Consider the following 62990-nt stretch of genomic DNA (forward strand, 5'->3'; position numbering starts at 1 on the left):
ATATTACATGATGTGATACAGGGGAAGGGACTGTGTCTGAATGGTTATATTTCAGATTTTGATACTGGGGACGAGACTACGTCTGGACGTTATTTTACAGATTATGATACAGGAGCAGTGACTCTGTCTAGGTGTTACATTACAGGCTGTGATACAGGGGAGGGGTCTATATCTGGACGGTTATATTACAGACTTTGATACAGGAGATGGGACTGCGCCTGGACATAATTTTACAGACTGTGATACACAATACAGGACTCTGGATGTTATATTACAGAATGTGATAAAGGAGATGGGACTGTGTCTAAACAGTTATATTACAGATATTGATACTGGAGATGGGACAGCATCTGGGCGTTATTTTACAGACTGTGATACAGGAGACATGACTCTGTCTGGGTGTTATATTACAGACTGTGATACAGGAGATGTGACTGTGTCTGGATGTTATATTACAGACTGTGATACAAGAGATGGGACTTTGTCTGGATGGTTATATTTCAGACTGTGTACAGGAGATGGGACTGTGTCTGGACAGTTATATTACAGACTGTGATACAGGAGATGGGACTGTGTCTGGATGGTTATATTACAGACTGTGTACAGGAGATGGGACTGTGTCTGGACAGTTATATTACAGACTGTGATACAAGAGATGGGACTGTGTCTGGATGGTTATATTTCAGATTTTGAAACTGGAGACAAGACTACGTATGGACGTTATATTACAGAATGTGATACAAGAGACGGGGCTGTGTCTGAATGGTTATATTACAGGCTGTGATACAGGAGACATGACTGTGCCTGGATGTTATATTACAGACTGTGATACAAGAGACAGGACTGTGTCAGGACGGTTATGAAACACATTGTGATACAGGAGACAGGACTGCGTCTGGACGTTATATTACAGACTGTGATACAGGAGACAGGACTGCTTCTGAATGTTATATTACAGGCTGTGATACGAGAGACGGGTCTGCGTCTGGACGGTTATATTACCAATTGGGCTCATCTCCTGTATTAAATATCCAGACACAGTCACGTCTTACATATCACAGCCTATTAAAAAACCATCCAGACCCAGTCCCATCTCCTGTATCACTGTCTGCAATATAGCCATCCAGACACAGTCCTGTCACCTGTATCACAGTCTGTAATATAACCGCTCATAAACAGTCCTGTGTCCTGCATCAGAGTCTGTATTATAACCATCCTGACATATTCCCAGCTCCTGTAAAACAGTCTGTAATATAACCATCCAGACACAGTTCTGTCTCCTGTATCAAAGTCTGTAATATACACATCCAGGCACCTGTATCACCATCTATAATATAACTGGGGAAACATTGTTTTGTCTCCTGTATCACAGTCTGTAATACAACTGTGCAGACACAGTCCTGTCTTCTGTATCACATGCTGAATGATAACCGTTCAAATACAGTCCCATCTCCTGTAGCACAGTCTGAAATATACCCGCCCAGTCACAGAGCAGTCTTCTGTATCACAGTATGTAATATAACCGCTCAGACACAGTCCCGTCACCATTTGTAATATAACTGTCTGGACCCAGAGCCGTCTCCTATACCAGAGTCTGTATTATAATCATTCGGAAACAGTCCTATCTTCTGTATCACAGTCTGTAATATAATCATCCAGAAATAGTCCCATCTCCTGTTTGACAGTCTGAATTTTAACTGTTCATAAACAGTCCCTTCTCCAGTATCACAGCCTGTAATATAACCATCCAGATCCAGTCCCATCCACTGTATCAGAGTCTGTAGTATAACCGTCCAGACACAGTCCAGTCTTGTGTATCACAGCCTGTAATATAACAGTCCAGACACAGTCCTGTCTCCTCTATCGCAGTCTGTAATATAACCATCCGGACAGAGAACAGTTTTCTGTATCACTGTCTGCAATATAAGCATCCAGACACAGTGCTGACTCCTGTATTACAGCCTGTAATATATACATCCAAACACAGTCCCCTCTCCTGCAGCACAGGCTGTCATATATCCTTCTAGCTATAGTCCCGTCTTCTGTATCACAGTCTGTAATATACGTGTCCAGACACAGACCGTCTTCTGTATCGCTGTTTGCAATATAAGCATCCAGACACAGGCCCGTCTCCTGTAAAACATCCTGTAATATATCCATCCAGACACAGTCCTGCCTCCTGTATCACAGTTTGTAATATATCCATCCAGACACTGTCCTGCCTTCTGTATCACAGTCTGTAATATAGTAACATAGAGCTAAATAAAATAAGAGCAGGACTAAGTCAGTTGGTCCTTCGAGCCTGCTCCGCCATTCATTATGATCATGGTTGATCCCCTATCTCAATGCCATACTCCCGCTCTCTCCCCATACCCCTTGATGCCTTTAGTGTCCAGAAATCAATTTCCTTCTTAAATATATTCAGTGACTTGCCCTCCACAGTGTTAGAGAATTCCACAGGTTCACCACCCTCTGAGTGAAGTTACTCCTCATCTCAGTCGTAAATGGCCGTATCCTTATGGGTGACCCCTTATTCTAGGCCCTCTAGCCAGAGGAAATATTATCCCTGTAACCAGTCCATCCCTGTCAGAATTTTATACGTTTCAATGAGATCTCCTCTCATTCTTCTAAACTCCAGTGAATACAGGCCGAGTTGGCCCAATCTCTCCTCATACAACAATCCTGCCGTCCCAGGAATCAGTCTGGTGAACCTTCACTGCACTCTCTATGGCAAATATATCCTTTCTTAGGTAAGGAGAGAAAAACTGCACACAGCACTCCTGGTGTGGTTTGACCAAGTCCTTGTACAACTGCAGTAAGACATCCTTGTTCCTGTACTCAAGTTCTTTTGCAATGAAGGCCAACATACCATTTGCCTTCTTAACTGCTTGCTGCACCTGCATGCTTGTTTTCAGTGACTGGTGTACAAGGATACCCAGGTCCCTTTGTACATCAACATTTCCCAATCTATCACCATTTAAATAATACTCTGCCATTTTTTTTTCCTACTGAAGTGGATAACTTCATACTTATTCGAGTTATACTGCATCTGCCATGTATTTGCCCACTCACTCAACCTGTCTAAATTGTTTTGTAGCCTTCTAATACCCTCTTCAATGGTCACATTCCCACCAAGTTTCGTGTCATCAGCAAATTTGGAAATATTACATTTGGTTCCCTCATCCAAATCACTGATATATATTCTGCATCTACCCTGTCTAGTCCTGTTAGGATTTTATAGGTTTCTATGAGATCCCCCCTCATTCTTCTGTACTCCAGCGAATATAATCCTAAACGACTCAATCTCTCCTCATATGTCAGTCCCGCCATCCCAGGAATCAGTCGGGTAAACCTTCGCTGCACTCCCTCTATAGCAAGTACATCCTTTCTCAGATAAGGAGACCAAAGCTGCACACAATATTCCAGGTGTGGTCTCACCAAGGCCCTGTACAATTGCAGCAAGACATCCCTGCTCCTGTACTCGAATCCTCTCGTTATTAAGGCCAACATACCATTTGCCTTCTTTACCGCCTGCTGCACCTGCATGCTTACCTTCAGCGACTGGGGTACGAGGACACCCAGGTCTCGTTGTACATTCTCCTCTCTCAATTTATAGCCATTCAGATAATAATCTGCCTTCCTGTTTTTGCTACCAAAGTGGATAATCTCACATTTATCCACTTTATACTGCACGTGCCATGCGTTTGCCCACTCACTCAGCTTGTCTAAATCACACTGAAGCATCTCTGTATCCTCCTCACAGCTCACCCTCCCACCCAGCTTTGTGTCATCTGCAAATTTGGAGATATTACATTTAGTTCCCTCATCTAAATCATTAATATATATTGTGAATAGCTGGGGTCCCAGCACAGATCCCTGCAGTACCCCACTAGTCACTGCCTGCCATTCGGAAAAAGACACGTTTATTCCTACTCTTTGTTTCCTGTCTGCCAACCAGTTTTCGATCCATCTCAATACACTACCCCCAATCCCATGTGCTTTAATTTTGCACGCCAATCTCTTTTGTGGGACTTTATCAGAAGCTTTCTGAAAATCCAAATACGCCATGTCCACAGATTCACCCTTATCTATTCTGCAAGTTACATCCTCAAAACACTCCAGTAGGTTTGTCAAACATAATTTCCCTTTCATAAATCCATGTTGACTTTGTCCAATCCCGCTGCTATTTTCTAAGTGTCCTGTTATCACATCCTTTATAATAGACTGTCGCATTTTCCTTACTACTGATGTTAGGCTAACCGGCTGTAATTCGCTGTTTTCACAGAATCACAGAATCACACAGTGCAGAAGAGGCCCTTCGGCCCATCGAGTCTGCACCGACACGTGAGAAACACCTGACCTACCTAACAAATCCCATTTACCAGCACTTGGCCCATAGCCTTGAATGTTATGATGTGCCAAGTGCTCATCCAGGTACTTTTTAAAGGATGTGAGACAACCCGCCTCCACCATCCTCCCAGGCAGCGCATTCCAGACTGTCACCATCATCTGGGTAAAAAAGTTTTTTCTCACATCCCCCCTAAACCTCCTGCCCCTCACCTTGAACTTATGTCACCTCTCAATTAAGGGGAACAGCTGCTCCCTATTCACCCTGTCCATGCCTCTCATAATCTTGTACACCTCAATCAGGTCGCCTCTCAGTCTTCTCTGCTCCAACGAAAACAACCAAAGTCTATCCAACCTCTTTTCATAACTTAAATGTTTCATCCCAGGCAACATCCTGGTGAATCTCCTCTGCACCCCCTCCATTGCAATCACATCCTTCCTATAATGTGGTGACCAGAACTGCACACAGTACTCCAGCTGTGGCCTCACCAAAGTTCTATACAACTCCAACATGACCTCCCTACTTTTGTAATCTATGCCTTGATTGATAAAGGCAAGTGTCCCGTATGCCTTTTTCACCACCCTACTAACATGCCCCTCCGCCTTCAGAGATCTATGGACACACACGCCAAGGTCCCCTTGTTCCTCAGAACTTCCTAGTGTCATGCCGTTCATTGAATACTTCCTTGTCAAATTACTCCTTCCAAAGTGTATCACCTCACACTTTTCAGGGTTAAATTCCACCTGCCACTTATCTGCCCATTTGACCATCCTGTCTCTCTCTTCCTGTAACTCTTTTCGAGTTAAAACAATTAACTAAATTAACAAAAACAAGGGATAAATCAGGCACAGCCCCTGAGTCAGGTCAGCTGTAAAACCAAGGACAAAGTTTAAAGGAAACTTACAAACATTAAACCAAAATGTGATTAAAGGGGTCAACAAACCACCCCAGTCCCCACGGCGCCCACTGGGCACGGAAGGCCTCGAGAGTGCCGGCAGACACCGCGTGCTCCCTCTCCAGGGACACCCGGCCGTGAACGTAGCCACGGAAGAGGGACAAACAATTGGGCAGGACTCCCCCCTCGATCGCCTGCTGCCTGGACCTGTTAATGGCCAACTTGGCCAGGCCCAGGAGCAGATTCACGAGGAGGTCCTCCTCCTTCCCGACCCCCTTCCGCACCGGGTGTCCGTAGATCAGGAGTGTGGGACTGAAGTGCAAACAAAACAGTAACAAAAGGTTTTTTAAATAATTAAAAAGGGAGTGCAGCCTACCACACCCTATGTAAACGTGGTCCACAGACTCCACAAGACCGCAAAAAGAGCAGGTGTCCTGGGAGTCCGTGAACCTACACATTCTTCGATTGTAGGGGACTGCTGCATGCAACACCCTCCAACCCAGGTCCCCGATAGAAAGCGGGAGGACACCTCTGTAGAGGGCCTCCCATCGGGGGCCTCCGCCGCCGGACGGCAACAAGGCACGCCAGGGCGTGTCCGGGCAGCGGACGAGGGCGAGAAAATGGAAGGTGTGCAGCAGCAGTCCGTACAGGAAACTCCTCCGCGCCGTGCCAAATGGCACGGAGGACATGTCCCCGAGGCGGCTCATATTATTGCGGGGCACCGGCACCCGAGGGAGGGTTCAGGGCTTGGGGCCAATGTGGAATTCCGTCCGAACAGGGGAACGTTCAGCCGGAAGACCACCGCGCATCTGGGCCACCTCAAGACCTAAAATGACATCGGGTCCGAGCACAACCGTCCTTAGGTCTTGGATGGCATCGGCTGCGATCTGGACACTCACTGACGTGCGACGTGCCAACTCCTGCGGGAGCATCCAGCCCAGTCCTCCGCCACCCAGCACATCCCCGATCCTGGTCACCCCGACAGCCACAGCCCTCCTCTCCGCCAGCCACTGAAAGGGACGGAGGGGCGGATTCCTGAGCAGCGGCTCTCTGACGATAGCCGCTACTCCTGACGGGGGAGAGCTGCGTCGCGAGGCGACCACGTCCCAGACTTTGATCAGGTCCTGGTAAAAGATGGGCAACGCCTGTAAGGAGCCACCGAGGCCCCTCTGCTCTATAAACAGGAGCTGCATGTCATAATTCAGGCCATGCACCTGGCGGAAGAAATACGTCGCCAGGGCACACCATCTCGGAGGAGGTTCGACGTAAAGGTATTGCTGCAGGGTCTGAAGACGGAAAGTCGCCACCTGTGTGCGTAGGCACACTAGCGCCTGACCGCCCTCCCTAAGCGGGAGACTCAGAACCTCAGCAGCGACCCAGTGCAATCTTTTGTCCCAGAAGAAGTCGACTAGCATTCTCTGGACTTTTGCGACAAAGTCCGGGGGAGGGGTCAAAGTGACCAGCCGATATCTTCCTGTAGCCCAAGACACTCAACCTCACTGTTAACTACTCGGCCAATCTTTGTGTCATCCGCAAACTTACTAATCCTACTCCCCACATAGTCATCTATTCCGTTTATATAAATGACAAATAATAGGGGACCCAGCACAGATCCCTGTGGTATGCCACTGGACACTGGCTTCCAGTCACTAAAGCAGCCTTCTGTCATCACCCTCTGTCTCCTACAACTAAGCCAATTTTGAATCCACCTTATCAAATTACCCTGTATCCCATGTGCATTTGCCTTCTTTATAAGTCTCCCATGTGGGACCTTGTCAAAGGCTTTGCTGAAATCCATGTAAACTACATCAACTGCACTACTCTCATCTACACATCTGGTCACCTCCTAAAAAAATTCAATCAAATTTGTTAGGCATGACCTCCCGCTGACAAAGCCATGCTGACTATCCCTGATCAAACCTTGCCTCTCCAAGTGGAGATAGATTCTCTCCTTCAGAATTTTCTCCAATAGTTTCCCAACCACTGACGTGAGACTCACTGGCCTGTAGTTCCCTGGCTTATCTCTACAACCCTTCTTAAGTAGCGGAACCACATTAGCTGTTCTCCAGTCCTCTGGCACCTCCCCCGTGGCCAGAGAGGAGTTAGAAATTTGGGTCAGAGCCCCTGCGATCTCCTCCCTTGCCTCCCTCAACAGTCTGGGACACCATTCATCCGTTTTCTCCCTCCCTCCTTTTTTTAAATAGCGGGGTTACATTTGCCACCCTCCAATCTGCCAGGACTGTTCCAGAATCAACAGGATTTTGGAAGATGAAAACCAACGCATCCACTATTTCCACAGCCACCTCCTTTAGTACCCTGGGATGTAGATTGTCAGGCCCTGGGGATTTATCGGCTTTCAGCCCCATTAATTTCTCCAGCACTATTGTTTTAGTAATACTAATTTCCTTCAATTCCTCCTGCTCACGAGACCCTTGGTTCTCTAGTATTTCTGGGAAGTTATTTGTGTCTTCCTACTTTTCTGCCTTTAATTCCTATCTTTGTTTCCCTCTCTGTGTCTCCCTGGTCAGGTTCCCATCCCCCTGCCAATCTAGTTTAAACTCTCCCCCACAGTACGAGCAAATACCCCTGCGAGGATATTGGTCCCAGTCCTGCTGGGGTGTGACCCACCCATCTTCCCCAGAATTGGTCCCAATTCCTCAGGAATCTAAATCCCGCCTTCCTACACCATCTCTCCAGCCACGCATTCATCTGGTCTATTCTCCTATTTCTGATCTCGCTAGCACGTAGCACTGGGAGTAATCCTGAGATTACTACCTTTGAGGTCCTGCTTTTTAATTTATTTGGTATATCCCCATATTCTGCTTTCAGGACCTCATCCTTCTTTTTACCTATGTTGTTGATACCGATATGGACCACAACCTCTGGCCAGTCACTTTCCCCCTTCAGAATGTCCTGCAGTTGCTCAGTGATATCCTTGACCCTGGCACCAGGGAGGCAACATACCTTCCTGGTGTCATGTCTGCGGCCACAGAAACATCTATCTGTTCCCCTAATGATAGAATCCCCTATCACTATTACTCTCCCACTCTTTTCCACCCCACTCTGTGCAGCTGAGCCACTTGTGGTGCCACAGACATGGCCCTTCCTGCATTCCCCTGAGAAACCATCTGCCCCAGCAGTATCCAAAAAGGAAAATTTGATGGAGAGGGAGAGGGAGATGGACCCAGGGAACTTATGCACAACCTGCCTAGTGTTTTTCTCTGTCTGGTGGTCACCCATTCCCTTTCTGCCTATGCAATCTTTACCTGCGGTGTGACAACTTCACTGTATGTACTATCCATGAAGATCATATCCTTGAGGATACTGGAAGTGTCCCTGATTTCCCACATCGCACAGGAGGAGCATTCCACTTGGCCGAGCCGCCTTGCCATGGCTTACCCTTAAATTACTCCCTTTACTCGTAATTCCTCTAGTTTAGAGAATATTAAGGACAGAAGAAATACTTACCAGGTCCATCACTCTTCTTACTGAGGAAAGGTAGAAAATGAAAGGATCACCTCCTTCTCTCTTCAGCAAACTCCCTCTCCCACCAAACTCCAACTGGAGCACTGTAATGCAGCCCAGAGCAGTACTCCATGCAGACAAAAGCAGCACTGTAAATGGCTTGCTTTTATGTTGTCTGAATCTAGCTTCTGAAATCCTGCTTAAACCAGAGCCTATATAATCCCTGTTTTAAAGCTAGATTAAAACTTACCTTCTCCCAACCCAAAGGGCAACTTTTAGTTAGTGGCTAAATTAAAGGAAGATCAGACTTTAGACAGAAATTAACCCTTTAAAGCCCATCTCTTACCAAACTCCAACTGAAGCACTCTAATGCAGCCCAAAGCAGCACTCTGCCTAGAAGCAGTTCTGTCTCCTGTATCACAGTCTGTAATATAACCATCCAGAACTGTCCCATCTCCTGTATCACAGCCTGTAATGCTGAAAAAAGAGACATGTCTAAGCTTATTGTCTTGCACCCATCAGGACACTCGCAAGAATACCAATATAAGGGTTAAAAAAACAATTTATGCCCTATACAAAGAGAGTGCTGATTGGTTGGCAAGCGGCGTTGCCATGGAGAATGCACCACTGATGGTGACTGACAGTTTGAATTGTTAAATTGTTTGAAATTTAAATCGGGCTGCTTGACCCTGATTGGTCAAGGCATTGCCCTTAGGAATGAGTCAGCGAATGGCTGTCACTTATTTTGTTTAGCTGATACAGACGCAATGTGTGTACTTGTTCTTTCTGTCTGCAAAGAGCAAGTCCTGTGTATGTAGCTTCCAGTACACGCAAATGCGCCACATTGTGAGCCTGACTGACAATCTTAGATTGGTTGTCAGTGTAATTCTTAGCACATTGAGGATTACTTAGCAATCCAGTCACGGAATCACATCTAACCTTGGACACTGTGTTTTGAGTTTTGCAAGCACGGACTGTATGGGAACAGAAACAAAAACAGAAACAGAAATACCTGGAAAAACTCAGCAGGTCTGGCAGCATCGGCGGAGAAGAGCACAGTTGACGTTTCGAGTCCTCATGACCCTTCAACAGTTCTGTTTGTTTTGGATTTCCAGCATCCGCAGTTCTTTGCTTTTATCTCTGGTTGGGAACAGTCTGTACTCTGTTGCGAACGGCGGCTGGGACATGCTGTTTGGTACGATCTGCTAGTCTACATCACACTGGCACTGAAATTCATATACCACATTTCTCATTTGTGTGTTAGGCAGAATGTCTTTTTAGCTCGACGGCAGCATCCTGTTAGTCGCGAATACCACTCATGGCAGCGTGAAACAGCTTGAGACCCCTTGCCCTTGCAGAGTAATCTGAGGTAGACTGGGCACTTCTCAGGGCTGAAAGTGACAGCCTTAGGCCCATTCATGAGTTTGCGTGATATACAGCACGAAATGATCTGATCAGGGTAACTATTATCCTGCTGGATGCCTTTGATGTGCCCTATTTCAGCATCAAACTTGCATGGGGAGCAAATTGCTTAGGCCCCATTTACACAGTACCCTTTCCTCCATAACACTCCCTGTTTGTAGACAGAATGATTGGAGGCAGAAAACTGAAATAATAATTAACCCTTAGCGACTATAATGGATAAATGTGAGCAAACGCTACACTGCCTCTTCCCTGCCTCCAGTCCAATGATTGGTTTAGTTTCATTCACTCCCCACCTGAATTGCTGTCAATAAAACGATTGGACCTGAAGGTCATACTGCTTGTGATGTTTTTAATCTCAGCGAGCGTGCAATCGTGAGCTGTGTGAACAGTGCAATGATCACTTTGGTCGACAAGATCGAACGAACCATTAGGAATTTATCTGAAACTTTGGTTTCCACCTTCTAGTCGGTCACCAAAAAGTGGATCGGGCAAATTGTACATTGCATCACCCACTTCACATCGCCTGGGCCCAGCGAAGGCAAATGTGAGCTGGGGGAGGAGAGGAGGGGGGGGAAGGGAGGGAGGGAAGGGGGGGGAAAGTGGGGGAAGGGAGGGGGGGAAGGGGGGGAAGGTGGGGAAGGGAGGGGAGGAAGGGAGGGAGGGGGAGGCGGGAGGGGGAGGGAAAGGGAGAGGGGGTGGGGGGAGGGAGTGGGAGGAAGAGGAGGGGAGGCACGTGGAGGGGAGGGGAGGCTGGTGGTGAGGAGGGAAAGCAGGTGGAGGGAGGGGAGGCAGGTGGAGGGGAAGGAGAGGAGGCAGCAGAGGGGAGCATCCTCACTCTCTGGGGAGGAGAGGGAGAGGAGGAGAAGGGCGGAAGGGAGCAAGGGGTAGCAAAGTGAATGGGAGGAAAGGGGAGGGAGAGGGAGGGGGAGGGGAAAAGTGGAGGGAGCGGGAGGCGAAAAGTGGAAGGAGGGGGAGGGGAAACATGGAGGGAGGGGAGGGGAAATGTGGAGGGAGGGGGAGGGGAAACGTGGAGGCGGGGAATGGGGGAGTGGAGGGGGTGGTGGGAGAGTGAGGAGGCGGGGCGGGGGGAGAGTGAGGGGACGGGGAGGGGCGGGGGAGAGTGAGGATGTGGGGCTGGGAGAGAGTGAGGGCGCGGGGAGGGGAGGGGGGAGAGTGAGGGGGCGGTGAGGGGCGGGGGGAGAGTGAGGATGCGGGGTGGGATGGGGGAGAGTGAGGGTGCGGGGGGAGAGTGAGGATGTGGGGCGGGGAGGGGCGGGGGGCGAGTAAGGATGCAGGGCGGGCGGGGCGGAGGGAGAGTGAGGGGGCCGGGAGGGGCGGGGGAGACTGAGGGGGGAGGGGCGGGGGGGGAGTGAGGGGGCGGGTAGGGGCAGGGGAGAGTGAGGATGCGGGGCGGGGCAGGGGAGAGTGAGGGGGCGGGGAGGGGTGGGGGAGAGTGAGGGGGCGGGGCGGGGGGAGTGTGAGGATGTGGGGCGGGGGGAGAGTGAGGATGCAGGACGGGGCGGGGCGAGAGTGAGGGGGCGGGGGGAGAGTGAGGATGCTGGGCGAGGAGGGATGAGAGTGAGGGGGCGGGGTGGGGGGAGAGTGAGGATGCAGGGCGGGGAGGGGCGAGAGTGAGGGGGCGGGGAGGGGTGGGGGAGAGTGAGTGGGCGGGGAGGGGTGGGGGAGATTGAGGGGGCGGGGCAGGGGAGAGTGAGGTAGCGGGGTGGGGCGGGGGGGAGAGTGAGGATGCGGGGCGGGGCGAGAGTGAGGGGGCGGGGGGAGAGTGAGGATGCGGGGCGGGGAGGGGCGAGAGTGAGTGGGCGGGGGGAGAGTGAGGATGCTGGGCGGGGAGGGGCGAGAGTGAGTGGGCGGGGGGAGAGTGAAGGGGCGGGGGAGAGTGAGGGGGCAGGGCGAGAGTGAGGGGGCGGGGGGAGAGTGAGGATGCGGGGCGGGGAGGGTCGAGAGTGAGGGGGCGGGGCGGGGGAGAGTGAGGGGGCGGGGTGGGGTGGGGAGAGTGAAGGGGCAGGGAGAGTGAGGGGGCGGGGTGGGGAGAGTGAGGATGCGGGGTGGGGAGGGGTGAGAGTGAGGGGCGGGGCGGGGGGAGAGTGAGGGGGCGGGGTGGGGCTGGGCGGGGGAGTGTGAGGGGGCGGGGCGGGGGGAGAGTGAGGATTCGGGGCGGGGCTAGAGTGAGGGGGCGGGGGGGAGAGTGAGGGAGCGGGGGGAGAGTGAGGGGGCGGGGGGAGAGTGAGGGGGCGGGGCAGGGGGGAGAGTGAGGGGGCGGGGTGAGAGTGAGGAGGCGGGGGGGAGAGTGAGGGGGCGGGGCGGGGGGGAGAGTGAGGGTTCGGGACGAGAGTGAGGATTCGGGGCGAGAGTGAGGGGCGGGGCGAGAGTGAGGACGCGGGGCGGGAGGGAGAGGGGGCGGGGTGGGGGAGAGGGGGCGGGGCGGGGGAGAGGGGGCGGGGGGGCGGGGCGGGGCGAGAGTGAGGAGGCGGGGCGGGATGGAGTGGGGGTGGGGGGAGGGAGAGGGGGTGAGGGGAGGGAGAGGGGGCAGGGCGGGGGGGAGAGTGAGGATTCGGGGCGAGAGTGAGGAGGCGGGGTGGGGGAGAGGGGGCGGGGCGGGGGAGAGGGGGCGGGGCGGGGGAGAGGGGGCGGGGCGAGAGTGAGGAGGCGGGGCGGGATGGAATGGGGGTGGGGGGAGGGAGAGGGGGCGGGGCGGGGGAGAGGGGGCGGGGGGGGCGGGGCGGGGCGAGAGTGAGGAGGCGGGGCGGGATGGAGTGGGGGTGGGTGGAGGGAGAGGGGGCGGGGCGGGGGAGAGGGGGCGGGGGGGGCGGGGCGGGGCGAGAGTGAGGAGGCGGGGCGGGATGGAGTGGGGGTGGGGGGAGGGAGAGGGGGCAGGGCGGGGGGGAGAGTGAGGATTCGGGGCGAGAGTGAGGAGGCGGGGCGGGGGAGAGAGTGAGGGGGCGGGGCGAGAGTGAGGGGGTGGGGGAGAGAGTGAGGAGGCGGGGCGAGAGTGAGGGGGTGGGGGAGAGAGTGAGGAGGCGGGGCGAGAGTGAGGGGGCGGGCTTTGCTGCTGTCTGTTTGCGGCTGTGATGGCGGCGGCGGCGCTCCTGTCTGAAGGTGTTGTCTCTCACACAGAGTGAGGCCCCGGCACAGCCGCTGTACAGGATGGGTGGACAGCAAGAAGAAGAACCGAGTGTCCGCTTGTTCCGGGAGTACCTGCGAATCAGAACCGTTCACCCTCAGCCAGACTATGGTAAGGTGGCTGTGCTGCTGTGAGTGGTGCAGACTGGGCCTCTGTACAATGCGCTGATTATCACAGACTCAGGCACCTCCTGCGTTATGTATCTTCATCTTGTGGCTACTCTCACACACCAGCTTAGATCCAAATGTTTCTCTTTTTATTGCTGGCTTTGTTTCTGTTGCTCAAGGCGAGGAGAATTTAGAGTTGGATAAAGAAATCTTCTATTGTTAGCGCCCAGTGCTAGTTCCACACAGTCCCAGGATATGTAGAGAGCACAGGCAGGTCAGAGTCAACAGCCTTTCACTCTGCAACAGTGGCCAAAATATGTGATATTTTTCAACACCAGCCATCTACCAGGAGTGAGCTTGCAGGTTGGTGGGGAATTTAGTGAGGGCTTTCTGCCTATTCACGTTAGCATCTGTCCAAGGGGTTTCTTTCTTGTAGGACCCTCAGAGCAAACAGAGTCTTTCACCTGATCAGTCCCGACCTCAGTAGTAGCATTCTGTCCTCTAGATCCCAGAGCCCAGACTGACAGTACTGAATGTACATGCTTGAGATGTTAGGCTGAGACCCCATCTGCCTTGACAACTGGTCATGCAAGATCCTGTGGGACTCTTTGAAGAAGAGTTGGGGAGTTCTATTCCGGCCAATATTTAACCCTGGCCCAACACCATCAAATATGAGAAAATGTTGGAAATCCTCAGCTAGTGTTTCACAGCACCTGTGAGAGAAAAAAAAATAGAGTTTCATCAAAAACAGTATAGATTTGTTTATCTCAGGGTTGCTCTCCTTAGAGAAGAGAAGGTTGAGAGGAGATTTGATAGAGGCTTTCAAAATCATGACTGGTCTGGTCAGAGTAGATAGGGAGAAACTATTCCCATTGGCAGAAGGTTCGAGAACCAGAGGACAGTGATTTAAGGTAATCAGTAAAAAAGCCAGAGGCACCATGAGGAAGAGCTTTTTCATGCAGCAAGTGGTTAGGATCTGGTATGCACTGCCTGAAAGTGTGGTGGCAACAGGACCAATCATGGTTTTCAAAAGAGAGTTGGATTATTATCTGAAGAGAAATAAATTGAAGGGCTGCAGGAAAAAGGCGGGGGAATTGGACAAGGTGTTTCTCCAGCAGAGAACTAGCACACACGATGGGCTGAATGGGCTCCTGTGCTGTAACTGTTGGATGATTCTGTAAATCATCTGTTCCATTTGCCTGCAAAGTGCCTTTGTGTAGCTGAGGATGTGAAAAACACAATAAAAATGCAAATTCTTCCCCCCACTTTCCTTGAACCTGATAGGTAATGTAATATAGCAAGACACAGATCAGTATATGCACCTACTAGGAGCATAGGAAATGTACTCAATAACTGAACTTCCACAGCCCTCTGGATTAGAGAATTCCAAAGATTCACCACCCTCTGAGTGAAGAAATTCTTCCTCATCTCAGTTATAAATGGCCTATTCAGAGAGTGTGGTCCCTGGTTCTAGACTCCCCAACCAGTGGAACATCCTTCCTGCATCTACTCTGTCGAACCATGTAAGACCATAAGCTACGTCTGTGGAGTGTAGTGGTTATGTCAGTGGACTAATAATTTAGAGAATGTGTGTTCAAATCCCACCAGTTTGAGATTTTTTAAATTCAGATTTAAAACCTGGGGTTGGTGTCGGTAAAGAGACCATGGAGCTGTTGGCTTGTCATAAAAACCTAACTAGGTTCATTAATGCCCTTCAGGGGAGAAATCCTCCTGTCCTTACCCGGCCTGGCCTGTATCTGACTGTAGTCCCACACCAACATGGTTGACTCCAAACTGCCCTCTGAAGTTGATGGACAAGCTACTCAGTTGTGTAGAAGACATCCCACCACCATCTGGGTAACTAGGAATGGGCCATAAATGCCAGCCACGGCCTGAAAATGTTTTAAAGAAAGATAAAATGGATTCTTTCTCAGATTATTAACCATTTCTACGTGTAAGCTAAAAAGATATAGACAGGTAGTATTGGTTGTCACTTGTCTGTTGCTCTCGATTGGAACAACTATTCAGATTAACAACAGAAAATGCTGGGAATACCAGCAGGTCATGCAGCATTCCGTGAGAGAAAAAGAGTTAAATGCTTCAGGTCGATGAACTGGGAGCTTTGGGACATCCATGTGGTGGGTATAATCCCAAAACTGTTGGAGATTTAACTTTTATCAGCAAGGCACAGAGGGATTGGGGGAGAGTAAAAGAGGAAGGTAGGAAAAGAGGGCAAGACAGGAGGGGGTGATAAATGGACAAGAAGAGAGAGAATAAATGAGTCAAGCAGTGATGTAAACAATTACAGCAGAATAGCAGAGAGAAGGGAATCATGGAAAATCAGCCTCAGAGACTAAGGCTCCTGTGACCTGGGAAGAAAGGCAAGTGAGCCTTGGGGTGCATTGCTGTCCATGTACTGATAGGGGATCCCCATCCCAGTCACGATGGGCCAAATGGCCTCCTTTGGCATTGTTAAAGTTATGTGATTCTGTGATATCAGCCATCTCACCGATAGGGGATCCCATCCCAACATCCGTTTGTGGGAGCATTTGTCTGTTTTCACTCCCTCACAGTGTCCTGGCCCTCTCCCTTGTTATTCAATCATCCCCACCCCCAATTCCCTTAGAATAACAAGGGAGAGGGTTAGGACACAGGGAGAGAGTGTGGATAACAAGGGAGAGGGTCAGGACTCTGGGAGCGTAAGTAACAAGGGAGGATTCAGACATTGGGGGAGAATGAATGACAAGGGAGAGGGTTTGGACACAGGGAGAAGGTTTGGACACTGGGAGAGAGTGAATAACACAGGAGAGGGTCAGGAAACTGGGAGAGAGTGAATGACTAGGGAGAGAGTTTGGACACTGGGAGAGAGTGAAAAACACGGGAGAGGGTTTGGACACTGGGAGAGAGTGAATGACACAGGAGAGGGCCAGGAAACAGGGAGAGAGTGAATAACATGGGAGAGGGTCAGGAAACTGGTAGAGAGTGAGTGACATGGGACAGGGTTTGGACACTGGGAGAGAGTGAATGACACGGGAGAGGGTCAGGAAACTGGGAGAGAGTGAATGACAAGGGAGAGGGTCAGGAAACTGGGAGAGAGTGAATGACACGGGAGCAGGTTTGGACACTGGGAGAGAGAGTGTAACAGACAGAAGCAGATGCTCCCACAAACTTTATGGAAACGTTGGCATTGGATCAAGAGATGATAGACTTTATACACTTGATCCCCACGAGAGATGAGGAGGAATTTTTTCCATTTAGAGGGTTGTCGGGACATGGTACCCATGACTTGGAAAAGTGGTGGGAGCTGATTGCATAAGTAATGTAAAATGGAGTTGGACAAATGCTCGAAGGTGAGGAACCTTCAGGGTTACAGATAAAAGCAGGGATATGGGATGAAGCTTTTTCAGCGAACTGCCACAGGCCCGTTAGAGCTCTGAACAGATTGGTCTCTGTGCTGTAATTTCTACAATTCTAATTCTAATCAGTATGTAACTTCTGAAGGATTGAGAGTTCAATAACAACTGGACATTGTTAATTGGCCAGTGCTTATATAATTCATGTAATTGTAGTTAAAACCGCTCACTCAGTTTGGAGCCCAAACTAATTTCAAAGATTTTCGTATTTCCAGCTCCTGTAATAACTAGGAAGCAAGCAAAGGTACAGTGAACCCTGGCGATTCTGAATTCTTTGGCTACAGGATCTCTGCAAGGGCAGGTAGCCGCAAGGCTGAACTTGGGGCATAGCAACAGAAGTGAGCCATTCAGCCATCAAGCCAGTTCAGTTAGACCATGTCTGATCTGTACCTTAACTCTGTCTACTTGGTTCTGTTACCACCCAGACACTTACCTAACAAAAACCTATCAATTTCACACTTTAAATTTTCAATTGATCCCCCAACCAGCAGCTTTTTGGGCAAGGTGGCGGGGCTACTGGTTGTGATGAATGGGAGAAGAGTTTCATATTTCCACTGCCCATTGTACAAAGAAATGCTTCCTGATTTCATGGTCTAGCTCTAACTTTCAGGTTATAACCATTGCTCTGGATTCCCCCCTTTAGAGACAATATATAATATAACACAATACATAATAGTCAGGATGCTGGCACCATGCCAGTAATTAGCTGTAAAATCACTGCCCTCTTTCTATATCTGTAAACTGTGGGAAATGCAGTCATCAGCGCCAGAGCCAGTTAATCATTGGCTCCTGCAGTTTTGCAAGTGTCGGAACCAAGGAGCCTGGCATTGAAGATTTGCTGTTTTGCACCTTTTTTTTTTCTGTTAGCAAACTCCAAGTCCATTAATATGGTTAAGGGGAATGAGTTACTTGCAATGCTGAGAGATGCGCTGCTTTTCTTGTTGTTTGCCCCTTTCCCCTTTTTGAAATGGTACCTCATGCCGTGGTTGCAGTTCTCTGTTGCTCAGTGTCCTCTGCCACATCTGTGTGGCAGCTGTAGGAACAGGAGGAGACAGTTTAGCCCCTCAAGTCTGCTCTGCTATTCAGTGGGATCATGGCTGATCCTAACTCCATATACGCACCTTTGCCCCACATCTCTTTAATATCTTTGCCTAACAAAACTCTAGCAACAAAATTAACAACTGATCTAGCATCAATTGTTGTTTGTGGAAGAGAGTTCCAACTTCTACCACCCTTTGTGTGAAGAAGTGTTTCCTAATTTCACACCTGAAAGGTCTGGCGCTCATTTTAGATTCTGCCCCGCAAGTCCTAGACTCCCTAACCACCAGAAGTAGTTTCTTCCAATCTACCTGTAGGAATTATGGTTTTATTTAGTGTGTTATGGCTCAACCGATGGTAAATGCTGAGTTCTTCAAATCCCAAAGGGAAACTTGAAACAACTGCCACAACTTGTTTTGCAATTTGTATAAATTTCGAGATACGTGCCTTGAATTCAGTAATAATGGAAGGAACATATATTTTTATTTTCTTGGACTGTTGTAAAGAACATATCTTTTTATTTTCTTGGACTGTGACTTTAAAATTGGACTGTGGTTTTAAAACCTACCATGACTGCAGTTGATAGACATGTGCACCGGAACGGAATATACAATGTTGCTATCTCCTGAAACAGTGTGTGCCAAGTTGGACAAAATGGTGCTGGAAACTCTTTCGAGTTATCAACAGTCACAGATTGCAACTCTTTCGAGTACAATCACAGTTCTTGGTTTCCGGGAGTGGGACATGAACCCAAAACCCATGGTGCTGGAAAGGGGAACTGCCTATCAACAACAGTTTAATTGGCTCCTGATCAGGTGATCAAGGTTTTGTGTAATAGCTGTGAGCAGAGAGACCCTAGCCTGCAAAGAGAACACACCTAAAATCTCTCTCTCCTGTGTGTGTAAGATTCTAGTAAATTGACAAGGCTAGCTAGCTGGCTTTATCTTCATATCTCTGTAACCTGCTGTCTCTTTGAAGAAACCTCTGTCAAGACGAAAAGGGGAAAATCACCAGCAGAGACATTGAAAAGCAAGTTTTCAACCATTGAACCACAGACTGAAAGGCTGGGAGACTGCCTCGTGTCATCAACAACCAGCTGCAAGAAATTTGGGAAGACGTCAGTCAAAATCAACTCATCCAATCCTGTACTCTGGATTGGTGCCATTGAACTGTTTTATCTCGCCCTTAAAATCCATGTTTTGTATGTCTTATGTGTGTGTGTTTGTGTATAGGGGTTGAGAAGGGGTAGAGTTTAAGTTGCAGAGTTAAAAGTTAGCAGTTCACATTTCTTTCTTTTGCCACTGGTTAAGGATGATTTGGTTAATAAACAGTTATTTATTTATTAAGTTTACAAACCAGATGCTCGTATTCTGTTAACCTAAATTAAACAGGTAGAATTGGGGCAATCTGGTGGTCTAATCAAGCTTTTCACATTTGTCTTGGCTCAGGGAGCAGTGGGGGCTTGATATTACAGTGCACTATCCCCAGTGAGTCGTGACAGTAATAAGACCAACAAGTCTCATATGTTTTTACAAAATTAGATTAAACATTTATTAATAGAAATGATTTTAAGCACACGTACAAATTACTACTATGATAGCTTCTACATCCCCTTCTTAATCTGACTCCCAGTTATACTTTCGTTAAGGCAACAGTAAAACACACAGATTTTAAAAGACCCAGGCAAGGTGACACACAATACCCTGAACCGGTCAAGTTCAAAGTGAGCTTTCTTAACTTCAGTTCTGTGAAAACAGCAGCTTGAGGCATAGATGCTGAAGGCTTTTCACTTGTTAGACCTTAAAATGCCTACCCTTACACACAGCCTTCGCTCCTTTATACATATTTTCCCCTTTGAATGCAAATTCCCATTGTTTCACCATGACTTTGGACTTGACCTGATAACAAAAATCTCTCAAAACACTTAAGTTTTACCAGTAATCTTTGGGAAAAATAAACACACGTTTCTAAACTTCGCCTGGCTAGGTGACACATTCATCCCTCCATTAAAAACAATCTGGTCTGGTTTATTTAACAATGCAAATGTCCCTTTTCACCTTACTTTCTAAACCTCCCCCATGTTTACCATATTTACATCAAAGCCTTCAGACCAGCTGCCTTTAATCCAATTAAGTCTCACACACACAGACACACAAAGACACAGATACTAGTATTTTATGATAAATTCCAATAACATTGAGAATTATTATATCTTCCTGCCAGTGAACACTGACAAGCACCCCATTCCAAAAATCGAAGACCTGTATACCAAGCTGGCAGGAGGGACAATGTACACAAAGGTTGACATGAGTCATGTTCATCAACAACTAGAGTTGGATAATTCCTCCTGGGAATTTGTCACAATTAATGCCCACAAAGTGTTGTACCAATATACACAATTGCATTTTGGTATCTCCTCCGTTTGTGCCATGTTTCAGAGAACAATGGAAAGCTTACTGCAGGGACTGACCCAGGTTGTAGTCTAGTTAGACAATGTATTGGTGACTGGATTCACTGAAAAAGAGCATTTGGCAAACTTAGGAGAAGTTTTAAAACGTTTCTTGCAAGCTGGAGTGCGTTTAATACAAAAAGATAAGTGCACGTTCCTAGCGAGGGAGGTAATCTATTTGGGTCACAGGACCTCCACCCAGATGAGGAGAAAGTGAGAGCCATAAGAGAGGCACCTGCGCCAAAGAACGCCTCAGAGCTCAAATCATTCCTAGGAATGATCAGATATTATGGGCGATTTTTAACTAATTTGTCTACAGTGCTGGTCCCCCTTCATTCTCTACTCAAAAAGAACCAATGTTGGTCTTGGGAGGTGCCCCAGAAAGAAGCTTTCATAAAGATGAAACAGTTGTTGCACTCGTCCAATCTATTAGTACATTATGACCAGATGAAAGAATTGGTGATGCATCCCCCTACGGAGTGGGGACAGTGCTCTCTCACCGGATGGACGACGGCACAGAATGGCCAATAGGTTACGTATCAAGAACTCTCACCACAGCGGAAAGGGATATTCGCAGATGGAAAAAGGCGGCTTGTCCATCATCTTTGGTGTCAAGAAATTTCACCAGTATGTATACGGCCGCCATTTTACAATCGTTTCACACCACAAACCATTGTTAGGATTGTTTAGTGAGGACAAGGCTATACCACCCATAGCCTCAGCAAGAATACAACGATGGACTTTAATCCTGGCAGCGTATGAATACATTTTCATATGTAGGCCTGGTAATCAAATCGCAAACACCAATGTCTTTAGCCATTTGCCTTTACAAGACAATGATGAGCACTTTCCAGTTCCACAGAAACTTAGTTTACTGTTAAATTTCTTAGATTCCCCACTGTTATGTGCTCGACAGATCAGAGACTGGACAAGTCGGGACCCAGTCCTATCTCAAATACGAGAACAAGTGCTACAAGGTTGGTCACAGGAGCCCGTATCTGATTAAATGAAATTGTACTTCTAAATAAGACATGAAATAACCAGCCAGGATGGCATCTTATTGTGGGGAGCACGACTGATAGTTCCTCCAAAGGGAAGGGAGCCACTTTTGATTGAACTATACACAAGGCGCATCCAGGAATTTCACGACTGAAGACCATAGCATGCAACTATCTATGGTGGCCTGGGATGGATGGTGAAATAGAGAGTTTAGTAAAGCACTGTGTGCAATGTCAGCAAGTGCAAAAGTTGCCAGTGACAGCTCCATTACACCCATGGGAGTGGCCAGGTAGACGCTGGGTGTGGTTGCGCATTGACTATGTTGGACCTTTCCTGGGAACAATGTTTCTGCTCATTGTCGATGCCCATTCAAATTGGTTGGACGTGTATGAGATGAAGTCACCAATGTCGACCGCAGCAATTGAGAAACCACGTTAGAGTTTTGCCATTCATGGACTACCAGAAGTAGTCGTTTCTGATAAAGGCACGGCATTTATGTGTGCTGAGTTTCAATAGTTTTTCAGCCTCAACAGTATCATTCATGTGAAAACTGCGCCGTACCACCCTTCCTCAAATGGACTGGCTGAAAGGGCATTTCAAATGTTCAAGGCAGTCATGAGAAAGCTAACTGGCGATTCCTTGTTAACCAAGCTAGCACGCTTACTTTTTCATTACAGGACTACCCCTCACACAACAGGTGTCACACCTGTGGAGTTATTGTTGAAACGCTGTCTCAGGACGAGATTGAACTTAATAATGCTGAATTTAGAGGGGAAGGTGGAAAGGAGTCAGGGAAGCCAGAAAACTAGAGACGATTGGCATAGGCGCGAGAGGAAATTTACAGTGGGAGAGCCGGTATATGTGAAGAACTTCGGGGAAGGACCAAAGCGGTTACCGGGTGACTGGATCTTTCTTACCACACGAAGGTGGAACGCCGGATCATCTGTAAAAATGTGGACCATTTCAGGAAGAGAGAGACAAATCACCAAGATATGGTTCCACCAGTGATCATGTGGGTCTGTGTTTCCTGTTGAGGATACTCAACCCAGGACTGACATGTCTGATGTTCCTGTAAGAGTTGAGGATACAGAACTGTAAGTGCCCAGCAAAGCACCTGGTGTTCAGGCAACTCCAGAAAAGGAGATTCCTGACAAAGAATCTGAAGTTGTGGAGCTGGGACGTTCCACACGTACTAGGAAACCACCTGAAAGACTTAACTTGTAAATTCCTTACCCAGTGTAAACGTTATGTTATCTTGAAAAATATGTATTTGTAAATATATGTATAGCCGAGTTAAAAGGGGAGGAATGTAGTAATTATGATTTTATTTAGTGTGAAGTGTACCTTTTAAGAAAAGTACTTGTTAAGGAAGCTCACATAATCTGTAGTCACCAATGGGAGAGTAGCACGGGTCACCTCAGCATTCAGTGTAGAGATAGAGTTGGAGTTGAAAGCACACGTGTAGTTGCTACTGTGTATATTGTAAATAAACTTAATGTTTCCACCCAAGAAGTGCCTGCAGATCAGCTCTATCACTAATAGCACAATTCAGCCACCCTACAACACTACTGTATCGGTTCCCCTTAATATCTTGCAAATTTCACAGGTATGATTCTGGTAAACACTGCATTACCTCCAAGGTCAGTATATCCTTCTTAAGGTGTGGTGCTCAGAACTGTTCACAGTAACTCCAGGTGTGGTCTAGCCAGTACTGACAAAGAGTCACATTGAACTCGAAATGTTAACCCTGTCTCTCTCCACAGATGCTGCCAGATCTGAGTTTTTCCAGCATTTTCTGTTTTTATTTCAGATCTCCAGCACCCACAGTATTTTGCTGTTATTTTAGTAGTCCAACCAGGACCTTGTATAGCTGAAGCATGAATTCTTCCCCCTTGTATTCTAGTCCTCTAGATACAAAGGCCAGCATTTCATTAGCCTTTTGGATTATTTTCCGTACATGTTCAGGACATTTTAATGATCTGTGTACCTGGACTCCCCTAATCTCTTTGAACCTCCACTGTTTCTAGCTTTTCACCATTAAGAAAATATCCTGTCCTATCTGTTTGGATCCAAAGCAGATGAACTCTCATTTACCTAAACTGAAGTCCATTTTCCACAGTTTTGCCCATTCATATAATCTATTACCATGTCTTTTTAATTTTATGCTTCCATCTACACTGCTTACAATGTTACCTATCTTTGTTATTGGCAAATTTGGGTTTTCCATCCCATCATCCAAGTCATTAATGAATACAGTGAATAGTTGAGGCCCCAACACTGATTCTAATGGGACAGGACGAGTTGTGTCGTGACAATTAGAATATTTGTCTGTTATCTCTACTTAATGACTCCTTCTGCTTAGCCGGTTTCCCAGCCAGGTTAATAATTTGCTTTCAATTCCCTGAGTTTCTACTTCAAGTTGCTTGAGAGTTTTCATGGTGAGAGCAGCAACATGTTACCTTCAACTTCATTCACTATCTTATCGAACCATCAAATGGTTACTGCCAGAAAGAGGCCATTCCCCCCTCATGTCTGTGCTGGTGCTCTCAAGAGCAGTGTCCTTAGTGGCACTCCCTGCCGTTTTGCCTGTCACCCAGCAAATTTTTTCTCTTCAGATAGTGATCCAGTTTCCTTTTGAAATCCACTATTGAACCTGCTGCCACCACACTCTTGGGCCGATCCTAACCCCTCACTGTGTTAAGTCGTTTTCCTCCTGTCACCATTGCTGCTTTCGCCAATTACCTTAAATCTCTGCCGTCTGGTTCTCGATCCTTCCACTAATGGGAACAGTTTCAGTCCATCTGCTCTGTCCAGACTCCTCATGATTTTGAACACCTCTTGTCACGACTCAAGCTTCCCGAGCCAAGACAAATGTGAAAAGTTTAATCAGACCACCAGATTGCCCCAATTCTACCTAACTGTTTAATTTCGACTAAAAGAACACGAGCACCAGGTTTGTAAACTTAACAAGTAAATAACTGTTTATTAAACAAATTGACTGTAACCAGTGGCAAAAGAAAGAAATATGAACTGCTAACTTTTAAATCTATAATTTAAACTCTACCCCTTCTTAAACCTCTATATTTTATATATATATATACACACACACACACAAAACATGGATTTTAAGGATGGGATAAAACAGCTCAATAGCACCAATCCGGAGTACAGGATTAGATGGGTTGACTTTGATTGCTTTCTTCCAAATTCCTTGCAGGCTGTTGTGGCTGACATGAGGTGGTTTCCCAGCACTTGCAGTGGTTCTCTGGTTGAAACTTGCTTTTGATGCCTCTACTGGTGATTTTTCCTCTTTTTCTTCTGACAGGGGTTTCTCAAAGAAAGCAGGATATAGTGATGTGAGTAATAGCAAGCTAGCTACTATGGCAGGATTACTGGAGTCTTACAAACAGAGGAGAGAGAGGTTTCAGGTCTTTAAACTTTTCAGGGTTGGAGCTAATCCACTGCACTATCCTCACACAAAACCTGGCCACTTCGTCAGGAGCCAATCAAAACACTGTCACTAGGCAGCCCCCTCCTAAACTAGGTCTCCTTTCCAGCACCATTCTGTCCAACCTGGCACACATTGCTCCAGGATATAGCGACATTGTAGATTTTCTTCTTCCTGCTCTAGTGAACATCTCTTTTAAACTGCAGTCATGGTAGTTTATAAAGCCACAGTCCAATCTTAAAGCCACAGACCAAGAAAAAATAAAAAAATATGTTCTTTACACTATACCAAATCTCCTCTTAATTTTCTCCACTCCAAAAAGAGTCCCAACTTTTCTGATCCTTTTACGTAACTCAAGTTCCTCATCCCTGGAACAATTCCTGTGAATCTTTACTGTGCACTCTCTAAAACTTTCACATCCTTCCTAAAATCTGGTGCCCAAAATGTAAGTGCGAGTCAATGTTTGATACCTTTAGTTCCGATTAGTCACCAACCACTCCGGGTGTGAGGCATTTTGTATAAGCTGTAGGAAATTTATTAAGTAGAAGCACAAGCAGCATGACAAAATGATACTTAGCAAGGCAGTAGTCACAATCTGTTCTTACGCACACTGGCTCTAGGCTGTTAGGTTGATAGGGGTGCTGTCTCCTGTTCTGTTCTTGTTGACCATAGTCTATCTCCTTTCCTCTTAGTTGTGTGCTGAGGGTCACAAGACTTCTTATACACTTTTTGAGTCCAGCCTTGTGCCATACTAGGTGATGGATTAGTTTACTCTTGACTAAGGTGAAACCTCATCTAAACTAACCTGATCAGTGTATTATTATTTTATTTTTGACCTGATTACTGTACCATTATTTCATTATTGTCCATTATTATAAGCTTATGTGTCCCTCTTACATGATGTCTTTGCTTATTAAGCTGGACACCCTTTAGCTAACATAGTTAACACAGTTCTTTATATCTGCTATTGTCTTATTATAGAGTTCAGCAGTTGAATATGTTTCTTCAAGCTTCCAATCAACCAAAGGTCAGAATACTTCCTGACCCAAGCTTTTACAATAGCTTGACATTTCCTTCCACCGTCCCCCATACATCGGAATCTTACATTGACTAGATTATTAAAAATTATGCCTCGCTTATCGGCATTTTCTGAATTCATACTTCCATACTAACCTACAAGAACTGGACGCAATACTCTAGTTGAGGCTGAACCAGTGTTTTAGACAGGTTTATCATAACTTTGCACTCCTTGCTTTTGCAATCTATGCCCCTATTAATAAAGCTCAGGATCCATGTCTTTAACCACCTGCCATTTTCAGTGATTTGTGCACCATATATCCCCAGGTCCCTCTGCTCTTGCACCCCCTTTAGAACTGTATCCTTTATTTTATGCTGTCTCTCCGAGTAGTTCTACCAAAATGAATCACTTCACACTTCTTTACATTACATTTCATCTGCCACTTGTCCACCCATTCCACCAACCTGCCTATGTCCTTTTGAAGTATCACTAGCCTCCTCACAGTTCACATCCACAAATTTTGAAATTGTGCCCTGCACACCATTGTCTAGGTCATTAATATATACCAGGAAGAGCAGGGGTTCTAATACCAACCCTGGGAACTCCAATATAAACCTTCCTCCTGTCTGATAAACAACCTTCACCACTCTAAAAGCTTTTTCCATCTCATGTCACTCAGCCAATTTCATATCAGTGTTGCTACTGTTCCTTTTATTCCGTGAACTCTAACTTTGCTCATAAGCCTGTTATGTGGTACTTTATTAAGTGCCTTTTGGAAGCCCAATGCACCACATCAACAGCATTACCCTCATCATCTCTCTCTGTTACCTCATCAAAAAACCTCCAGCAAGTTAGTTAAACACAATTTGCCCTTAACAAATCCATGCTGGCTTTTTAAAATTAATCCGCATTTGTCCAAGTGACTACATAAAGTCCAGCCATTCGCGGGGCAAACGTTCCCACAACACCTTGCAAATGGTGAAATCGTGAACGGGATCGTCTGAGGAGGTGGAAGAGGAATATTCCAGATATTCTCCCTAATTGGCCTGGGTTTTTATTAGCTTCTTTGCCTGTCCCGGGAGATTCCATGGTTGTGGGTGGGGTGGGAAGTGTCTGTATGAAGGCATGATTGACTGGGACAGGCTCGATGGATACGAAGGTCTGTTACTATGCCTTAATTTCATACGATTGTACGCACACAAGTGGTAGCAAAGGACGATAAAAGTCCAACAACCTGGAAACTGATTTACTGTGTCTGAAAGGTCATTCTTTTATTACTCTGGAATAGTTAGAAGTGTGCAGGGAAGAGAATCCTCACTCCACAGGTAAACATGACACAGAGACAAAACAAGTTCCTTGGTGACTAGGAACAACCACTAGGCTTAATTTTAGATCAAATAGAAACATGGCCCATGCAATCCCTGCACAGCCTGATGGGGAAGAGGTCCCATTACAGCTCAAGCTGTACAAACAGAACAGGGGGCAGAGACCTGGAGCGACAAGCAGGGGGCAGAGACCTGGAGCGACAAGCAGGGGCAGAGACCTGGAGCGACAAGCAGGGGGCAGAGACCTGGAGCAACAAGCAGGGGGCAGAGACCTGGAGCAATAAACTACCCTGAGGAACTCTTGCAGTGATGTCCTAGAACTGAGATGATTGACTTCCAACAGCCATAACTATCTTTCTCTATGCTAGGTAACAACCAGCACAGAGCTTTCCCCAGATTCCACTGATTTCAATTTTTGCTAGGACTCCTTGATGCCCCACTCAGTCAAATGCTTCCTTGACATCGAGGACAGTCACTCTCACCTCACCACGGGAGTTCAGCTCTTTTGTCCATGTTTGAACAAAGGTTGTAATGAGGTCAGAGCTGAGTTTGTCAGGACCCATAGCCTTTGTAGTATCCTGTGTCTTCAGCCATTTCTTGATATCACATGGAGCAAATCAAATTGGCTGAAGATTGGCTTCTGTGATGCTGAACACCTCAGGAGGAGGCCAAGATGGGTCATCTACTCAGCACTTCTGGCTGAAGTTGAAAATTCTTCAGCGTTGTCCTTTGCACTCAGGGCTGACTGTGATGGAGCGGGGCTGATGGCAATCTTGCTGCCCATTCCCCCACCCGGGAACTAAGCCTAAGTAAGAAAGAAGCCTTGAGACATTTTATTACATTAAACACCTTATATAAGGATAAGTTGCTGTAACATTTGACACCAAGGCACTTCAGGAGGCTGTCATGAAATAAAAATGATCAAACCCACATAAGGTGATATTAGGATAATGACCTAAAGCTTGTTCAAAGAGGTATGTTTTAAAAAATGCCTTAAAAGATTCAGTAGAGAGGTTTGGTGGGGAGGTGAGGAGGCATAGGGAGCTGAAGGCATGGCTGCCAATGGTGGTTCTGTCCTGCTAGTAGGACAGGACACACCCAGGGGTGAATGGAGGAGTCTGGGACATTGGCTGTAAGGTATGACTCGGTGAGTATAACTATGTCAGGCTGTTGCTTGGCTAGTTTAGTCAAGTTTAGTGGGACAGCTCTCTCAATGATGGCACAAGTCCCTGGATGTTAGTGAGGGTGTGTCTTTGCCATTTTGTCATATTATAAAAAGAATATAGAGTCATTGGAGAGGGGGCAGAGAAAAGTTACAATGCATAGGTATGCATATAAGGACAGCATTGACAGGCTGGGTCCCTTCTTTTGAAGAAAGGTCACTTCACAAGAGGTCTTTAAAATTATGAAAGGTTTTGATAGAGTGTATACAGAGAGAATGTCTGGACCTCTGAATTACCAGTCCAGTAATATAACCTCTATACTCTCGTACCCAAAATCCGCAGTTAAATGAGTAACATTCTATCGCGTTTTGAGAAAGGTGAATTATGTTCGTGAATGTAATGAATTCATTAGCAGGCAAAACTGTAACTGAACAACGAGCTGCCTTTAAAAAGGAGATAGCTTAGGTAAGGTCCAGGTACATTCCCAAAAGGGGGAAAGATAAGGCAAATAAATCCAGAATCCCCTGGATGATGAAAAAAAATAGACAGTAAGATAAAGCAGAAAAAGGGAGTGTATGACAGATATCAGGTGGATAATACAACTGAGAATCAGGTACAATATAGAAGATCCAGATTGGAGTTGAAAAAGCAAATAAGAGAAGCAAGGATAGTATGAGAAGAGACTGGCAACTAACATAAAAGGGAATCCAAAAGTCTTCTGTAGGCATATAAGTAGTAAAAGGGTGATAAGAGGAGTGGGGCCAGTTAGAGACCAAAAAGGGGATTTACACATGGAGACCGGGGCAAGGCTGAGGTCTTAAATGAATACTTTGCACCCGTCCTTCCCAAGAAAGAAGATACTGTCTAAGTCACAGTGAAAGAGTAGGCAGATGAGACACCCGAGATGGGTTAAAAATTGATAAAGACAAGGCATTGAATGGGCTGTCTGTACTTAAAGTTGATAAGTCACCAGGACCGGGTGAGATGCATCCAAGGATACTGGGGGAAGTGAGTGGAAATTATGGAGGCACTGACGATAATCTTCCAAACCTCCTTAGATACAGGGGTGGTGACAGAGGACTGGAAAATTGCAAATGTTACACCCTTGTCCAAAAATGGGTGTAAAAATAAGCCCAGCACCTACAGGCCAGTCAGTTTAGCTTTTGTGGTGCGGAAGCTTTTAGAAACAACAATTCGGGGCAAAATTAATATGGTAAAGTCTCACCTTTCGCGATTTCCTTGTTCGCATATTCGCTTACCCTGCGCTAATGCCTTTGTACACCGTATCACCCGTAACGTGAGCAATGTTTGCTTATCCAGCTTTTCTTTCCTCTGCAGGATACCGAGCTAGCTCAATGTGATTTCCACCCAAGCAGAAACTAGTTCAGCTCTTGCTGGAAGGAAAATAGTGAATCCTACTGCATCCAGTAGCCTGTTCCAGAGGCTCAGTATTCTCTGGGAAAGGAACCACCTCCTAATATTGAAACTAGCTTTGCCCTCATGATTTAGCTGAAATAATTGGTCCATCTAAAGATAATCTAGTCCCTTCACTATTTTATAAACTTTGATCAAATCACCCCTGGATCTACACTTCTGGTGAGTGTAGTGCCCTAGTTTCTTTGCGCCTATTTGGGTCACTAAGACGTTTTAAGCTGGGAATTAGTCTCGTGACCTGTCCTGCATTCATTCCAAAGCCTCAATATTGCTTACCATGTGAAGAGAGCAAAACTGGACACAGTATTCTGAGGCCTAACCAAGGTCATGTACAAGGACAAAATGGTTTGTTTTGTAGTGAATTGTCGTGTGGATACACCCTCGAACCCTGCTCACTCCTGACTATTGTTTCATTACATTGGTCATGGGCCTCTGGAGGTTAATGTACAAAAACGCCTAGATTTCTCTCTGTCTCACCACTGGTTTTAAGTCTTTCCCCTCAACTTTATGCCATTCCTCTAGTTTGGAGGATAACAGTGTTATAAAAGTACTCAGTCTGTCTTTGGATGTTGCAGGACTCACTGTGCCTGTGTTTTTTCAGATGGTGCTATTGAGTTCCTGGAGAGGTTGAGTGTGGAGCTGGACCTTCCGTGTAAGAAAATTGAGGTGAGAGATTGTGCTTTTATAGATCTGCCCCCCACCCCACGCAACGCCAGAACAAATTTGTAATAAAGAACCTGGACTTTGTTCATCCCATGAAGTGGGGAGGGGAAAAGGGGAGGAAACAGGAGGTGTAAGAATAGGCATAACTGTCCCTTTTTGGAGAGATTTTTATCGAGGTTCCCAGCAGGTTGCTTTACTGAGTGAGATGTACATGGCAAGATGTTAGTACACATATTCACCTGATATTACTGTGTCACCAAGGGCAGCAGACACATGGGAACACCGCAACCTGCAAGTTCCCCTCCCAGCCACTCACCATCCTGACTTGGAAATATATGACCGTTTCTTCACTGTCACTGAGTCAAAATCCTGGAACTCCCTTCTTAACAGCACTGTGGGTGTACCCACACCACAGGGACTGCAGCGGTTCGAGAAGGCAGCTCACCACCACCTTCTCAAGGGCATTCAGGTATGGGCTATAAATGCTGGCCCAGCCAGCGACGCCCAATCCCATGAACGAATAAATAAAATCCCCATACTGTAAGAGAGGTGGGTTAGTGCTAGTGCCTTTGAAAAGGTTGTGAACCAGCTCAAGAGACTCCTCCAGAGTATGTTGCTGCCAACAGAGAGTGTACATAGGCACTAAAGCTGGACTGAGCTCAGTCAGTCTGTGTAAGCTGCAGACTGGTGCAGTGTGTTAATAGCACTGCATACCGACTCAAGCACTGACACTTGAGAGGGCAGAGGGAGCTTTGGTTTAATAGTGTGGTTTTACTGCTGCTGTGCACTGTAGACAATGACCTCAGTTGACCCTGAAGGATTACCACAGATAGAAGATTTTATGTGGGGAGAGCTGGAGCATACAGTAGGGGATCTCGGATCTGTGTTTTGTTCTAAGTTTTCACGTGGCTGTGAGACTTCAGCGCCCTCCTGGGCAGCACCCCACTCTCTACTCTCTGTAGACTTCAGTACATCCAAATCGCTGCCACCTAGATCCTGTCCTGCACTAAGATCCTTCACACCCATCATCATGAGCCTTGCTGACTCCCCAACACCTCCAATAAAGAATTCTCATCCCGTGTTCAATTCCTCCATGGCCCCACCCCTTCCTATTTCTGCAACCTTCACCAAGCCTGCAACCCTCTGAAATCCCCATTTCTCTGACGCTGGTCTCTTGTGCATTCCTGGTTTACGTTGCACTGGCATTGGTGGACATGCCTTCCACTGTCTAAGTCCCAATTCTCTCCCTCACCCTCTTCACCCCTCACTCCTCCTTTAAGATGCCCTTTAAATCCCATTTCTTTGACTAAACTTTTGTTTGCCTCTCCTAATGTCTCTTTTTTTTTGACACAATTTTTGTCTGGTTACACTTCTGCAAGGTGCCCTGTGACTATGTCGCAGACGCAGTATAATTGTCAGTCGTTGTTTAGAGTGCAGAATGACAGAATGTACTGAGTGTGTGTGAGTGGAACATTGAAACCTGCCTTATTGTCTAGGTTTGCCCAGGACGGACAATTGTCATCATCTCCTGGGAGGGAACGGACCCCAAGCTGAAATCTATTCTCCTCAACTCCCACACGGATGTGGTACCAGTCTTCGAGGTAAACTCTGCGGACGACACCAGTGGGATTGGTGCAGATTTTTGGGGATGAGGGTGCGGGGTGGGGGTACAATTCAGCTGGTGGAGCTGGGCTCACTCTGCTTTTCTGTGTGTAGGAGCACTGGAAACACGACCCGTTTGCAGCAGTGAAGGACCAGCAGGGGAATATTTATGGCCGAGGCACACAGGACATGAAGTGTGTCACCATTCAGTGAGTTCGTCGAATGGCTTGTTAGGAGTAAGGGTGCCCCTGGACTGATACTGAGTTAAACAAACCAGCAGGATTCAGGAATCAGTTCCCTATCCATGCTGAATTAGCTCATTTCAGCCAGGCCAGAGATATGGAATGAATACCTTAGATTCAGGTTAAAGTGTGTCTTGAGAGTGTTTGATGGGATAGTATAGTGGGTGCTTTACTTCATTTTCAACCCCATGCAGTACCTGCCCTGGGAGTGTTTAATGGGGACAGTATAGAGGGAGCTTTACCCTGTATCTAACCCCGTGCTGTACCTGTCCTGGAGTGTTTGATGGGGAGGGTGTAGAGGGAGATTTACTCTGTATCTAACCCCGTGCTGTACCTGTCCTGGATGTGTTTGATGGGGACAGTATAGAGGGAGCTTTACTCTGTATCTAACCCTGTGCTGTATCTGTCCTGGGAGTGTTTGATGGGGACAGTGTAGAGGGAGCGTCACTCTGTATCTAACCCTGTGCTGTACCTGTCCTGGGAGTGTTTGATGGGGAGGGTGTAGAGGGAGCTTCACTCTGTATCTAACCCCGTGCAGTACCTGTCCTGGGAGTGTTTGATGGGGAGGGTGTAGAGGGAGCTTTACTCTGTATCTAACCCCGTGCTGTACCTGCCCTGAGAGTGTTTGATGGGGAAGGTGTAGAGGGAGCTTTACTCTGTATCTAACCCCGTGCTGTACCTGCCCTGGGAGTGTTTGATGGGACCCTGAGGTTCCCCAGCACTGCACCTCTTACCTCGAAAGTGTAAAAATTGCTTTAGATGGAAGTGTATGGTGGGGAGGGTGAGATACAGTACTGTTTATTGTGGCTCAGTATGTAACAATGCCCCAAACTGGCTGTAAACCTTGTAGTTTGCAGGAGAATTTCTCTTCTGACTCTTTCAGGTATATTGAAGCAATTCGGAAGTTGAAATCAGAAGGGAAACGATTTCCTCGGACGATTCACCTGACATTTATTCCTGGTAAATATGAAAAGGGCTGAAGTTTCTCCAGGGTAAGGGTGCAGTTGTATCGAGTGTTAGTGCAGTGATTGTCTCGAATCCCTTTATTTGCGATGCTTGTGACAAAAATGGAGCACTCCATTTCATTTTGGACTGGCGGCAGTCAGTTTAATCCAGTCACAGTATATTAGGAAAAGTAGCTGTGCATTTATATAGTGCCTTTCATGACCACGGAAGGTCTAAAAATGTTTACAACCAGTGAAGTCACTGTTGTTATGTAGGAAACATGGGAGCCAATTTGTGTGCAATGTGTTCCCTCGAACAGCAATGTGATAGCAAAACAGCTAATCTGTTTTACATTGAGTTTGAAAGTCAGCTGCTGCCAGAATCCTGTGCTTAGAATAAATGGATCACATGTTGCTTAACTTTGGCTGGTGTCCAGGTAAATTTGCTGCAGGAATTCCCAAGCCTCACTTCTCAACAACAGCTTGCATTTTGTATCACATATTTAGTGCAGTAAAATGTCCCAAGGTGCTTCTCAGGAGTGTTATCAGATGTAATTGGTCATGAAAATTTGTTACTGAGCCGCATAAGGAGATATTAGGACAGGTGATCAAAAGCTTGGTCAAAAATAGGTAGATTTTAAGGAGGGTTCACAGGAGGAGAGAGAGAGAGGTTCAGGGAATGAATTCCAGAGTTTAGGGCCCAGGCAGCTGAAAGCAGGGCCTTGGGTGATGAACCGATTAAAATCGAGGGAATGCAGAGATCTCAGGGATCATGTGTTTCGAATATAAACAAGCTGAGATTTTTGTTTCCACTCAGTGTGGAATGGGAAGCTCCTTATTGGATTGATTTATTTAAATCCAATAAATGCTAAAAACTACTGATGTATTGAAGTAGGTTTTTCAAATCAGCAAGTTGATTTGGAATCTCCAGAGAGAGAGAGGGAGAGAGATCAAGATGGTAAGGTTTGAAAATGTAAGAAATTAAGGATAACTTTGAATTTAAAGGTTAACCCTGATCAATAAATCTGCTTGTTAGTGTCTAGGTTGAGCTCTGACATTGTTATGCTCTTATCACTTTCGAAGATAGAGTGGTCTTTCACAGGAAGGTTTTCAGTTTGTTTTCCTGAGCTCATTATCAAAACCCCACTTTGATATCGGGTCAAGTGAAGATACACCTGAGTTTGCGAGGAGTGAAAACTCAGCTGTGAGAACAGTTTATATAATAGAGAAGCCAGAGCAGGAAAAGACACAAAAACAGAGGCGCCATCTCTCTCGCTGGAGCAGCTTGAGAGTACGGAGCCAGTGATCCCTCCAGATTTCTAAAATGATTTGATTGCTTGCTCTCTCTCTGGATTGTGATGTAACTTGGTGCCTGATTTTACAGTTTTCTCTCCCCGCTTTGCTGAAGTGAGCTGGCATTACCCTGTCCACCATGGCTGAGTTGGTAGCATTTTCACCTCTCAGTCAGAAGGTCAAGCGCCACCAACACTCCCTCTAATTTCTCTTTGCTCTGTGCAGCCGGATTGTTGCACTGTGTGGTCCCGTTAAGATTGAAGTGTGGCCGCACATGCATGCACCTTAAAGGGAATGTTGCGTGTTTGTTCCCTGTGCAGCACATTCCCAGTTGCTGTGTGACTGTCACTCATACACACCTGGAGTACTGTGTGCAGTTTTAGTCTCCATATTGCTTCTCTGTTCTCTGTCCGAAGGCAGGTCTGACCACAGCACCGCGATCTCCACCACGGGTAGGGCAAAGCGGCAGCTCCCCAAATCCACCCCAGCCGGAACAGGGATCGAACCTGCATGCTGTTGGCACCAATCTGACCCACACAGGCTGTCCAGCCAACTGGCTTCCTAAGCAGTCTGAGTTGCCGTGGCAATCCACACTTTTTTTTACATGTATAATATACATGTTGTAGTCTGGAGCTATGAATGGTGATGGTAGAGGCTCCGATTTCTTTCCATCACATGGCTGAGCAGGAATCACTTCCACTCTTACCGCCTGCCAGTGGCGTGTGTTGAAAGAATTTACAAGTTGATGCTCAACCTTTTTGGCTGCGTTAGTCCAGGAGTGGGGTTTGAATCCAGAGTTTGTGGCTCAAGAGGCAGGGACGCTACCTACTGCACCACAAGACCTCCACTCTCCATATTTAAGGAAGGATATACTTGCATGGGAGGAAGTACAGTGAAGGTTTATTAAATTGGTCCCTGGGGTTGTCCTATGATGAGAGGCTGAGTAAATTGGGCCTTATATTCTCTGGAGCTTAGAAGGATGAGAGGCGATCTCATTGAAACCTACAAGACTTGACAAGGTAAATGCCGGGAGATTGTTTCCCCTGGTTGGGGAATTGAGAATACGGGGGGCACAGTCTCAGGATAAGAGGACAATCCTTTAGGACTGAGATGAGCAGAAGTTTCTTCACTCAAAGATTTTGAATCTTTGGATTTCTCTGCCCCAGAGGGTTGGGGATGCTCCATCGTTGAATATAAATAAGACTGGGGTAGGCAGATTTTTGATCTCTCAGGGAATCGGGGCCATGGGGAGTTGGGAAAGTGGCGATCAAGCCCAAGGTGATTGTATTGAATGATGGAGCAAGCTCAATGGGCTGTATGGCATAATCCAGCTTATATCTCTTATATTCTTACGTGCAGCTTAGAGGCAACATTGAGCCCCACTCCAGAGACTTGAACGCAAAAACCTAGGTTAACACACCCCCAATGCAATATACATGGAGTGCTGCACTGTTGAAGATGCTTTTTCACAGATAGGACGTTAAACCAGGTTCACTCCCTTCTTAGCACCCCTCCCCTCCCGCCCCCACCGCATCTCCAACCTCGCTGCACCAGCTCCCTGAAGTGGGCGCGGTGGGGGAGGCGGGTGCAGGGGATGGTGGGGGGAGGGCACAGTGGGTGCAGGGGGAGGGCACAGTGGGTGCAGGGGGAGGGAAAGACGGGTGTAGGGGGAGGCGGGGGGAGGGGGAGGGGGAGGCGGGGGGAGGGGGAGGCGGGTGCAGGGGGAGGGGGAGGTGGGTACAGGGGGAGGTGGGGGGAGGAGGGGGAGGGAGAGATGGGTGCAGGGGGAGGAGGAGGCGGGTGGAGGGGGTGGCGGGTGCAGGGGAGGGGGTGGCGGGTGCAGGGGAGGGGGTGGCGGGTGCAGGGGAGACAGGGAGGGAGAGACGAGGGAGGGAGAGGCGGGTGCAGGGAAGGGGGGGAGGGGGAGGCGGGTGCAGGGGGAAGGGGAGGCGGGTGCAAGGGGAGGCGGGTGCAAGGGGAGGCGGGTGCGGGGGGAGGCGGGTGCGGGGGGAGGCGGGTGCGGGGGGAGGCGGGTGCGGGGGGAGGCGGGTGCGGGGGGTGGCGGGTGCAGGGGGAGGCGGGGGTAGGGGGAGGCGGGTGCGGGGGGATGTGGAGGCGGGGGTAGGGGAGGCGGGGGGAGAGGGGAGGCGGGGGTAGGGGGAGGCGGGTGCGGGGGGAGGCGGGTGCGGGGGGAGGCGGGTGCAGGGGGGGAGGGGGAGGCGGGTGCAGGGGGAAGGGGAGGCGGGTGCGGGGGGAGGCGGGGGTAGGGGGAGGCGGGTGCGGGGGGATGTGGAGGCGGGGGTAGGGGAGGCGGGTGCCGGGGAGAGGGGAGGCGGGGGTAGGGGAGGCGGGGGAGGTGGAGGCGGGTGCGGGGGGAGGCGGGTGCAGGGGGAGGGGGAGTCGGGTGCGGGGGGAGGCGGGTGCGGGGGAAGGCGGGTGCGGGAGGAGGGGGAGGCGGGGGTAGGGGAGGCGGGTGCGGGTGCAGGGGTAGGCGGGTGCAGGGGGAGGCGGGTGCGGGGGGATGTGGAGGCGGGTGCGGGGGGAGGGGGAGGCGGGTGCGGGGGGAGGCAGGTGCGGGGGGATGTGGAGGCGGGTGCGGGGGGAGGCGGGTGCGGGGGGAGGGGGAGGCGGGTGCGGGGGGAGGGGAGGCGGGTGCGGGAGGAGGCGGGTGCGGGGGGAGGCGGGTGCGGGGGTAGGCGGGTGCAGGGGGTAGGGGGAGGTGGGGGAGTGGGAGGCGGGTGCAGGGGGAGGCGGGTGGGGGTGGGGGGAGGTGGGTGCGGGGGGAGGTGGAGGCGGGTGCGGGGGGAGGGGAGGCGGGGGGAGGTGGAGGCGGGGGGAGGTGGAGGCGGGTGCGGGGGGAGGTGGAGGCGGGTGCGGGGGTAGGCGGGTGCAGGGGGTAGGGGGAGGTGGGGGAGTGGGAGGCGGGTGCAGGGGGAGGCGGGGGGAGGTGGGGGTGGGGGGAGGTGGGTGCAGGGGGATGTGGAGGCGGGGGGAGAGGGGAGGCGGGTGGGGGGTAGGGGAGGCGGGTGGGGGGGAGGTGGAGGCGGGTGCGGGTGGAGGCGGGTGCGGGTGGAGGCGGGTGCGGGGGGAGGGGAGGTGGGGGGAGGTGGAGGCGGGTGCGGGGGGAGGTGGAGGCGGGTGCGGGGGGAGGGGGAGGTGGTTGTAGCAGTTTTTCCTAATATGAAGTGGCCTAATTCCTGTTGCTGTGTCTGAAGAGATTCTCTCTGTTGTAGATGAGGAAATCGGGGGTCAGACTGGGATGGCAACATTTGTTAAGCATGAGGAGTTCAGGGCATTAAACATCGGATTCGGCCTCGATGAAGGTAGGACCTGTTTCTTCTCCCTGTCATCTGTTAAAAAAAAAAAATCTTTCTCTCTTGAGTTTTTAGCTGCCAGGCATGGCTAATTGACAAGAGTTCCTGGTGGCCAGCCCTCTGCCAGAGGCAGATAGAGAGGTACCTGGGTGACTGTGGCTCTGCGCTGTCCTTTGTGGATAAGCACCAGGTCTCCACTGGGACAACGGCAGTGGAATTGCCCACTCAAAGAAGCAGACACAAAGTGGTCTCTGTGCTGGATTAATGGCTTAGCACCTGCTCCAGCATTTGAGGAGATGTGTGATTTATGGCTGAACTCTGAAACGTTATCGGACTAGACTCAGCAGTTCAATCTTTATCAGACCCTAATTGTCAGCTCTCACTCTATGTTCCAGTCTCTATATAGTTATGCTTGTTCACTCACATTTCACATCTGTCTCTATTGTCCAACCAACCCCACGCCCCCCAAATCATGTCCCCTCTACACCCCTCCACACCCCCTGAATCACACCCCCCTTTGCCGCCAAAACACCCGCTGCCTTGAATCACCCACCACACTCTGAGACCCCAAAATCCCCAACTCGCACTCTCCCACCTTGTGTCCATGACACCCTGCATCACACCCACCCCCACCTCCTAACCCTGGTTCTGCTTTTCCTCCCCAGCCTTCACTTCCACAAAGTCTCCCTTTATCTTTTACTTCACATTCTCCTTTGTTTCCTTTCCCCTTCAATCCTTTTCCCTCTCCATCTCCCATGTTTTTACTCTTCCCTCCCCACTCTCCCCCTTACCGCCTCTCCAACAACCCCTCTCTTGCACCAAACCCGCCCCTCTGCCCCCCCGCCCCTCTGCCCCCCCGCCCCTCTGCCCCCCGCCCCTCTGCCCCCCACCCCTCTGCCCCGTCAGTAAGTAGCTCGCCTGCTTGTTCTTATCTCAAATATCAGGGCTGGCTTTAATTGTGCAGCTGTCCACCTCTGAGCATGGATACCGATTGCTGACCTTCCACATTGTGCCCACAGGTCTGGCTAACCCTGGCGATGCATTCACGGTGTTCTATGGTGAGAGGAGCGTGTGGTGTAAGTACTTTATTGTTCATGGGTTCAAGCAGATGAGCAGTGCCTGTTCAGTGATTGTGGATGATGCAGCTATGGACATAGATCTACAAGCTTTACTCTGTATCTAACCCCGTGCCATGGGAGTGTTTGATGGGGATGGGGACAGTGCAGAGGGAGCTTTACTCTGTATCTAACCCCTTACAGTACCTGCCCTGGGAGCGTTTGATGGGGACAGTGTAGAGGGAGCTTTACTCTGTATCTAACCCCGTACTGTACCAGCCCTGGGAGCGTTTGATGGGGACAGTGCAGAGGGAGCTTTACTCTGTAACTAACCCTGTGCTGTATCTGCCCTGGGAATGTTTCAGGGGGAGTGTTTGATTGAGGGGGAGTGTTTGATTGAGGGGGGGGGGGGGGCGTTGGATTGGGGGGGGGCGGCGTTGGATTGAGGGGGGGGCGTTGGATTGAGGGAGGGCGTTTGTCTGTATCTCACCCCGTGCTGTACCTGCCCTGGGAGTGTTTGATGCTGCCACTGGATGTCAGGAAAAGAAGGGATTCCACTTTTGATTGCTGCCATCCTGGGAGTTCTGGTAGATGAGGTTGCTGGGAGGGAATGCAGTACATAAACCTGTCCTAACTCCTGTATGTCACTCTAGGGGTTACAGTCCGGTGCCAGGGGAGCCCAGGACATGGGTCTCGCTTCATAACGAACACCGCTGCAGAAAAGCTGGTAAATGTTGAATTTTGGTGACACCCTCCCCAATCCTTCCTCCTTATCGAACTCCACTCCTCCCAAAACTGCTCCCATCCACAAACCCGTCCTCTTCTTAAATCCATACCCTACACAAGTCCACCTCCCTCCATGTACCCATTCCCTTTCTCCCAAACCCGTGCCCCCTCCCCTGTGGCCCGTCATCCCATCCCCGATCCCCTCACCCCTTCCCCGAAACCGTGACCCCTCCGCCGAGCCCCTGCCCCCTCCGCCGAGCCCCTGCCCCCGAACCCGTGCACGCCGAACCCCAAACCCGTCCCCACTCTCCCCATACCGGACCCCCTTCGCCTGAACCCATCCCCCCTCCCCTGAACCCGTACGCTACCCATCCTCCAACCTGTCCTCCACCCCCACCCCAAATGTTCTCCACAATTCCTTCTCAAAACCCCACCCCAACCCCAAACCATTCCCTCTCCCCAAACCCCTGCACCTCCCAAAACCCCCTACCCATGCCCCTAACCCGAAACACCTCCTCTGCCCAAACCACTCCGCCCTCCCAAATCTCTCCCCCCTCCATCACACAGCCTTGACCAAAGATGGACATAGGAGTGTTTTCTGGAGGTGAGGTGAGAGTGACTGCCCTTGACATCGAGGCAGCATTTGACCGAGTGCGGCATCAAGGAATCCTCATAAAACTGGAGTCAATGGGAATCAGGGGGGAAAAATCCCCACTGGTTGGAGTCATACCTAGCACAAAGGAAGATGGTTGTGGTTGCTGGAGGACAGTCATCTCAGCTCCAGGACATCACTGCAGGAGTTCCTCAGGGTAGTGTCCTCGGCCCAACCATCTTCAGCTACTTCATCAATGACCTTCCTTTCAACATAAGGTCAGAAGTGGGGATGTTTGTTGATGATTTCACAATGTTCAGCCCATTCGCGATTCCTCACATACTGAAGCAGTCCATGTCCAAATGCAGCAAGACCTGGACGATATCCAGGCCTGGGCTGACAAGTGGCAAGTAATATTCATGCCACACAAGTGTCAGGCAATGACTATCTCCAACAGGAGCGAATCCAACCATCCCCCCTTGGCATTCAATAGCATTACCATCGCCTGTGAGGATTGGGAAGATACTCTGAGGAGATTTAGCTTACAGCATCATTAATACTTTCACTTTTTAAAAAATATTTCAGCGCAAAGTTCTCAATTCATTCCTGGACTTCAGAGAGAAGGAGAAGAAGAGGTGAGGTTCTATTGTGTCCTCTGTCTTGTTTTCCAGTTGTCATCTTGGGGCTGGTGTCATTGTTAGATCTCCTTCTGAGCACTCACTCCACACTCCCCATAGTCTGAGCTGATATTCTAGTATCGAAGGAGGGCTGCACAATACAAGGTGCCGTCATTTGAATGAATGGTTAAACTGACTGATCAGGTGGATCAAACATCTTTATTCGAAAATGAGTGAAGAGTCTGGTCAATCATCACCCTTCCACCAACATCATCAAAATAGATTCACTTGTCCTCCATTTGATTTCTTTATGGGACCTTACTGTGTGAAAATTGATTTCTAGATTTGCCTCCAAAATGGTGAATAATTATTTGGCTGTAAAGTGCCTCTGGTAGGTAATAAGATGATTTGATGATGCCTCCTCAGTGACTAAATAGTGATCAGTTTTATTTTGCTGCTTTGGTCATTGATTAACATCTGACTCCCATTATGCTGGAGAATCACTAGCCCTGGGAGCTTGGCAGGAGGTCTGGCAGGATTTCCCTTTCTGGCTGCAAGCAGCAAGAGATAAAACATAGAGAAAAAGTTTTGAAAGAAAAAGACTCAAAAGCAGTAAACCCCAATGAAAGGCAGTGAGAAGGCTGCAATGCAGGTAGAGTTAGAAATCAGTTTGCTTCAGTCAAGTAAGGTGACCCATTGACGTGAGAACGCATAGCATGTTCATCATTTTTCTATTATAACATCAAGGCAATTTGTATCAATCGAATATGATCATAACAGCTACCCTGTATGAAATAGAGCAGTTTAACAATTTGTATCCCACCTCGACTCATCAAATGTTTGCTCAATCCACTTCCAGTGAGATTGAGGAAGTTCTTGTGTGAAAGAAACAACTATGCAGTCAAGATCACAAGAGGAAATGGGTGCTGCGTGCCTGGGTTACACACCATACAGACAGCTTACAGGAGCGACCAATGCCTTTGAAAGCAAAAAAGTATCTACCACAGGCCCAAGTTTGTCACAAAGCCCTTCAGATCATTTAATCTTATCCTTTGCATTACAACAACCATCTTATACACGAATCCAGTACCCTTGCTGCACCCAGTCTTCTCTATGCCCATTGAGTTACTGAGCATCCTTCGTGTAAAAACTGGAGATCACCCTTATTCCTCTCCTGTTACAGCCTCTAGATGCTTCCCTTATCTCCCAATGATCCTACCCGTATCAGTATTGCAGCTATAACCTGCCAGGGACCCCGACTTCAGCTGATAGGCCAGTGTCCTATTTACTTTGTTTATTGCCGTTCACATGGATGTCTAGCCAAAAAAAATGCCCTATATTTCTTTAAATGTCTCCCCTTTCGGAGCTCTTTCTCATCCATGGAGTGCAGGTACCTCTTGCATTTAACCTCAGTGTGCAAGACACTTCGTATTGGCCTGCATTGAACTTCTTTTGCCACTGATTGACTTAGGTGCAAATTCTGCTGAGCTGTATAAATTCAAGTGCTTCCTTTAAGACCCCCACCCTCTCCTCTGGGTCCATGGTTAGACTGAGCTTGATGGGCCTGGGAATCGTAACCAGTGTGGCCGATAGTCTGAGGAAAGTTCATGGTATCAATGACAAACATTGTCGCGATGGATTGAGAATTAGTTTCAAAGCAGAAGACAGGGAGTTGGTGACGAATAGATAATACACTATCTGGGTAAAGTAACCACCAGGACTCCCTGTTGTGGAACATAGGACTTCAGAGCAGGAGTATGCCATACAGCCCTTCAAGCATGCTCTGCCATTCAGTAAGATCATGGCTGATCTGGTTGTGTCTCAACTCCGCTTTGTCATCTGTCTCCCAAAACCCTTGACTCCCTTGTCTATCAAAAACGTCCAACTCAGCCTTGAATAAATTCAATGACCCAGCCTCCACTACTCTCTGGGGAAGAGAATTCCACAGACTAACGACCCTCAGAGAGAAAAAAATTCTCCTCATCTCCATCTTAAAATGGAGACCTCTTATTCTTAAACAGTGTTCCCTGGTCCTGGTCTCTCCTCCAAGTGGAAACATCCTCCCGGTATGTACCCTATCAAATCCCCTCAGGATCTTATGTTTCAATAAAATCACCTCTCATGTTTCTATACCAATGGGTATAGGTCCAACCTGTTCAACTTTTCCTCGTCCCAGGAATGAGTCAAGTGAATTGTTGTAATAGGCTTGCTAATGGCACAAGGTTCTGTGCTGTTAACAAATGGAAAGGAAATTTAATATCTTCAGCTAGAGTGGACCAACTATATTGCTAGACAGAGATTTTAATGTGGATAAATGTAAGATAATTAATATAGGAGAATCAGGAACATTAAATGTGATAAAATGGGAGGAGTCTTTTTAATATGTGTGGATAAACTAAGCCTCGGCTCACCAAGATACAGCAGCTCCATCCATCAAAAGGAAATTCCGTTAGGATTTCCAAGTGGGGAAATGCAGGTGACAAAGGCAGGAGATGAGAGGCATAATTTCTCATAGTTTGAAAGCAGTGCAGGAGTTAATCGCATGGACTAATCGCAATAGATTGAATTTGGCAGTCGTTAACTCCTGCATATGCAGGGGAGAAATACTGAGCGAACTTCTCAAAGAATCAATGGTTACCATAGCCATATTTGTACTTTCCCCCAGTGTGGTCATATTATTCAGGCTAACCCAATTAATGGAATTAGCGGAATAATATTTTGGCACAGACTAGAAGGGCCGAATGGCCTGTTTTCTGTGCTGTAGTGTTCTATGGTTCTAACGACTACCAAATTCAATCAATTACGATTAGTCCATTAACAATTGTAACATCGCCAAGCACCGGAAACAGTCTCTCAGTGTTTACCCTGTTGAGCTCTTTCAGAACTTTGTAGGTTTTAATGAGATCAGCTCTTGTTCTTCTAAACTCCAGGGAATATAGATGGATAGGTGGATTTTTGGTGTCTCGGGGAATTAAGGGGTATGGGGAGTGGGCAGGAAAGTGGAGTTAAAGCCCAAGATCAGCCATGATCATACTGAATGGTGGAGCAGGCTCAGGCCATGTGGTCTACTCTGGCTCCTTTCTCTTATGTTCTTATGTTTAGGACTGGGGTGAGCTGAAATTTCTTCACTCAAAGGATTGTGAATCTTTGGAATTCTCTACCCGGGGGGGTTGTGGATACTCAGAGTATATTCAAGAGTGGGATTGCTAAATTTTTCAACTTGAAGGAAATCAAGGGATCGGGCGAGTAGATGGAATTGAAGACAAAGCCTTGATTTTATTGAATGGCACAGCAGGCTCAAGGGTAATATCGTCTACTCCTGCTCTTATTTCTTATCTCCTTCTGTTCTTACTCGATTAGCCTGCACTGCTTTCAAATGATGAGAAATTATGCCTCTCATCTCCTGCCTTTGTTACCTGCATTTCCCCACTTGGAAATCCTAAAGGAATTCCCTTTTGAAGGATGGAGCTGCTGTATCTTGGTGAGCTGGGGCTTAGTTTATCCCCATATATTAAAAAGACTCCTCCCATTTTATCACATTTAATGTTCCTGATCCTCCTATATTCATTATCTTACATTTATCCACATTATAATCTCTGCCCAGCAATATAATTGTAACAAGCAATTTATTGACCCATAGTTGCCCCACCACACCAATCACCTCTCATTCTTCTAAATTCCAGGGGATAGGCCCAATCTACTGCGGACCACAGTCATTACAAGCACTGCTGACATTGTACAGATCAAATTAAAACAGAAAATGCTGGAAAAACTTAGGCCTGACAGCATCTCTGGAGAGACAAACAGAGTTAACGTTTCGAGTCCTGACTCTTCTTCAGATCAATGTTGAAAGCAGTTCTGGAGTAAGGTGCAGAGCAAAGTACTGCGGATGCTGGAAAGCATGTTAAAAATCCTGTCAATGCTCAGCAGGTCAAGCATGGCAATATCTGTGGAGAGAGAACCAGAGTTAACATGTCAGGTGGATGAATTTTTGTCAGGATGTTTCCAGTATTTTCTGTTTTTACTTCTGGAGTAAGGTGTGCTGTCTCATAAAGAACAGAGCTGCACTAGAGAGACCGCAGAGTAGAGTGACCATGGCGGTTCCCAGTCTTTGGTGACTGACTGGAGTAGAAAAGCTAAAAGGATGAAATAATAGGAAACATGGCAGCACCTGTAAAATAATCAGAGGTATGGATAAGGTGGAGGCAGCTTAGACAATGAACACAGGATTGGAGAGCACAGGTACAGGGCAATGAGCCGGTCCCACCTGTAACCATGCTCTTGGTCTATGTTTTAGACTGAATCTGAGTGAGTGCCTAACTCTGGGAGATGTCACCACTATCAACCTGACCTTATTACAAGGAGGCGTGGCCTATAATGTTGTCCCCAAAGAGCTGATGGCCAGCTTTGATATCCGGATTCCCCCTACTGTGGACCTTAAGGTAAAATTGGGTCTCTGTTTTTCTGTTGAAATGTTGACATTAATATATGGAGACCTGTCACCTGTATCAGTACAGGGAGATGTGTCTCGTATATGGGTAAAGCGAGACATCTATGGTACTTTGGTAAAGGGAGGCATGTCTCCTATGTTAGTAAAGGGACACGTGTCCATAAACCGATAAAGGGATTGATGTATCCATCCTCCATCCACTCCATCATTCTCTCCTGAGATTAAGCTAGTCTGTTTTTAACCTTGGTGTCACATTTGATCCTGCGATGTGCTTTTGTCCTCATTTGCTATCACAAAGACTGCCTGTTTCCACCTTAGTAATATCGCTCGATTTCACTCCTGTCTCAGCTCATCTGCTGCTGAAACCTTCATTTGTGCCTTCATTACCTCTAGACTCAACCAATCCAATGCACTGCTGGCTGGTCTCTCACATTCTATCCTCTGTGAACTTCAGGTCGTCCAAAACCCTGCTCTCCATGTCTTAACTCGCAATCTCCCAATCACCCCTGTGCTCACTGACCTACATTGGCTTCTGGTCAAGCAACACCTTGATTTTAAAATTCTCATCCTTGTTTTCAAATCCCTCCTTGTCTTCGCCCCTCCCTATCTCTGTAATCTCCAACTCTCTGAGATATCTGCACTCCTCTATTTCCGGTCTCTTATGCATTCCCAATTTTAATCATGCCACCATTGGTGGCCGTGTCTTCAGTTGCCCAGGCCTCAAGCTCTGGAATACTCTCCCTAGACCTCTCCATCTCTCTACCTCACTATCCTTTTAGACACTTGTTAAAACCCACCTCCTTGACCAAGCTTGTGGCCATCTGCCCGAATACCTCCTTATGTGACTCGGTGTTATAGTCTTTATGATGTTCCTGTGAAGCACCTTGGGACGTTTCATTACGTGAAAGGCACTATATAACTATAATTTGAAGTTGTCTGCTGTGTCAGCAACGGGAGATATTGGCCATTGTGACTTTCTGTCTTGTTTCAGGCATTCGAAGAGCAAATTCAGAAGTGGTGTCAGGATGCAGGCGATGGAGTTCAGTACGAGTTTCAGCAGGTGATAACACGACAGACAAATCTTCTCCGTAGTTTATTCTGCAGTGAACACCCAGCTATATTTACAACAATTATGCTGAGTCCCAGCTCCCAGTAACCATGATGACAGATGGGTTTTGAGCAGATTGGATTCTTACTGTGCAGGCACTATGTGGGCACAGTGCGCGTGGGCTGCGCACTAGCTGTGTGGGCGCGGTGCACGTGGGCTGCGCACTCGCTGTGTGGGCGCGGTGCGCGTGGGCTGCGCACTCGCTGTGTGGACGCAGTGCGTGTTTTTAAAAATTATTTCATGGGATGTGGGCATCGCTGGCTAGGCCAGCACGTATTCCCCTTGTTCATCTAAGTGTCAACCACATTGTTATGGCTCTGGAATCACATGTAGGCCAGACCAGGTGAGGATGGCAGATTTCCTTCCTGAAAGGACATTAGTGAACCATATGGGGTTTTATGACAATCGACAATGGTTTCATGGTCATCATTAGGGGTATTTGCTGTGAGCTGTATGTACTGTGGTTATTGATGGGAGCTGTGTGTACTGGGATTATTGATGGGAGCTGTGTGTACTGTGGTTATTGATGGGCGCTGTGTGTACTGGGATTATTGATGGGAGCTGTGTATACTGGGGCAATTGATGAGAACTGTGTATACTAGGATTATTGATGGGAACTGTGTCCTGGGATTATTGATGGGAGCTGTGTATATTGGGGTTATTGATGGGAGCCATTGTTATGTGAGGTGGCTGAGTTGATACTCTTGATAGAGTTGATCAGCAGACACTTCTTTGTAAATGAACTTAATTCCACCTAAGGTACTAAGCAGCAACTACACGTGTGCTTTCACTTGAAACTCTATCTCCACACTTCTAACTACTAACTACAGAGGTAGCCCGCGCTACTCCCCTTTTGGGTACTAAAGATAATGTGATCTTCCTTAACAAGCATTATTCTTAAAGGTATATTACACATCAAATAAAACCATAATTACAACATCCCTCCCCCTTTACTGAGATATACCTTATATATTTAGAAGTACAATTTTCTTAGCAATGTAAATATTTTGCTGTCCTAAGTAATTTACAAGTTCAGTCTTTCTGGGTGTGGACTGACGATACATAAATAGGTGGGAGGGCATGTTGTGATGAGGACATAAGGAATCTGCAAGGGGATATAGACAGGCTGAGTGAGTGGGCAGAAACTTGCCAGAAGGAGTTTTATGTGAGGTCATGCACTTTGGTAGGAAGAATCAAAAGGCAGACTACTATTTAAATGGAGAGAGACTCCAAAAAAGTGCAGCACAGAGGGATCTGGGTGTTCTTGAGCATGAAACACAAAATGTTAGCATGCAGGTGCAGCAAATAATTTAGAAGGCAAATGGAAATTTGGCCTTTATTGCTAGGGGGTTGGAGTTTAAAAATAAGGAAGTCTTGTCACAACTGTACAGGGTGTTGGTGAGGCCACACCTGAAGTACTGTGTACAGTTTTGGCCTCTGTATTTAAGAAAGGATATGCTGGCACTGGAGGCAGTTCAAAAGAGATTCACTAGGCTGATTCCTGGGACGAAGAGGTTAATTTATCAAGAGCGGCCAAACAGGTTAGGCCTTTATTCATTAGAGTTTAGAAGAATGAGGTGTGATCTTATTGAAATGTACAAGATTCTGAGGGGGTTTGACAGGGTAAATGTTGAGATGATGTTTCCACCAGTGAGGGAATCTCTAACTAGGGGGCATAGTTACAGAATAAGAGGACACCCATTTAAAACTGACGTGCAGAAATTTCTTCTGTCAGAGGGTAGTGAATGTCCGGAATTCTCAAACCCAGAGAGTTGTGGAGGCTAGATCACTGAAAGTATTTAAAGAGGAGGTGGATAGATTTTTGAAATATCAGGGAGTTGAGGGTTTTGAGGAGCTGGCATGAAAGATGAGTTGAGGCCTTGGGCAGATCAGCCATGATCTTATTGAATGGCGGGGCAGGCTTCAGGGGCCTCTACTCCTCCTCCTATTTCTTATGTTCTTATGTTATGTCCTTTTGGGTGTAGAACGTCCCAGCTCTACAACTTCAGATGCTTTGTCAGGAACCTCCTTTTCCAGAGTTGCCTGAACATCAGGTGCTTTGCTGGGCACCTGCAGTTCTGTATCCTCAACTCTTACAGGAACATCAGACATGTATGTACTGGGCTGAGTATCCTCAACAGGAAACACTGGCCCAGTCGTGAACACTGGTGGAACCAATTCTTGGTGATTTGTTTCTCTCTTCCTTAAATGGTCCACATGTCTCCATGTGACTCGGCCTCCCACCTCCATGTGGTAAGATACAGGTCCAGTCACTGCACTTATTTCATCCGATAACCACTTTGGTGCTTCCCCGAAATTCTTCACCTTATACCATCTCTCCCACGGTAAATTTCCTCTCACGACTATGCCAGCTGTGTCTAGTTTTCTGATTCCCCTGACTCCTTTCTACCTTCCCCCCTAAATTTGGCATTATTAAGCACAATCTCGTCCTGAGACGGCGTTTCAACAGTAACTCCACAGGTGTGACACCTGTTGTTGTGTGAGGGGTTGTCCTATAATGAAAAAGAAAGCGTGCTAGCTTAGTTGCTAAAGAATCTCCAGTTAGCTTCTTCATGCTTGCCTTGAATGTTTGAACTGCCCTTTCAGCCAGTCCATTTGAGGAAAGGTGGTATGGTGAAGTTTTTACATGAGTGATACCGTTGAGGCTGATAATCCGTTGAAACTCAGCACTTGTAAATGCCGTGCCATTATCAGAAATGACTACTTCTGGTAGTCTGTTAACAGCAAAACTTTGACATAACTTCTCAATTGTAGCAGAAGATGTTTGTGACTTGACCTCATATATGTCATCCATTTTGAGTGGGCAGCGACAGTGAGCAGAAACATTGTTCCCAAGAAAGGTCCCACATAGTCAATGTGCAATCATGGCTTTTCTGGCCACTCCCAAGGGTGTAACGGAGCCGTTGATGGCAACTTTTGCAGTTGCTGACATTGCACACAATTCTTCACTAAACTCTCTATTTCACCATCCATCCCAGGCCACCATAGGAAGCTGCGAGCTATGGTCTTCATTCAGGAAATTCCTGGATGTGCGCTGTGTAGTTCAATTAAAAGTGGCTCTCTTCCTTTTGGAGGAATTATCACTCATGCTCCCCACAATAAGATGCCATCCTGGTTGGTTATTTCATGTCTTCTGTTGAAGTACAGTTTCATTTCGTCAGGTACGGGCTCCTGTGACCAACCAAGAAGCACTAGTTCTCGTACTTGAAATAGGACTGGGTCCCGACTTGTCCAGTCTCTGATCTGTCAAGCGCATACCAGCGAGAAATCTAAGAAATTTAACAATAAAACAAGTCCCTGTGGAACTGGGATGTGCTCATCATTTTCTTGTAAAGGCAAATGACTAAGTTTACGATTTGATTTCCAGGCCTATATATGAAAGTGTACTCGTATGCTGCCAGAATTAAAGCCCATCCTTGTATTCTTGCCGAGGGTATGGGTGGTATAGCTTTGTCCTCGCTGAACAATCCTAGCAATGGCTTGTGGTGTGAAACGACTGTAAAATGGCAGCCTTGTACGTACTGGTGAAATTTCCTGACACCAAAGATGATGGACAGGCTTTCATTTTCTATCTGCTAGTGTCCTTTTTCTGCTGTGGTGAACGTTCTTGATACATAGCCTATAGGCCGTTCTGTGCCATCGTCCATCCGATGGGAGAGCACTGCTCCCAATCCGTAGGAAGATGCATCATGTGTCAGCACCAATTCTTTCGTCTGGTCATAATGCACTAATAGATTGGACGAGTGCAACAATTGTTTCATCTTTATGAAAGCTTCTTTCTTGGGCACCTCCCATGACCGACATTGGTTCTCTTTAAGTAGATAATGTAAGGGGGCCAGTTCTATGGACAAATTGGATAAGAACTGCCCATAATAGTTGATAATTCCTAGGAATGATTTGAGTTCTGAGACATCCTTTGGCTCAGGTACCTCTCTTATGGCTCTCACTTTCTCCTCAACTAGGTGGAGTTCCCTGTGAATTTACCTGGTGACCAAGTAGATTACCTCCCTCGCTTAGAACGTGCACTTTTCATTTTTTAGACACATTCCAGCTTGCAAGGACCAATTTAAGATTTCTTCTAAGTTTTCCAATGCTCTTTTTCAGTGAATCCTGTCACCAACATATGTCTAAATAGACTACAACCTGGGGCATTCCCTGCAGTAAGCTTTCCATTGTTCTCTGAAGGATGGCACAAGCTGAGGAGACACTGAAAGGCAATCGTGTATATTGGTACAATCTTTTGTGGGTATTAATGGTGACAAATTCCTGCGAGACATTATCCAACCCTAGTTGTTGATTAGCATGACTCATGTCAAGCTTTGTGTACATTGTCCCTCCTGCCAGCTTGGTATACAGATCTTCGATTTTTGGAATGGGGTGCCTGTCTAGCTTAGCTTTTTTATTAACCATCAGTTTGTAGTCTCCACAAATTCAGACGCTTTGGTCGGGTTTAAGGACGGGGACTATGGGTGCTGCCCATTCTGAGAACTGAACAGGTTGCATTAGGCTCAGTTTCTCTAGTCTGTTCAGTTCAATGTCGACTTTTTCTCGCAGGGCATTATGGTACCGGTCTCACCTTCATGAAGCGAGGGGTTTCTTCCAGATCCACATGAATCTTGGCCTGCAGGCCCTGGATTTTCCCCAGTTCATCCTTAAAGACTGTAGTGTACTTTCGAAGTAGCTCTGGTAACCCACTTACTCTCAACTGGAAAATAACAGACCATTCTAACTTAATCTCCTTTAGCTAGTTTCACCCCAGGAGGCTTGGCCCCTCGTTTGCTACCACCATCAAGGGTAGCTTTGCCAATTGGCTTCCATAATGGACAGTTACTCTACTTATGCCTCTGACTTGAATGTCTTCACCTGTGTATGTTTTTAATTGGGCCATTGTTTCTTTTAAATTTAATTGGTGTCCCCCATTATTCAGAAACCTGAAGGTATGTTCCCCAATTATTGTAGTGGAAGCTCCTGTGTCCACTTCCATTCAAACAGGTCTGCCATTTACTTTCACTGTTACAAATATTGGTTCCGTCTTTCTGACCTTCAGATTAAACAACGAGTAACTATCTGCATTACAAAAACAGAATTACTTGGAAAAACTCAGAAGGCCTGGCAGCATCGGCGGAGAAGAAAAGAGTTGACGTTTCGAGTCCTCATGACCCTTCAACAGAATATCTGCATTTGTTGTTTCAGGCTCTTCGACATTGTAGATCTCACTGGGACTTTTCTTTCCTTGCGTTGTCTCATTATCATGTTCGTTTCTGTGACAATAATAACATTCAATTTTTTAAACTGCCAATCGTTATAAGACTGCTTGTTTCCACCTCTGTTGAAATTGCTCTGTTTTCGCTGCTTAGTCATTTTTTCTCATTTTCCAGCTAGCGGGGTCTGTTTCCCGCTTTAAAGCAGAGTCTTGCATTTTCGCGCCCTTTTTGGCTGGGGTTTCCCGCCTGATATGGAGGACGGCGCCATTTTGTGCGCCTTGTATGGCTTATGAATCTCTTGCTGACCTCTCCACGGCCAGTGCTATCTCTAGCGCCTTCTTGAAATCCAAATTTACTTCGGACAACAATCTCTTCTGAATTGTGTCCTCATTCACACTGCATACTAAACGATCTCTGAGCATGTCATTCAGAGATGTACCAAACTCTTGTGCTCCATTAACTGCTTCAACCTTACCACATAGCATGCAACTGTCTCCCCCAGGGCTCCATTTCTCGAGTTAAACTTGAACCTTTACATCATTACTGAGGGCTTTGGTTGATAATGACCCTTCACAAGGTTCACCAATTCATGAAAAATGTTTGAATCTGGGGCACTGGGTGCCATCAAACTTAGAATCAAGCCATAGGTTTTATTCCCACATGTACATAAGAGGATCGCTCGCCTCTTCTCTTCCCCCGTAATCTCGTCCGCTTGGAAAAAGAATGTGAGGCCAGTTGTCCATTGCTGGATCAAAAGGGTCAAGTCTTCTGAATTGCAGCATTCTGTGAGAAAATTACTTCTCCGATTCGAACGAAACTTCTTAACAATTACTGGGCGAGATACAGTGCTGATTTCTTTTCACTTGATTTCTTCTGTTAAACTTGTTTTATCCTCATCGCCAGTTGGTTGTGAGAGGTGGCCAATTTAGTACTATTGACAGAGTTGATCAGCAGACACTTATTTGGTGGAGAACTTCTAGTTTATTTACAAATGTACTCAGCAGCAACTACACGTGTGCTTTCACTCCAAACTCTATCTCCACACCATGAATAACAGAGGTAGCCAACACTACTCCCCCATTGGGTACTAAAGATCATGTGATCTTCCTTAACAAGCATTATTCTTAAAGGTATATTACACACTAAATAAAACAATAATTACCACAGCTGTGTATACCGGGGTTATTGTTGGGAGCTTTGTACACTGGGGTTATTAATGCGAGCAGTGTATACTGGCATTATTGATGGGAACTGTGTACACTGGGGTTATTTCTGGGAGCTGGGTACATGGGTTATTAATGGGAGGTGTGTATGTGGTTATTGATTGGAGCTCTGTGTACTGAGGTTATTGATAGGAGTTGTGTGTACTGGGGATGTTGAAGGGAGCTGTATACATTGGGGTTATTGATGGAACTGTGTAAACCTGGGTTATTGAATGGAGCTGTGTATACTGTGGTTTCTGATGGGAGCTGTGTATACTGGGGGTATAGATGGGAGCTGCGTACACTGAGGGTGTTGATGTGAACTGTGTACATTGAGGGTATTCATAGGAGATGTGTATACTGGGGTTTTTTATGGGATCTGCATATACTGGGGTTATTGATGGGAGCTGTATGTACAGGGTATTTGAAGGGACCTGTGTATACTGGGGTTATTGATGGGATTTCTGTATACTGTGTTTCTGATGGAGGCTGTGTGTACTGGGGTTATTGATCGGAGCTGTGTATACTGGGGTTATTGATCGGAATCTTGTACACTGGTGTTATTGATGGGAGTTGTTTATACTGGGGGTATTGATGGGAGCTGTGTATACAGGGATGGGATTTGTGTACACTGGGGACATTGATGGGTGCTATGTATACTGGCGGTATTGATGGGAGCTCTTTGTACTGGTGTAATTGATGGGAGGTGTGTATACTGGGAATTTTGATGGGACTTGTGTACACTGGGGTTACTGATGGGAGCTGTAGATACTGGGGCTATTGATGGAAGCTCTGTACACCTGGGTTATTGACAGGAGCTGTGTATACTGGGTTCATTGATGTGAGCTGTGTATACTCAGGTATTTGATCAGAGCTGTGTATACTGGGGTTATTATGTGGAGCTGTGTATATTCCGGTGAATGATAGCAGCTGTTTATAGTGTCATTATTGAGGAGAACGGTGTATGCTGGTGTTATTGATGGGAGCTGTGTACACCTGGGCTGTTGATGTGAGCTATGCATACTGGGGTTATTGATGGGGGCTGTGTACATGGAGGGTGTTGATGCGAGCTGTGTACACTGGGGTTTTTGATGGGAGCTGCATATACTGGGGTTTTTGATGGGAGCTGCATATACTGGGGTTATTGATGGCAGCTGTGTACACAGGGTATTTGAAGGCAGCTGTGTATAATGTGGTTATTGATGGGAGCTCTGTCTACTGGGGTTTTTGATGGGAGCTGTGTATACTGGGGTTATTGATCAGTTGTGTATAATGGGGTTACTGACGGGGGCTGTGTTCACTGGGGTTTTCGATGGGAGCTGTGTGCACTATGGTTATTAATGGGAGATGTGTATCTGGTGTTATTAATGGGAGCTGTGTATACTGGGGATGTTGATGGGAACTGTGTACGTTGGGGTTATTGTTGGAGCTGTGTACATCTGGGTTATTGAATGGAGCTGTGTATACTGTGGTTATTGATGGGAGCTGTGTATACTGGGAGTATAGATGGGAGCTGCGTACACTGAGGGTGTTGATGCAAGCTGTGTACATTGACGGTATTCATGGGAGATGTGTATACTGGGGCTTTTGATGGGAGCTGCATATACTGGAGTTATTGATGGGAGCTGTGTGTACAAGGTATTTGAAGGGACCTGTGTATACTGGGGACATTGATCAGAGCCATGTATAGTGGTGGTATTTGTACTGGCATGATTGATGGGTGGTGTGTATACTGGGGATTTTGATGGGTCCTGTGTACACGTCTTACTGTTTGGAGCTGTGTACATTTGAATTACTGATGGGAGCTGTAGATACTGAGGTTATTGATGGGAGCTGCACATACTTGGACTGTTGATGGAAGCTATGTATACAAGTATTATTGATGGAAGCTGTGTATACTGAGGTTATAGATGGAAGCTGTGTATACTGGGGTTATAGATGGGAGCTGTGTATACTGGGATTATAGATGGAAGCTGTGTATACTGGGGATTTTGATGAGAACCGTGCATACTCGGGTTTCTGATGGGAGCTGTGTATACTGGGGTTATTGTGGGAGCTGTGTATACTGGGGTTATTGATCGGAGTTGCATATACTGGGGTTATTGATGGAGGCTGCGTACACGGGATATTTGAAGGTAGCGATGTAAACTGGGGTTATTGATTGGAGCTGTGTATACTGGGTTTATTCATGGGAACTGTGTAACCTGGGGTTATTAATGGGAGACATGTATATTGGGGTGACTAATGGGAGTTGTCTATAGTGGTGTTATTGATGGGAGCTGTGTACACTGGGGTTATTGACGGGAGCTGTGCACACGGGTTAATGATGGGAGCTGTAGATATTGGAGCTATTGATGGAAGCTCTGTACACCTGGGTTATTGACAGGAGTTGTGTATACTGGGTTTATTGATGTGAGCTGTGTATGCTCACGTATTTGATGAGAGCTATGTATACTGGGGTTATTGTGTGGAGCTGTGTATATTCCGGTGAATTGACGGGAGCTCTGTAAACGGGGGTTATTGATGGGAGCTGTGGATATTGGGTTATTGATCATAGCTGTGTATACTGGGGTTATTGATGGGAGCTCTGTAAACAGGGGTTATTGATGGGAGCTGCGGATACTGGGTTATTGATCATAGCTATGTATACTGGGATTATTGATGGGAGCTGTGGATACTGGGTTATTGACGATAGCTATGTATACTGGGGCTATTGACGGGAACTGTGTATACTGGGGCTTTGATGGGAGTGTGAATACTGGGGTTATTGTTCGGAACTGTGTATATTGCGGTAAATGATGGGAGCTGTATATACAGGGGTTATCGATTGGAGCCTTGTACACTGATGTTTTTGATGGGATTTGTGTATACTGGGGTCATTGATGGATGCTATGTATACTGGCAGCATTGTTGGGAGCCCTTTGTACTGGCATAATTGATGGGAGGTGTGTATACTGGGAATTTTGATGGGACCTGTGTACACTGGGGTTACTGATGGGAGCCGTAGATAATGGGGCTATTAATGGAAGCTCTGTACACCTGGGCTATTGACAGGAGCTGTGTATACTGGGTTTATTGATGTGAGCTGTGTAAACTCAGGTATTTGATCAGAGCTGTGTATACTGGGGTTATTATGTGGAGCTGTGTATATTCCGATAAATGATGGCAGCTATTGTATAGTGTCATTATTGATGAGAACAATGTATGCTGGCGTTACTGATGGGAGCTGTGTACTCCTGGGCTGTTGATGCGAGCTATGCATACTGGGGTTATTGATGGGGGCTGTGTACACTGAGGGTGTTGATGCGAGCTGTGTACACTGGGGATTTTGATGGGAGCTGCATATACTGGGGTTATTGATGGGAGCTGTGTATACAGGGTATTTGAAGGGAGCTGTGTATACTGGCGTTTTTGATGGGGGCTATGTATGCTGGGGTTATTGATGGAGCTCTCTATACTGGAATTATTGATGGGAGCTGTGTATACTGGCGGTGTTGATGGCAGCTGTGTACATTGGGGCTGTTCATGGGAGCTGTGTATACTGGGATTATTGATGGGAGCTGCGTATACTGGGATTATTGATGGGAGCTTTGTACACTGGGGTTATTGATGGGAGTTGTTTATACTGCGGGTATTGATGGGAGCTGTGTATACTGGGGTTTTTGATGTGAGTTGCGTGTACTGAGGTATTGACAGGCGTCTTAACAGTTGTTCATTATCCTGCAGAAAGGAATGGATCAAGAAGTTACATCAATTGATAAGTCCAACCCATGGTGGCAAACCTTCAGCAGCACCTGCCAGAAACTGTGAGTAATGGAAGTTTTGTTACTTGGGTGCTGGCTGTCCACAACATAGATCTGTTAGTCCGCAGGACTGAGCATTGAGGAGAAAGACTGTACTTTGACTGCTATGGGAGTGTGTTACAGGAGGGACAGGAAACTGATTGCTGTGGTCTGTGTTACAGTGAGGGATTGCACAGTGACATGTGTGGGATTGGGTTATGTTGAGGACTGCACACTGACAACAGTGGGTGTTTGTTACAGTGAGGGACTGGACACTGACTGCTGTGGCTCTGTGTTACAGTGAGGGACTGCACACTGATTGCTGTGGGACTGTGTTACAGTGAGGAACTGCACAGTGACTGCTGTGGGAGTATGTTACAGTGAGGAGCTGAGTGCAGTGGGACTGTTACAGTGAGGGAATGTGTGCTGTAGGACTGTGTTACAGTGAGGGACTGCACACTGATTGCTGTGGGATTGTGTTACAGTGAGGGACTGGGCACTGATTGCTGTGGGACTGTGTTACAGTGAGGGACTGCATGCTGATAGCTGTGGGATTATGTTACAGTGAGGGACTGCGAACTGTGCGCTGTGGGAGTGTTATATTGAGGGACTGGACACTGCTATTTTACCGTGTTACGGTGAGGGACTGGACACTGATTGCTGTGGGACTGTGTTACAGTGAGGGACTGGGCACTGACTGCTGTGGATCTGTGTTCAAGTGAGGGACTGCACACTGACCACTGTGGGTCTGTGCTACAGCAGCACACAGTAACTAGTCCCTCACCGTAACACAATCCCACAGTGGTCAGTGTGCAGTCCCTCACTGTAACACAGACCCACAGCGGTCAGTGTGCAGTCCTTCACTGGAACACAGATCCACAGTGGGCAGTGTGCAGTCCCTCACCGTATCATAGAAACACAGCAGTCAGTGTCCAGTCCCTCATTGTAACATGCTCCCACAGCACACAGTTCACAGTCCCTCACTGTAACACAGTACCAGAGCAGTCAGTGTGCAGTCCCTCACTGTAACACAGAGCCACAGCAGTGTGCAGTACCTCACTGTAACAAACACCCAGCATTGTCAGTGTGCAGTCCTCATTGTAAGTCAATCCCATACAAATCACTGTGCAGTCCCTCAGTGTAACGCAGTCTGACAGAAGTCACTGGGTAGTCTCACACTGTAACACAGATCCACAGCAGTCAGTGTGCAGACCCTCACTGTAACACAGTCTCACAGCACACAGTTATCAGTGCATGGTCCTCATTGTAACCCAATCCACACAAGTCACTGTGCAGTCCCTCACCGTCACACAGTCCCACATCCGTCACCGTCCAGTCCCTCACTGTAACACAGTCCCCCAGCACACAGTCTCTCACTGTAACGCAGCCCCACAGCAGTCAGTGTGCAGTCTCTCACTGTAACATAGTCCCACAGCACACAGTCTCTCACTGTAACATAGTCCCACAGCAGTCAGTGTGCAGTCTCTCACTGTAACATAGTCCCACAGCATACAGTCTCTCACTGTAACATAGTCCCACAGCAGTCAGTGTGCAGTGCCTCACTGTAACACAGTCCTCCAACACACAGTCTCTCACTGTAACGCAGCCCCACAGCAGTCAGTGTGCAGTCTCTCACTGTAACATAGTCCCACAGCACACAGTCTCTCACTGTAACATAGTCCCACAGCAGTCAGTGTGCAGTCTCTCACTGTAACATAGTCCCACAGCACACAGTCTCTCACTGTAACATAGTCCCACAGCAGCCAGTGTGCAGTGCCTCACTGTAACACAGTCCCCCAACACACAGTCTCTCACTGTAACGCAGCCCCACAGCAGTCAGTGTGCAGTCTCTCACTGTAACATAGTCCCACAGCAGTCAGTGTGCAGTGCCTCACTGCTGTGGGACTGTACAGTGAGGGACTGCTTCATGACTGCTGTGGGACTGTGTTACAGTATGATGTTGCACAGTGAGGAGTTGGGAGAGGGCAGTGCTGCCATCTATGGACCTGCCTTATTGTGTCTTGTGTTTCAGGGACATGACCCTGCAGTGTGAGATCTTCCCTGCTGCCACCGACAGTCGATTCATTCGTGCTGTGAGTATCTCGCTGAATAGTAACCCTGGAACACGGAGGATCTCCGAGTGCCGCATATTCCGAGCAGAGGAGGGTGGTTTGTTGGGCATATTTGTGATGAGGGGTGGGGTCAGTTTGGGATGTGGGTTGTGTTTGGAGATGTTTGTCAAGGTGGGCCATGTATGGGGGTGTGTTTGTAAGGATGAGGGAGATGTTTAGTGGTGTATTTGGGGTTTTAGTGTGTTTGTGTGGGTGGGGTGTGTTTGAGAGTGTTGTTGGGGGTGGGGAAGATGTTTCGGGTGGTGTTTGGGGTGTGTTTATCTTGCCGCTGGATCTGTGACCTACTCCTCTCCCTCAACAGATGGGTTACCCGGCTATCGGATTCTCGCCCATGAACCAGACTCCTATCCTGCTTCACGATCACAATGAGTTCCTCAACGAGAGAGTCTTCCTGACCGGGATCAAGATCTACTGCAGCCTGATCCCTGCTCTCGCCACAGTTCCACCCCTGGAGGGGGAAGCCTGAGGGAGCAGGCCTCAAAAACCTACCCCTCATCCCCCAACACCCCCCTCCCGTCTTAACATCCCCTGCCCCCTCTCTCTATCCCCACACCCCCTTCATCCTTTCCTCAGGCCTCCTCCCCTCTTTCTCCACACCACCTCCTGCACCCCTCCCCCATACCCCATCCCATCACCCCTACCCCCTCCTTTCTGCTGTTTCTGACAGATTTACCTCATTTACTGAATGTTTTGATGATCACTCAGGCTTTCAATATATCATCATCGGCCTTTCCAATATGACTGGATATTTGATTGTCTTACTCTTTTTATGCTTTATAATTGACTGGACTTTACTCAGAAAAGCTTTCTAGATTTTTAATATATTTTGCTCTATCCAGGAGAGTTTTACAGAAATAGTTCTTCCACCCAGCCTCACTCACTCATCCTGTCCTTTTTAAATTGTTGCTGTGCTGAGACATGATCCTTCAGTACCTCAGCCCAAGTCCTCCTGTGTGAAACAGCGAGTGTGGCTCGGTTATTCGACTGGAGACATCACAGCAATTGTCTGTTAACTATGGCTGTGCTTTCCTGGTAGGGGTCGCTAAGCAGTAGCAATGTCCCTCTCCTGCTGCCGTAGCAGTATGGAAGGGAGTGTTGGAATTCTCTTGTGGCACTCTCAGCGGATACAGTCACCATAACGATATTTTGACCTCTCCCTCCCCACCCACAACATTATCAGCTATCAGAGTCATGTTTTTAGGTCACACTTGATTACAAATTCATCTCTGAAGCTGAATCTCTGAGGTGATGTGTAAGGAGACCAGACCAGGAGAGAGAGCAGGATTCTAAAAACTGGCTACAAGATCAGGTCAGAGGTTAGGAATCCTCTGGCGAGTAACTCACCTCCTGACTCCCCAAAGATTGTCCACCATCTACAAGCCAAAGTCAGGAGTGTGATAGAATACTCCCCACTTGCCTGGATGAGTGCAGCTCCCACAACACTCAAGAAGTTTGTTACCATCCAGGACAAAGCAGCCCGCTTGATTGGCACCCCATCCACAAACATTCACTCCCTCCACCACCGATGCAAAGTAGCAGCAGTGTGTACCATCTACAAGATGCACTGCAGGAATTCACCAAGGCTCCTTCGACAGCACCTTCCAAACCCACGATCACCACCATCTAGAAGGACACGGGCAGTAGATAGATGGGAACACCACCACCTGGAAGTTCCCGTCCAAGTCACTCATCATCCTGGCTTGGAAATATATCGCCGTTCCTTCACTGTTGCTGGGTCAAAATCCTGGAACTCCTCCCCTCTAACATCACTGTGGGTGTACCTACACCACATGGACTGCAGAGGTTCAAGAAGGCAGCTCAACACCACCTTCTCAAGGGCAGTTAGAGATGGGCAATAAATGCTGGCCTAGTCAATGCTTAGCTGATGGCACCCAAATGCTGAGAAAGATTGAGGGGAGCTGGTTGTCGAGGCAGCAGCGTGATGCTAGAGAACGAACAAGAAAGGGGGCAGTGTTCCTGGGCTGATTAGGATTTGAGTCTGATTTAAATATGATTTTGTTCCTCCAAAATAAAGTCTGATTGAAAGCAAGGTGCAGAATCTTTTCTCTCTTTTGTCTGTCTTTTTCTATTGCTGCATCTGTATTACAAAGTACACAGAAACAGGCCATTCAGCCCAGTTGGTCCATACGGGTGTTTATACTGCACACGAGTCTCCTCCCACATCTTCATCTCACCCTCTCAGCAATCAGCACGAATCTGAACTTTTTGAAGAGGTGACTAAAGAAGTAGAAAGGGGAATGTCTATGGATATTATTTATATCGATTTCCAGGAGTTATTTGATCAAGTCCTGAATAAGAGACTGTTAGCTAATGTTGAAACTCATGGAATTGAAGGCAAACAATTGACCTGGTTAGAAAATTGGCTGAGTGAAGGAGACAGAGTAGGGATAATTGCAGGTACTCTAATTGGCAGGATCTGACTAGTGGTATCCCACAGGGATCTATGTTGGAGCCTCAACTATTCACTATATTATTCACAACTTAGATGATGGACAGAAAACCACAAATCCAAATTTTCTAATGACACAAGATAGGCAGCATTATTATAAGCAGTGTAGCTGGAAGAGTAACATTACAAAGAGATAGAAATAGATTAAGTAAATGGGCAAAACTGGTAAATGGATTTCAACGTAGGCAAATGTGAGGTCATGCACTTTGGACATAGAAAGAATACTGTTCTGTCCTTTTAAATAGTGAAAAGCCAAAAAACAGTGGAGGTCCAAAGAGCCATGGGGAATCCGGGTACACAGACCATTATAATGTCCTGAAGAGGCACAGAAAATAAACAAAAAGGCTAATGGAATGCTGGCCTTCATATCTAGAGGACTAGAATACATGAGGGTACAAGCTATGCTTCAGCTTTACAAAGGCCTGTTTAGACTACAGCTGGAATACTGAGAGCAGTTCTGGGCGCCACACTTTAAGAAGACTATATTGACCTAGGAGGGAGTGCAGCATAGATTTACCAGACTGATACCTGGATTCCTAGGGTTAAATAATGAGAGTGTTACGATCCTGTTAGGGAACATTAACGTATGTAGAGAAAGCCGAATACCCAGCAATATAATCAACAGAACTCCGCCACAGAATTCCACATTTTCCAAACCATCTACTTTCTTGTATTTATAAGAATTAGAACTATAGGTGATAACTATGTATGTTATGCACTCCATTTTACTCCTTTCCTTATAAGACACATCAATCTTCAAGTTACTTCCTTCTGTAGGGACCACCTGCCAGTCCTCTGGAAACTAATTAGATTAATTAATCCTCTGGAAACTAATCTGGAACTAATAGTTCCAGCTATTCTCAGAGGCAAAACTTTTAATTTCTTCATCTCTTGACTGTTGATGTCTCAGTCCCTTTTCTCGTAACTTTCCTAATGCTTCCAAGCTAATCTGGTTGCTTTCTTTTGTAACATGATTCTATGAGGATCACTGTAGATTTTTCCCACTAGCTGCAAGGTCAAATAAATCTTCCAATTTCTGTTCCCTCATGAAATCCAAACTGATATTAAGGCTCACCCACATTCCACATGGTGAATTATGATGTTAGCGTTTTCTTTGCTTAAACTGCAGGTCCAACTAACTCATTTATTGTGGCTACCTTCTCTGTGAGCTGCACCAAAATCCAAATTGCAACTAAAAAAATTCTCAGCAAACATCCAGGAGAACCTCCCTAAACTCCACCCATCTCCATGACGATGTGGCATGCTCTGGGATGTCCTCAAACAGACCTTCAGGTTAAGTATCCCTCATTTAAAATTCCTTCTTCGATCTGAAGAAGGAAATGGATTTTACAACTCTGCATGGTTTACTGAATGCTTTTGAACTATTTAGCTCTAACTCCCAAAACAGAAACATCTCTATGGACTGCCCTAACTACAAGGATTACAGACGTCATGTCTCCACTCAAAAGACTCACAGGTCATCTATGGTTTCAGTCCCTCCACCTGCTGTTTTATAACTTTTACCCTCTTACTCTGACCTTTTAAGTTAACATGGCCCTGCCTTTTGATAAACATGACCAATTCTTTGAATTGTAATTAACTCGGGCATGTTCAAGTTGCATTCACATCAGATGTTTACAAGTTTTAAATTACAGATTCCTCCAGTTCCCTAGTTAAACTTTAATTTTTGAAATCATAAGTTATATCTCAAAACATTTAGATTATGAACTAATTATTCCTGACTATATGACAGATTAATGTTGTAGTCGGGTGGAGACCCAGAGGCACTCACTGGTTCCCTACAACGCCCCTTCTACAAGTAGCTCTGCAGAGTATTATAAACCCCACTAGATGGCACTTTAATACAGCAAATCCATTGATATGTAACTGAAACTTTTTCTGTC

General features: G+C 47.2%; 1 protein-coding gene across 1 annotated transcript; it reads left to right on the plus strand.

Annotated features, from left to right (window-relative positions):
• The first annotated feature begins 13184 nt into the window (after window positions 1-13184).
• LOC144681834 (aminoacylase-1-like) lies at window positions 13185-60666 on the plus strand. Its single transcript, XM_078543861.1, has 14 exons — window positions 13185-13386; window positions 30271-30335; window positions 31829-31933; window positions 32049-32143; window positions 33060-33136; window positions 37647-37736; window positions 38747-38803; window positions 39436-39509; window positions 40686-40735; window positions 45015-45159; window positions 46159-46227; window positions 56429-56508; window positions 58517-58577; window positions 58918-60666. Exons 1-14 carry the CDS (start codon window positions 13299-13301, stop codon window positions 59080-59082), a joined length of 1221 nt encoding a protein of 406 aa, XP_078399987.1. The 5' UTR covers window positions 13185-13298; the 3' UTR covers window positions 59083-60666.
• Window positions 60667-62990: the final 2324 nt, after the last annotated feature.

This window comes from Cetorhinus maximus, chromosome 6, assembly GCF_964194155.1.
Source record: "Cetorhinus maximus chromosome 6, sCetMax3.hap1.1, whole genome shotgun sequence".
In the NCBI taxonomy this organism is placed as follows: Eukaryota; Metazoa; Chordata; class Chondrichthyes; order Lamniformes; family Cetorhinidae; genus Cetorhinus; species Cetorhinus maximus.

Bases quoted from the DNA above. Each gene is read 5' to 3' on its own strand.
- LOC144681834 (XM_078543861.1), top strand. From the start codon at position 13,299: ATGGGTGGACAGCAAGAAGAAGAACCGAGTGTCCGCTTGTTCCGGGAG. The intron at 32,144-33,059 runs GTGAGTTCGTCG...TGACTCTTTCAG, and splicing joins ATGAAGTGTGTCACCATTCA to GTATATTGAAGCAATTCGGA. The intron at 40,736-45,014 runs GTGAGGTTCTAT...TCTATGTTTTAG, and splicing joins AGAGAGAAGGAGAAGAAGAG to ACTGAATCTGAGTGAGTGCC.